This window comes from Condylura cristata, unplaced genomic scaffold (assembly GCF_000260355.1).
Source record: "Condylura cristata isolate star-nosed mole 26May11 unplaced genomic scaffold, ConCri1.0 scaffold00009, whole genome shotgun sequence".
Classification (NCBI taxonomy): domain Eukaryota; kingdom Metazoa; phylum Chordata; class Mammalia; order Eulipotyphla; family Talpidae; genus Condylura; species Condylura cristata.
The window spans coordinates 56,067,895-56,139,983 of NW_004567110.1; the positions used below are offsets into that span (position 1 = coordinate 56,067,895).

The 72,089-nt window shown below is 38.6% G+C and overlaps 2 protein-coding genes across 2 annotated transcripts in view; both read left to right on the forward strand.

Annotated features, from left to right (window-relative positions):
• Positions 1–31,601: 31,601 nt before the first annotated feature.
• LOC101631264 (short-chain dehydrogenase/reductase family 16C member 6-like) lies at positions 31,602–55,423 on the forward strand. Its single transcript, XM_004680035.1, has 6 exons — positions 31,602–31,922; positions 37,680–37,811; positions 44,592–44,691; positions 45,124–45,268; positions 53,812–53,937; positions 55,315–55,423. Exons 1-6 carry the CDS (start codon positions 31,602–31,604, stop codon positions 55,421–55,423), a joined length of 933 nt encoding a protein of 310 aa, XP_004680092.1.
• Positions 55,424–70,964: 15,541 nt separating this feature from the next.
• LOC101631731 (epidermal retinol dehydrogenase 2) overlaps positions 70,965–72,089 on the forward strand; it is a 17,219-nt gene continuing 16,094 nt past the window's right edge. Inside the window, exon 1 of the mRNA XM_004680036.1 lies at positions 70,965–71,303. Coding sequence (XP_004680093.1) covers positions 70,971–71,303 — 333 coding nt within the window. The 5' untranslated portion in view covers positions 70,965–70,970. The remainder of the gene's footprint in view (positions 71,304–72,089) is intronic.

Genomic DNA, 72,089 nt, shown 5'->3' on the forward strand with positions numbered 1-72,089 from the left:
CAGATTGTTAAGGTACACTGCTGAGGGGAGCAGCGGGCGGGTCAGGAGAGGTCTGCCGCGCCATGTGGGTCACCTCCGGGGCTGGGGATCGAACTCACACTGAAGTGACTGCGGCCAGCTTACAGTGCTGAGTCCTATCTCATAGTGCCACGGGGGAGGGGGGGGCCATCCAGTTATCCTCAACTAATTGTTTCCTTTGGAATTGCCAGTCTGGTATTGTCAGACTTTTCCAAAGAAATCTGAAGTCAAAATTTCCATGATAATAACCCAAGTTTTTAATCTTGGCCATTAATTACATTTTAAACAGACATCTGCAGATTGCATTTGAGAGACATGGGGTAAGTTGTTTGGGAGAAGGGGGAGGAGAGAAAGAAGAGGCTATTTCATTCACTCCATAGAGCAAAGGATTCCCAAACCTTGGAAACAGGAATCCAGCCTACATCCTGGAGAGATGGTTAAAAATAAAATAGACTTTTTCCTTCCTCATAAGCTGATACAATTATTATCCTAAAGTAATACAATATGATATATATGCATATATACATGTCATACAATATATTAGAGAAAGTTATGCAATGCAGTTTTGCAATGCAATGCAATACTTTTCAAACGCAGCATATTATTATGTAGGAGCCCTTTCTAATATGGGATAACTGTGGAGACAGGGCTAAAATATTTAGGTGGTTACAGACAATTGCTGCCCCTCTTTTTCACCATGTGTCACCACTTATCAGGAGAATATAGGTCTTCTAAGAATGCCCAGCTTAAGGGATGTCCAGTATGGGACAGTGTTACTCACTCTTGCATTTTCTCACTTTCATCATACCAGGCCACTAGTTGAGATCATAGAGGTGTGTACGGAGTGAAGGAACAGAGGAGAAGGACAGGAAAAGAGAAAATGACACAGCACAAGATGGCTCCTTCCCTTAATATGGTTGTACGCATGCCCAGTGCTTCTCAGGACATCAGATGAAACACAATACCCAGCTCCCGTTGACTTAAACAGTCAGTGTGGGCTCTACAGTTGGTCACAGGAAGTCTCCAGCCATGAAGATCTCCCTGCGTCTCCAAATATCTCCCATGCTGACCAGCATGCAATCTAAAACCCCATCATAAAAAATTTTGTACATTTGACTCTTAAAGGCTTTGATTTTTAATACTTTACTGTTTAAGTTCTGAAGCGCATTTGACTCGGAGTCATCTGGGAAGTTGTTTTTAACAACACAATAACTGGTCTCTGGCTTTGGAACTCTGTCAGAAGCATGTGCCCAGCATAGGTGTTCTGAGAACCAGAGAAACTGGAAGAATTTGAATTAAGATAAACCAAGGACTAGAATTTAGGGTTATATGAACTGGAATGTAGAGTAAGATGACCTCACAACCACTGCAGATTCAAGAATGTGAGAAAACTGTGTAGGAAATAGAAAAAGTACTCAAGGTAACTGCAGAGGGCGCTGCTGTTCCAATCCTAGCTCGCTTAATTCCAGACACCCTCTTGAGCCCCATTCAACCTGCTTGCACTTCCCCCAGTCTGACTTCTAGGCCCAAGTCCATGGTCTGGATTCCTTCTAAAGCCATGTTTACCCAGACTACCTGGATAAAGTCCCAAGTAGCTGTGATCTGAAACTAATGCTGCACACATACTTCATCTTCGCCCATTGGGTAATAAGTAAACACCTTAACATAAACAAGGTGCTCAAGCACAGGGCCATACAGTCAGCATTTAAGTGTTAGCCACTGCTAAGCTCAGAATCCAGTTCTTATAGTTGGGTCTTGGGTTTTTCCTCACCCCAATCTGAGCCTCACAGGAACCAAGTATTACCTCTTCCTGAGATACTATCTGGAAGCTTCTGTCCTGAGCAGAACCTGCAAGGGAGAGGACCCTGAAAAGAAGGTTTCCTCTTCTGAAGGTTGTTTCATGATGCAGAAACTATTTGTCAGGTTTTTTAATATTCATCTTCACTTTCTCCATTCCTGTTACAAATGTGTCAGGGCTATATAATTAAAAAAAAAAAAAAAAGCTATTGAAAAATAAAAGGCCTGAAGAATCTGTGGCTTATTCTTAAGCACAAAGATTCTTCATAGAGGCAGAGGAAGGGTGTATGGTTCGAAGACTGTCAATATTTATGTGGCATTTTCCTTGAAATGTATATAAACACCCCTCATGAATTAATTACTTTGTCCAACAAATAGTGGAGGCAGCCATGTGAGTACCTGGTGAAGAATATTAAAGACTGGAACAGTGAGTTCAGTACCCTGAAATGGTAGCATGTGAGCAACTGCGGAGACTTAGACAGCCTGTGGAGGCAGTAGAAAAGGCTTTGACTTTTATTCTCAGTGAGACAGAAAGTGATTTGAGGTTGAGAGAAGGCAAGTGACAAAATAAGCTGACAAGTTTGAACTTCACTGCTTTGTTTTCATATAGAGCAAGTTTCCTAATTCCTCATTCTCCCAAGGGAAAAATGTATCTGTCATCATTTTGCCATCAAAGCTCTTGATTTACCTGGGGAGAATAGTTATATAAAACACTTAAGGTTTTATAATAAAAATGCAATGAATAAGTCTACTCTATTAATTCCTACGTGGTTGCATCAGCAATACCACAGTGATAAAGAAAAGAAACAGGAGTCATGGAGCAGGCTGCAGGATAATGGTCAGGATCCCAGCCTTTTTATTGACAAGAGAAGGCTGGGCCAACTCAACACTGGATCTTAGCTTTAGGGACAGGAGTCCAATGATATACACCCAACTCCCACCCATGACTCCAATCTTATTAACAAGATGTTCCACTGGTCAGTCCCTGGGGCATATAGCACATCAACCACTGCCCAACCCCCCACCCCTTCTCCCCTTCCTGGCCATAGCTATGGATTTAAGCCTATTGCCCCAGGGTGATCAAGCATCCTGCTCTTATCTAACTTGAAAGGAGCCTTGGGCTATACCCACTGGACACCAACAATCAGAACTTATAATACTCACTCATTGTTTATAAAATGAGGAACAAAGAAACAAAACACATTCTTAGTATTGACAAGAACTTGTCCCTTCAGAGACAGAGGGTCAGTTCATGTGCTTCTACTCTCTTTTTTAATCAAGCAAAATATAGCTACAGAGAAGCCCACATAGCTTAACTGTACATCTCACATAACCCATGAACCACAAGGCAGGTCAAGAATGAAACATCACCAGGGATTCAAAAACACCACTCACACCCCCCTTCCCCCATTTAACTTACTCTTCCTTCCTCCCTGATGGTAGTCACTTCCTGACTCTACAACCATAGTTGAATTTGCCTATTTTTAAATTTTCTAAGAAGGGAAAAACTTACTTTTTTTTCCATTTTACTATGTAACTCAACATTATATTCTTGTGATTCACCTGTGCTGTTGTATATTACTGTAATCTACTATTTGTACTTCTATATAGTCTCCCATTGCATGGAAATTCTTTTATTGATGGAATCTCAGATTGTTTCCAGTTTAAGGCTATTACAAATACTGCTGCTATAAGCATTCTCAGTCCTGGGCCCTCCCTGGTGGCGCAGTAGGTTAAAGCACAACACCAAGAAGCTAAAGCCACTTCAGCATGAGTTTGATCCCTACCCAGGAGGTGACCCTCACATAGCATGGCAGACCTCTCCTGACCTGCCCACCTCTCCCCTCAGCAGTGTTCTTCATCTATCTGCCTGTTCTGTTCCCTACTCTGTCTCTGGTGAATCCTCTCACCAACACTGTGCCTCTGGCCTATACCCCAGTTCTGTATTCATAAATAAATAAATCTTTAAAAAATATATAAAATGCTATCAAGAATCCTCTAATACAATCTATACAAAAGTGTATAGAAAATACTGAAAATACTGATGAAATATTAGATATGCATTATGCCATTCCTGCCATGTTTACAGAAAGACCATCTAGGGCAAGTGTTAGATCCAACACGCCTCTCCAAACTTGTAGGCTCTCTGAAACCAGTAGAACTAAAATGGTCCTAGTGGACCATTCAACAAGGAATAGACAGTTTCTAGGTTTTACAGACTTGATAACTGAATGGTTTTAAGGAACTACCTCATCACAGACCTTGCAGAAAGACAACAATTTTCCACAATTAGGTAGGCTCTTAACTTGTCAAAGGAAATAATAAATTAATGGACCCCACCCACATCTCCACACCAATACCATCTCAGTGTGTAGGACAGTATGTCATGAACCTGACATGATGAAAAGGAATTGGCTGATGGGAACCAGAACCAGAAATAAGCCTCACCACTGACTTAAACTGAACACCTGTGCTTTCTATCACGTGTTGGTTTTTGCAACTTTGATGCTGGTTGTAGGAAGTGTCTAAGTGTCTGCCAAGGAATCGCCCTTCCTCTCTCCCCTTCACTCCCTTGTAAATAAATTCTTTTTTTTTTTTATTTTCTTTCTGTGTGTCGCTTTTGGCTCTTTTCCCCAGTTCTTAAGAGCAATTTCCCCTGGGTTCAGCCTGTAGCCTCACCCTTGGGGAATGACACTTCTCATTGTTTTCTTTTATCATGAACTTTGGAGAACTGGGGTTTCTGATACACCCTTTGTCCAATGGTAACTTGCCTACCCTCATTTTGGTTTCAGTCTAGAACAGAAAATGGAAGGGATAGAAGGTCGCAAACATGAGCTGAAAGATCCAAGCTGCCAGAATTCCTCCTTCCGTATCAATTAAGTATAAGGGACAGAAAATGGGTTAAGAATAGAAGGTCAATTTCATATTTGAAATAAGTAATACGAAGATAGAAGACTAAATAAATTCTTGTTCCAGTGCAAAAGTGTACGTGAATTTGGAATAGACAGTGGAGAACTTTCCCAGAAAGTTGCTTTTTTTTTTTCTGTTCATTTCCAAGTTACTCATTTAATATTTATGGAGGAGCATATACTATAAAACATGCACTATTCTATTCTGGGAAACTACAGTAAAGAAAGCCACCCAAATTTCCACTGTCTCAGAGCTTACATCTCAATGTGATGAGACAAAAAACAATGGAGAATGTTTTTTCAGATAATTTTCAGAAATATTCCCATTCACAGGAAGATAGTGCATACAAACATAAAACTATACAACCACTATTAAAGTTTTGATGCTTCAAACTAAACATTTCTGCAGGGCAAAAAGAAACTATGATTAAAATGAAAAGACACCTTCCTGAAAGGGAAAAAATATTTTCACACTATACATCTGCCGGGAGATTGATATACAAGATGTACAAAGAAGTCCTAGCACCACCACCACCCCCCCAAAAAAATAACACAAGCAAAAGATGGGCAGAAAATCTAAATAGGTTTTTTTTTTTCAAGGAAGACAAACAGAAGACCAACACAAAAATGAAAATGTTCATTATTACTATGATCAGGGAAATGCAAATCAAAACTAAAATGAGATACCCCCATATCAAAATGTCCTGTATCAAGAAGACCAGAAACAACTAGTGATGATGAGGATTGGAGAAAAGAGCTCCTGGGAATGTAGACTGCCCCTGTCAGCCTGAAAAACAGTATGAAAATTTCTCAAAATATGAAAAATAAGTCTATCCTTTATCCAACAATTCCACTTCTTAAGTATCTATCCCCCACCTCCCACAAAAAAAAGCTCAAAGGAAGGTCCACACCCAAGGTTCTTTACAGCCTTGTTTACAGAAGCCAACCTATGGAAACAACCTAAGTGTCCTCAGACAGATGGGTGGATTAGGAAGATGCGGTTTAAATACATAACGGGAATAAAGCAGCTATAAGCGGGTAGATAAACTGCTGTCATTTGTGGCAACATGGATGGAGCTGGAAGGGATTATGCCAAGTGAAACAAGTCAGAAGAAAAAAGAGAAATGCCAGATGGTGTCATTTATATGTGGAATATAGAAAACAAAGGATTAAAAATCTTAGAAATCTGGCCCTCCCTGGTGGCGCAGCCAGTTAAAGCACAGCATTGAGAAGCTAAAGCCACTTCCGCTGAGTTCGATCCCAGCCTGCCCCGGAGGTGACCACATGGTGTGGTCAGACCTCTCCTGACCCACCCGCTGCTCCCCTCAGCAGTGTACTTCGTTGATCTGCCTGTTCTGCTCCCCGCTCTGTCTCTGGTGAAGCCTCTCGCCACCCCTGAGCCTCTGGCCTGTACCCCAGTTCTGTATGCACAAATAAATAAATCTTTAAAAAAAAAAATCTTAGAGATCTAATTGTAGAACTAAGGCTACTGCGAGAGAAGAAAGCAGGCCAAAGCAGGGAGTGTGCACACTGGGCTGTAGTGAAGGACTTTGGGTGTCCTGGTGGTGGGCATCTTGTGACTGCAACACCTGAAAGGGGTGCTCTGATACACCTAAAATGTATATAATGTCACAACCCAGTATTACTGCAAAGCTCGGTGCAAGTAAGTGATAGACAAAGTTTGTGACTGGCACGAACTTCATTGTGTTCCTGGCAAGTCACGCCCCCTGGGGAACACAGGTAAGCTATTACAGATCATGGAAGTTGCTTTTCACAAACTGATTCAAAGAGGCTTATCAGTTCCCAGAATGCAGCAGTTCCCAGACTTTAGGAGGCTTATGCTTAGGAGTCTCCCTGTATGCAGACAGTCCCAGATTCTTGGATCCCACCCCCAGCCTTGCTCCGGCTGCCTGGACCTTCCAATTACCTCAATAAAAAATAAGTTTGATATTTATCCTAAACAATTTTTATTAATGAATACACACAGGTGCATGTGCACAATTTTATTTTTATTAACATTAATAATTCTGGTCATATCGTTATCCTGCTACCTTCTTTTTACCTTACTATATCTTAGCAATATTTATTCATCAAAATGTTAATCTCCCTGATTCTTTTTAAATATTGTATGGGTGTGGCAGACCTTTCCTGACCCACCTGCTGCTCCCCTCAGCAGTGTACTTCACTGATCTGCCTGTTCTGCTCCCCACTCTGTCTCTGGTGAATCCCCTCACCCTCCAATCCTCAGGCCTATACCCCAGTTCTGTATGCATAAATAAATAAATTTTTTAAAAATTAAATATTGTATGTTATCGATGGAATTACATGCTTTGCTTTTCTGAAAACTCCACTTAATTTTTTTTCACATTATAAGCAATGCTACAGTGTTATATCCTTGCATGTGTACTGCACAGTTGTCTAATAGCCATGTGTATGTGTGTGTGTGTGTAGTGTAACAGAGTAATACTCAGGGAAAGAGAAGTGTTAGGTTCCCTGACCACCTTAAAGAAGCAGCAAAAGTAATCTAGAAAAGAGTGGGATAAGGATGGAGACAAGAGGAAGTGGAGAAAAAAGAAAATAGAAGGGACTGGAGGAGGCACATGGAGCAGAGAGTCATGTGAAGAAGCTACACTTGCTTCTTGGCTTGGACTAGTACCAGGGACTTGGAGGACATGGAAGGAGACACTTGAAAGAGATGTGAGTGAGAGACCCATGGGGAGGCTGACAACTGTAACCGTCATCTTGACTTGTATTCTGATTTTGGCTCTTTTCAGTCCAGATGTGCCTGGCCCCTTATTGCTTTCCTGATGGGTCCCCACCAGGAGGTACCTTAGGCTTGTGGCAGACTTTTGCGCCCCAGTGGCCCTCATTTGGGCCAACGCTGTTGGTGCCTTTACCCACCAAGGACTGAGTAACTTTGGGTGCTTCATGGGAAAACTATTTTCACTATATTCTTTCCCTTCTCTACTGCACACTAATTATATTAAAAGTTCCTTTCTGGGCCCTCCCTGGTGGCACAGCGGGTTAAAGAGCAGAACTGCAAGCTAGCCACAGCTGCTTCACTGTGAGTTCAATCCCCTGCCCTGGAGGTGACCCACATGGCTCAGCAGACCTCTGAGCTGCTCCCCTCAGCAGTGTACTTCATCAGTCTTCCTGTTCTGCTCCCTACTCTGTCTCTGGTGAATCCTCTCACCACCCCTGCACCTCTGGCCCATACCCCAGTTCTGTATGCATAAATAAATAAATCTTTTTTTTTTAAGATTTATTTATTTGTGCATACAGAACTGGGGTATAGGCCAGAGGCTGAGGGGCAGTGAGAGGCCTCACCAGAGACAGAGTGGGGAGCAGAACAGGCAGATCGACGAAGTACACTGCTGAGGGGAGCAGCGGGCGGGTCAGGAGAGGTCTGCCATGCTATGTGGTCACCTCCGGGGCAGGCGGGAATCAAACTCATGCGGAAGCAGCTTTAGATTCTCCATGCTGTGCTTTAGCCTGCTGCGCCACCAGGGAGGGCCAATAAATCTTTAAAAAAAAAAAAAAAAAAGTTCCCTTCTATTGAATGTCTTAAGAACTAAGAATATGTTTGTCTTCATGCAGTAGATGGAAGACTCTCAGGCAGGTCTGGGGTGCCCCTTACAGTGATGACAGTGATGGGTGTGGTCCTCAGCATGTCACTTGTGTAGTCCTAAAGCCTAGTAACCAGCAACAGTTGCCAATCCCGAGGAAGGATGCAAAGCACTGCTCTGGTGGCATGCTGCAGCTAAGGGAATAAGAACCACCAGGAAAAACACACCATGGCCAAGCACTGAAAGAAGCCATGTCTTCTTGGAAAGAAACACCAAACACGACAAGCTTGGATGAAGGGCATCAGTCCTCCCCTAACTCCTACAAACAAGGCAGTTCTACTCCCTGTACCCATCTTCTGCCACAGCCAGAAACCCCACCCCTCTCCTTGGGAGACAAAACAATGGAACAAATCTCATGTTATACCTTACAACACACACACACACACACACATACTTTAAATGCAGGCACTTTAAATGTGTGCTTTGAAACTAAGAAAGAGATTCCCATACAAGGTAATAAACCTGGCAAAGCTGTGAGGACATTTTTATCTTGGTAAGACAGCAGACTGAAGGTCCATTCGTATGCAACTGAGTAAATAGCTGAAAAACTGCCTTTTCCAATAGTACATATTAAGTATGTTGTGTATATTAAGTATAATACTTCATTTCATAAAATCCTAAAAAACACAAACTAGTGTGACAGAAACATATGGTGAAATGTGATGTGTCAGGTTGGAAAAGAAATAATGGATTACAAAGTGGCACTGGAAAATTTTTTATGGGTAGGATTAAGTTTATTATTTTGACTGTAATAATGGTTTCACAGTTGTGTCACATACATGAAAACTCATTAAAATTTCCACTTTAAATATGTGCAGTTTATTGGTATATCAATTATACACCAATGAAACTGTTAAACTTTTTACTAGCCTCATAAAAAAAAATTAGCAGCTGTTTGCCTCTCTTACTATTTTTGAAAACAGTTTTAACTCCAGAACTATTTACCCACTGAAGTTTCTGCCTCTTTTCTTCCTAGTTATTTTTAATCTGGAATTGATTCACTGTAATTATGAAATTAAGATTTAAGTAATCAATGTTAGTTAATGTGTTTCTGGAGCAGTTCAGTTCTGAAAGAATATCAATGAATGTGAATATATATATATAGTGGAATACTACTCTGCCATAAAAAGATGAAATTTTGCCATTTGCAACCTGGATGGAACTGGAAGGGATTATGCTAAGTAAAATAAGTCAGAAGGAGAAAGATAAATACTAAATTGTTTCACTCATAAATTTAATGCAAAGAAAAAAATAAAGGGACAGATAAAAATAACACAAAACAAGCCATAGAAATCTAACTGTAGAACTGAGGCTGCTCGGCAGAGAAGAGTGGGGACCAAGGCAGGAAGGAGCATTAAGTGGGCTCTGTTAGAGGTTGTTAGTTCTTTGGTTATAGGTTTGGTGTGGTACATAGTTGAAGAACTACGAACTTCTACCCTTTGATTTTAAGATTTATTTTTATTTATATATGCATATAAGAACTGGGGTCTAGGCCAAAGGTACAGGGGTTAAGAGGATTTACTAGAGACAGAGTGGAGCAGAACAGGAGGATTGACAGAAATACACTGATAAGGGGAGGAGCAAGCGAGGCAGGAAAGGTTTGCTGCACCATGTGGACCAGCTCCCCGGTTGGGGGTCTAACTCAGGCCTCAGTGGCTGGTGATAGCTTGATAGTGCTGAGACTTGACCCCTTGCAGCAACTGGGAGGCCCCAAACTTATACTCTTAAAACAATGTTGTTACCAATTATACCTTAGAAAAAATAAATTTTTTTTTCCCTACAACAAAGATGTGTTTCTATTATGTCTTAAAAATTGTCTTAATTTAACTAAAAAACTTTTTTATTTACCTGTTTCTGTATTTACCTTCTTTCTTTCCTATTACTCTTTCCATCTCTGTTCACTATTCTTCTTATAAAATATATACCTTAAAGAAGAGCTAAAAATGTTCCTAATAGTTTATTAATTAAAATATTTCAATTTTACACCATTAAATACTAATTTAACTAGTCTAAGAATTTGGCTTAAGTCACTCTATCTCCACCTCCATTGTCCTTAGGTTTTTAAGAGCTATTTTCCAGGGTCTCTTAGTATATATTAAAATCTGATTTAAAACCTCAGTCTGCTTACCAGTTATTAGTTTGTAATTAATTTGTCTTTACTCTTTGATATTGTTTCTTAGGTTCCTTTTTATACATAGTGCTTTAATTTTCACTGTGGTATAGATGGATGTGTATTTTATTTTATGTGACCTATTGACATCTACTTCATGTTTTCTTTCTTTGTATTAAAGTATTTCCACCTCAAAATTTTCAAGCCTTTGTATTTTTGAATACAAAAATGTGTGTTTGCATATTAGATTTTTACAAAAAAAATTAAAGTAAAAATTCAAAATAGAAATGATATAGGGCAGTAAGGGGCACTAAAACTGGCCATGGGACATGGCCCAAATAAATGGTTTACAGGTCAATGTGAGTTCTTCACTTGTGTGTACAAATGCAAGGTGTTCAGGGATGGTTTCCTCAGTTTGCTTCATTTTTTTCATCATAGCTTTGCCTATAAGCAGATAATGTACAATGTATATTCTTATAAATGGAACTTTAAGTGTTGGAGTCCATGTTGTCAAACTTTCTTTTCTACCAATAAACATTTTAATGAACGTGAGGTCTGTATGAGATATTGCAGCAACTTCCCTGGATTATGCCTTCTGATCTAGTCCAAGTTGGGGTAACCAACTATCATACATTTACCCCACACTGAAAAGAAGGCCATTTTGAGTACCATCCCTTAGTATCTATCTTCACTGAAGATACCAATGTATGATCAGACTTTTATTGTTAATACTTTGTCTGAAAGAAAGGTTAACATAGTAAAAAACACAAACAATTTAGAATCAGCCTTTCGTTCTTCCATCAGAAGCCTCTTGACGGTCCATAAACACTTAAAAATATTCCAAAATACAATAGAATATAGAAAAGGGAAAGAGTAATCAGTAGAAGTTTGTTAGTCTTGGTTCACATGTAATTCAGTCCACTATCACAGTATTCATTCTGCAGACTGTATCTAGGACAGACTTGGATGTTTTTTTTTTGTTGTTGTTAAATACATTTTGCTAAGCTGTAGCTGTCATCAATAGTAATTCCTCTCATGGATCTGAACAAATTGAAAACCTTCTAGAAATGGCTTGCCATTCTAGAAGATATTAAGAACATTCATGATTCAAGTGTTGAGATCATTAGAAGAAGTTTAGAGAAAGTTGGTTCATACCTTTATAGATGACTGTGAGAGGTTCAACATATCAGTGGAGAAGGAACTGTGGATGTAGTGGAAATAGCAAGAAAACTAGAATTAGAAGTGGGCCCTGAAGATAAGAGTAAATTGCTAAAAATCTCATAATAAACTTGAGCAGAGGATTTGCCTCATCTTTGTAAACAAAGAAAGTGCTTTTTTGAGATTAAACCTTCCTTGTAAATGTGTTACGAACATAGTTGAAATGACAACAGAAGATTTTGTATTACTCAACCTTAGTTGATTAAAATAATATCAGGCTTTGAGAAGATTGTATAATAATTTCTATTGTGGGGCCCTCTCTAATGGCACAGCAGGTTAAAACACAGCACTGAGAAGCTAAAGCCACTTCAGCATGAGTTCGATCCCCTGCCTAGGAGGTGATCCACATGGTGCAGCAGACCTCTCCTGACCAGCCCACTGCTCCCCTCAGCAGTGTACTTCATCAGTCAGCCTGTTCTGCTCCCCACTCTACCTCTGGTGAATCCACTCACCACCCCTGCACCTCTGGCCTGTACCCCAGGTCTGTATGCATAAATAAATCTTTTTTAAAAATAGAATTTCTATTGTGGATAAAATGTTATGAATCCTCATTACATGCTTCAGAGAAATCTTTTAAGAAAGGCAATGTCATGTGGTAAACCATAGTGTTGTCTTATTTTAAGTTACTTGTTGTCCAAACTTCATAACCACTCTGATCGTCAGCAGCCCACAACAGCCAGGACTCTCCACCAGCACAAACATTGCAAATCACTGAAGACTCAGATGATGGTTAGCAATTTTAGAAATGAAGTATTTCTAACTAAGATGTGAACATTGTTTTTTAGATGTAATGCTATTGCTCATTTAAGAGACTTCAAGAATAATAGGCATAGCTTTTATGTGCACTGGGAAACAAATTTTGTGACCTTGCTATAACACAGCTTTCCCCTTGCTGCGACAGTATGGAATTAACCATCTCTGTGATATGTCTATAGTTATATCTTATCATATTGTTATAGGGCACCCCAATGTGAATTGGGTTGCCTATCTGTGGGTCTTCACCCGCATGTTTATGATTCAATTGTATTATAGACACACTCAAAAAGTTTAAATAATGGATTCATTTATAAGGAGAAAGATAAGGGAATAACCCAGGGAAAGAGGGAGAGAAATACAAGTTAACTAAATGTCCTACCAGTTCTGCTGACTTGGACTCCACCGGCATGCTGAAAACCAATTGAGAGCCAAAACGATCAGCCGCGAACCACCAGGCGAAGAGACACCTAGAGCCCACATGTCCGGTTTTATCCCAACCTGGCTACCCAGCTCTGTCCTCATGTCCTGGCATGCTTCTCCTTGTCATTGATGGGATTAGTAGTTCCAGTATCTGGAATGGGGCGGGGGGGATTCCATGAAACCTGTACCTGTTAAAATATCAAGTAGTTTTTTGTTGTTGTTGTTCTAATCTGCTTAAAGTTTTTCAGAAGGGTGCATGCTTTATTTTGTCAGGATCTTTACATTCCCTTCTAGCACTATTTTAGTTGTTTTATGACATGTTATTTGTTTAAATTCCAAATTCTAATTTCCCTTTTTCTTTGATCTAATTTTTTTAAGAAGAAATGTGTTCTTTAATTCCTAGATATTTGAGGATTTTCCAGATGTAATTTTGTTACTGACTGCTAATTGAGTTTCATTGTGATCAGAAAGTATATATTATGTGACTTAAAATATTTAAATTACCCAAGACTTAACTTGATGGTTCCAAGTAAGGTCAACATTGGAAAATACTCTGTGTATAAAGCACTAATTTGGTAAGTCATCTCTAAATGTCATTATGATCAAGTTCATTGGTAGTGCTGTCAGTTTTTCCAGACCCAAAATTTATATTTCTATGGTATAAACTTGAGTATTTTACTTTCAATTCCCTAAAATATAGCTTCTCTTTTCTTCTGTCAATTATTAAGAGTGGAGTATTAAATTTCTAACTATAATTGTGGATCTGCCTATTTCTCTTTTTTTTTAAGAAAAGATTTTATTTATTTATTTTAGAATAAGTAGGGTGCAAGCCAGAGGTATGAAGGGTGAGATGATTCATTACAAACAGAGTGGGGAGCAGAGCAGGCAAATTGACTGAGATATACTGCTGTGGGCAGCTGCTAGCAGAAGAGGAGAGGCCTGTGGTTCAGCTCAAGTCCTAAAGGTGAGACTTAACCCTTAGGCTACAAGGGCGGCCCCATTTGTCAACTCCTCTTTGAAGTTCTATTAGGTTCTACATCATGTATTTTTTAAAGTTCTGCTATGAGGTATATAGGCTTTTAAAATTGTTATATCCTTTTTATTACTGATCCTCTCATCATTATAAAATAATCTTTTTTATTCCTTACTTTGAGTGATATTAATATAACCACTATATTAAAATGAATATTAAACAATATAACTTATTTTTAATTTATTTGTATAATTATATTTAAAGCATTTTTTCTTAGAGATCCAAAATATATTTGAATCTTTTCCTAAAAATTTGTTGTGATGCTTAAATCACTAAATTTAAGGTGATGGAAGAATTTATAATTTTCATGATTCTAGTACCTGTGTAATTATCTGTCCCCTATTCTTTTTTTCCTGCTTACTTTTGGATTAACTGAGTATTTTTCATTATTCCATTTTTATTCCTCTGTTTACTAATTAACTAATCATTGTTCCATTTTAGTGTTTAGTTTTGTTTTACAATTTATAATATTCTTAACTTTTTACAGCATAACTTCAAATAATATGTCATTTCAGGTAAAAAACACATAATAAAATAATATATTTTTATTATATCTCTCTTGGTTTTAATGTTATTGTTGTGCACCTTTATTCTGCATGATACAAACTTCATAATGCATTGTCATTATTTTTATTTTACATTATCAATGATCTTTCTAATATGTTCACCTTTCATATCTATTCCTTCAGGTAGTGTCGGATTTCCACTTGGTATCACTTTCTTCTTGCCTGAAAGACTTCTCTAGTATTTTGCATTTCTTACAGTGTCATGTCTGTCTAGAGGTAATGAGTATTTTTACGCTTTGCATATGGGAAGAGACATTTGCCTTGTTTTTGAAAGATAATTAGACACTGGGTGTAGTATTATAGTCTGACAGGCTTTTCAGGTTGTTTATTTTTCTTCTGTGATTGAAAGTTGCTGTTTTATTGTCTTCAGGATTATGTTTCTTACATTAAGTATTCTGAAATCTTTACCTTTGTTCCTCTGTATGTAAGATGCCATTTTTTCCCTCTGCTTTTAATAATCTCTCTGTCAGTGGTTTTTAAAGAATTTCATTATGATCAGCTTCAGTATTTTTTCTTGTGATTGGGGCTTGTTGCATTCATTGAACATATGGGTGTATAATTTTCAGCAGATTTGGATATTTGTCTAATAGATCTTCAAATATTTTATATTTTGGAGTCTTCCTTTGGAGACTCCAAACATACATGTAATTTGTATGTTTGAAATTGAAATTGTCCCAAAGCTCACACTAATGTTGCATTAATTTTTTTTAAAGATTTATTTATTTATTCATACAGATCTGGGGTACAGGCCAGAGATGCGGAGGGTGAGAGGATTCACCAGAGAGAGAGTGGGGAACAGAACAGGCAGACCTATGAAGTACACTGCTGAGGGGAGCAGCAGGCAGGTCAGGAGAGGTCTGCCATGCCATGTGGTCACCTCCGGGGCAGGTAGGGATCGAACTCATGTGGAAGTGGCTTAAGCTTCTTAGTGCAGTGCTTTAACCCGCTGCACCATCAGGGAGGGCCTGATGTTATATTAATTTTAAGGAATTTTTTAAAAATTTATTTGTGTATACAGAACTGGGGTACAGGCCACAGGTGCAGAGAGGGTGGGGCAAGAGGATTCACAGAGACAGAGTGGGAAGCAGAACAGGACAGCTGACGAAGTACACTGCTGAGGGGAGCAGTGCCATGCCATGTAGGTCACCTCTGTGGCTGGGGGGATCGAACTCATGCTGCAGTGGCTATGGACATCTTCACAGTGCTCTGCTTTAACCCATAGTGCCACCAGGGAGGGCGCGGTTTTAAGGAATTTATCTCTATACCAAATACAGAAAAGTACTTTTCACCCATTACTACAGTAAATAAATGAGTGAAGTGTATCATCCCATAGAATATGAAAAGTTAGTTTTCCCAAGAGTATATAGTCAGTATCCCTGAAATACTAATGTGCTTCAAATTCCTCAAATGCAGAGTTGTGACCATTTAAAAATGCATTTAAAAACTGTGACTAGAGGGCCCTCCCTGGTGGCTCAGTAGGTTAAAGCACAGCGTTAAGAAACTAAAGCCACTTCAGCAGGAGTTCCATCCCCGTTCTGGTGGAGATCCACATGGTGCGACAGACCCCTCCTGGCGCACCTGTTCCTCCTTTCAGCAGTGTACTTCGTCAGTAGACCTGTTCTGCTCCCCGCTCTGCTCTGGTGAATCATCATCTCACTGCCCCTGCACCTCTGGCCTGTACCCTAGTTCCGTACATATAAATAAATAAATCTTAAAAAAAAACTAGAGTGAACAGGTCACTCATCAGAAATTCACTCTGGATCCACTTCAGCTCCTGAAGAGTATTATCTACATTACACAAACATTCAAATCAACTCACAAAGAAGAATATTCAACTTCAAGGAAAAAATTCCATTTTCTAAATAAAGAAACACAGTAATTTTAGTGGAATTTTTAGTGAAAGATAATAATTGTCATGTGTCCCAAAGTCCTTATAATTTATCAAATTAACTGTCAACTAAAAGTATTTCTTGAAAATTAGTTTTATTTGATCATCGATTATCACTTAGCAAGTCCAAAAAAAAATACCTTTGCTGCAATTAACCTTCTACCTATCCTGTTGTAAGAATTTCAAAAGTGACTGGTGAAATTAAGAGAATTTTACAACCCCAAATATAAAGTGTTCTAAAAGTCCATACAGAAAGCAACTTAGTAAATGAAATATCTTTGTGCTTGAATTTACCTTACCCTAATACAATGTGTCAAAAGTATGGCAAAAGACCAAAAGATACTTCACTGTCCAAAACTTCCATTTCAGAACAATGAGACATAGTTGAATAAATACCAGAAGGTAATATGAAACCATAGATCAACACAACCTAAAGTATTCTCTAAGTATAACAAATCTCTCAAAGCATTTATTTTCTAATGTCATTTTCTTCCATTTGTTAAGAATTAGCTTCTTGTTTGTTTTTTCATGTGTTTCAATTTTTAAAAAAGATTTATTTATTTATGCACACAAGAGCTGGGGTGAAGGCCAGAGAAGACTCACCAGAGACAAAGCGGGAAGCAGACAAAGCGGGAAGCAGAACAGGAGACTCTCCTGAAACACACTGCTGAGGAGAGCAGCAGGCAGGTCACGAGAGGTCTGCTGGGCCATACTGCAGTGGCTACTGATGGCTTCAAAGTGCTGTGCTTTAATCTTTTGTAGCACTAGGTGTCAGGAACCAGCCCTGATCACTGGCTGGCAGAAGGCAGGGCCGTTAGGAGGGAGTGGAGTCTGAGCAGAGATTCCTAGAAAGGGGAAAGGGGAGGGGGCAGGAGTTGGGTGCAAGTCTTCCTGCTCATCTTTTTAGAAGGTCTTTATTTATACTGTTTAGCAAGAGTTAGTTACAATAATGCACCAGGAAAGTTAATAAGAAATCAGCATATGGTGTGGCAGACCTCTCCTGACCTGCCTGCTGCTCCCCTCAGCAGTGTATTTTAGTAGCAATGCCTGTTCTGCTCCCTATTCTGTCTCTGGTGAATCCTCTCACCCCTGGTGCCTCTGGCCTATACCCCAGTTCTGTATGCATGAACATACATACAGGTGTCTAGCTCTAAGCAAAAGAGATATTTGAAAATTATTGATTGAATAAGTGTGTGACTTAAAACTAGTCATGAGGACAATATACATTTATATTTATAGATTATCAAAGTAAAAACATAACAGAGTGATTCAGAAAAGTGGGATTACTGGTGTGTTGATGGACAAGATGGAATCTGAGCTGTGATTTGAAAAAGAAGCCACCCCTCCCAGGAGGTGATGTGGGGTGGGTAGAGTGGGATGGTAGGGAGTCTGGCTCAGGCTTACATTACTAAGTCTTATGTTTATTCAAGCACAGAAGAACACCCAATCTTCTGAATGAAAATATTCTCCATAACAGTACACATCACTGAACATCACCTTGAATTAATAGTTTTTAAATAAATCCAGTTGCAGTATCACTATCAAACTTAAATTTTTGGTGTTTACTCTGTGTTAAAAATGAAACTCATTAAATGCAAACTATAAAGCCAAATTTTTGGTGTAGGTAGGGGATGACATCATGAACTTCACCCCAATTGTGAAGTGTGATTAATGTCTGGTTAGAGTTAGCAAAGATTCTAGGCTATGTCAAGTAGGTGTTGGAAAGCAATCTCTGTCAATGAAGAAAGTGGCAAATAATGCCTAATTTAGATTAGAATAATGCCTTATTGGGAAAGCCCAAAGCTGAAAGATGACAAGAATGCCTACTGTTACCACTACTCTTTTTTTTTTTTTAAGATTTATTAATTATGCCCACAGAACTGGGATACAGCCAGAGGTGCAAGGGTGGTGAGAGGACTCACCAGTGACAGAGTGGGGAGCAGAGAAGGCAGGTCGACAAAGGACACTGCTGAGTGGAGCAGCAGGTGAGACAGGAGAGGTCTGCTGCACCATATGGGTCTCCTCCGGGGCAGGGAATGGAACTCACACTGAAGCAGCCAAGGCTTGGCTTAGCTTCGCAGTGCGGCTCTCCAACCCGCTGCGCCACCAGGGAGGGGCCCTGTTACCACTACTCTTTAACACTGTCCTGGAGACATCAGTCAATGCAACAAGTGAAATCGCCATTCTAAGGAATAATTCTGTCTTCTTACAGATTACACAAATATATATATTAGCAAAATGCAAAAAAAAATAGGAACTGAAAAGTTAAGCTCAGAAAATTCACTAAGCTAGAAGGAATTAAATTAACATATCAGAAATTAATACCATAATAAGCAACTAACTAGAAGATATAACTAAAGAATACAATACAGTGCACACATATATCTGGTACTCACTTCCTTCCATGGTGCACAAGAAACTCAATATGCTAGTTCTATCCTTTGTGAGTTATTCTAGTGAGAAGACAGGTGACATTATTGATGGCAGAACCACAACAAGGAAGCTACCTGGACCACTAGTTTTCTGCTCAGAGTCTCCTCAAACCTTACAGGCTATTTGGTCCTATCCAAATCATCTACTGAAATATGTGGCCCACAACAAAATTCCTTGCAATTAGGTCCTGTCCAAAATGTTCATGACACAAAGATTAAGATCATCAATTAAAACGGTACCTCTCTCCTTGGTCTAAACTTAGGGGCACAAGTCAAACAGCCAAGGCACAGCTGGGTTGGCCAAGTGAAGCAGTTACATTTTTCTGTATTATCTCTGGCCAAATCAATAGCTTCAAAGAAAAACAGATTCCAAGGTTATGGCATTACAGAAACTCCCAGTTTCAAGAAAATAAGGTTTAAATAGGGTAAAATTTAACAACTTTTCAGCACATAAACATCATCAAATAAATACATCAACCAGATATCTGTGTGCACATTCTCTATAAAAAGCTTTGACAATGTAAAATATATCAAATTCTCATTTTGAACCTCAGATTTCATAAGATTTTGATAAAAAACTTTTAACTAAAATATAGAGGAAAATCTTACAAGTTAGAATGACAATAGACTAATTTTTTTTTAATGTGTGAAAAGTTTGAACAGGCAATTCTAGAAAATATATATGAATGGCCAATAAGCAGGTGAAGAGGTGCTCAACACTTTAGGATTCAAAGAAATAAAAAGAAAAAAAAAATCAATAGCTAAAGGGAAACTAAGCATTTCCAGCAGGCCCTGTATTTTCATGAAAAGCAAATGAAGACAGATCTTACAAAGAATGCCTGCTAACAATGTAGAGGGGATGATTTAACTAGGGAATCATTCTTCGGTTACACCCAATAAAATTATTGATTTATGCAAAAATTATCAATCATTATTAAATTTATTAGATGTAGGTTTACTACTCATAAGTGGGAAAGTATATCTGATTGATAAATTAACCATCTATACATTACACTACTCCAGCAGCTAATCTCAGAAATCCAATGTAGATTTATCTGAGTAAATGTCATGATGTGATGCAAGAAAATTACACTTTACCAATAGTTTATCTAGATAAAAAATTTTAATTGTATCTTCAAGCATTTCTATTATCAACTTAAAAATGCAAGAGGCAATTAAAAAGTCAAAGTGCATTTGTTTGGGATAATACTTACAATTTAGCACCAACATCAACATGAACTCAGGGCTCCTGAGTGAGCACAGTGATTGAGGAACTCCTGCAGATGCACTGCCAACACCAGGTAGCTTTGTGGGCTCTTTAAATGGGGTGAGCCTAAAGCTGGAACCATCATGACAATCACCCTGACAACTGAGGCCTCAGTGGGCTCAGTGAATGGTCATGAGGGCAGAGCAACCCCCAGCAGATGCCATAGTGACATCTGCACAGGCACATAGAAAAGAATTGACAGACATACAGAACAGAACTGATAGCCCAGAAATAAACCCACACATATACTGATAGTTAATCTCTGACCAAGGAAAACTGGACAGCTGCAAGCAAAAGAATGAAAGAAGATCATTATCTCATACCACACATAAAAATCAATTCAAAATGGATCAGAGACTTGGATATAAAACCTGAAACCATAAAATGCATAGCATAAAATATAGGAAAAATAGCTCATGACTTAAGGTTTAGTGATGCTTTTAGAGGTTTGTCACCAGCAAAAAGGCAGACAAAAGGGAAGATATACAGCTGGGACTATAACAAAGTAAAAAGCTTTGTACGTCAAAAAAAGAAAGAAAGAAAAACATAACCACAATGAAAATATACTCTATTGACTGAAAGAAAATACCTGCATGCCATACATCTGACAAGGGACTGATACCAAAGATCTATAAAGAACTTATAAAACTATGGAAGAAAAAAAGAAAAAAATATGGTGAGAAGAACTAAACAGACAAGAAGACATTCAGACTGCAAATGAAAAAAAAGAATTCACCAATACTTACTATTAGAAAAATGCAAATCAAAACCATGCTGAGATACCATCTCACACCTGTGAAGATGGCCCACATGGAAAAGACCAGAAACAGCAAGTGCTGGTGAGTGTGTGAAGAAAAGGGAAACCTCCTAATTACTGCTGATGGGCACACAAATTGGTCCAGCCCATACGTAAGGCAGCATGAAGGTGTCTCGAAACATTAAACATGGGTCTACCATTAAACCGAGTGATCCCACTACTAGGTATTTACACCCCAAGTTCAAAAATACTAATTTTATAGGAAACTTGCACTCCCGTGTTTATTGCAGCACTATTTACTATAACAAAACTATGGAAAGAAGCTAAGTGTTCCAGTAATAGATGACTGGATCAAGATGTGGTATATATACACAAGAGAATACTACTCAGTGATCAAAAAGGATAAGCTCATGCCATTTGTGACAACGTGGATGGACCTGGAAAGGATTATGCTCAGTGAAATAATTCAGAAGGAAAAAGATAAACACTAGATGGTGTCACTAATATGTGAAATATAGAGTAACTAAACTAAGAATCAGATAAAGACAAATTTAAAACCTAGTTGTTGATATCTGACTACAGAAATGAAGCATCAAACAGAGGAAAGGCTCAGGATGGTTAAGAACAAGGAGGGATGTAATCATAGTGGACTCTCATAGGAGACTATAGGTAAATAGGTGGTGGGTGAACTACACTTGATGAGAATATCCAAAATACTACTTCAATGAAAAGTAAGTAGTAAATAGACAAAATAATTCTTATAACACACAATGTCTGTAGAGGTGAATATATTTTTTCAAACTTCTTTCTGGTTTGAGTGCATAACTAAAAAAAAATATTGTGTATGTAAATAATAAAAAAGAAAAGAACTGAGAGCTAAGAAATAAACCCACCCTTATAAGGGCAGTTATTCTAGGATAAAAGACCAATAATATACACTAGAGCAAGGCAAGCCCCTTCAATAACCGGTGGTGGGAAAAACTAGGCAGCCGCATGTAAAAGAATAAATCTAGACCACTATTTCAGATCATATTGGGAAATGATGTGAGCATGGTAAAGGGTTTGGATGTAAGACCTGAAGCCATAAAAAACATAGGAGAAAACAGGCAAAACACTCTATAACATAGGCTTCAGGGATGCTTTTGTGGATATTTCTCTATTAGCAAGGAAAAACAAAGAGAATATGAACAACTGATACTATATTCATTTTAAAAGTTTCTTCACAATGAAAGAAATTTTTAAAAAAAAAAGACACCCTATTGAATGGAGAAAATACTTGCCTACCATACAAATGACAAGGGGCTATTATCCATGATCTACAAAGATCTCAAACAACTCAACCAAAAGTAGACAAATTACCAATCAAATTGGGCAGAAATGCTAAATGTGCATTTCTCCAAAGACAGATGCTCAACAGGCATATGAAAAAACTGCTCATCATCACTTATCATCGGGGAAATTCAAACCAAAACTATGATGAAATACAACTTCATCCATGTTAGAATTGCCCACATCAAAAACATCATAAACAACAAAAGTTATGAGGATGTGGTGAATAAACAATTGGTGGGAATGTAGAGTGGCCCAGGCCTTCTGGAAAATAGAAGGAAAATTCCCAAAAAAATTTTTTTTTAATTTTTTTTTAAAGATTTTATTTATTTGTGCATACAGAACTGGGGTACAGGCCAGAAGCTCAGGGGCAGTGAGAGGCTTCACCAGAGACAGTGGGCAACAGAACAGGCAGATGGTCAAAGTACACTGCTGAGGGGAGCAGCGGGCGGGTCAGGAGAGGTCTGCCACACCATGTGGTCACCTCCGGGGCTGGCGGGAATTGAACTCATGCGGAAGCGGCTTTAGATTCTCAGTGCTGTGCTTTAACCCGCTGAGCCACCAGGGAGGGCCTCAAAATATTTTTAAAAAGGATCTGCCTTAAGACCTAGCAATTCCACCCAAAGAATACAAAAACAATTCAAAAGGAAACATATACCCCCATGTTCATTGCATCACTATTAACAATAACCAATCTATGGAAATTTCCTAAGTGCCCAAATACAGATGAGTGGATCAGGAAGATGTGGTATAGCTCTACAATGGAATACTACACCTATCAAAAAAAAAAAAAAAACATATTCCTGCCACTTATGGAAGTATTGATGGAACTAATGGGGATTATACTAAGCAAAATAAGCCAAAAGAAAAAAGCCAAATATTGGATGATGTCATTTATATGTGGAATAAAGAGAAACTAAGCAAAGGTTCAGGTAAAGCCAAACTAATAACAAACTATAGTGACCTGATGATAGATTGAGGCTACCTGGTGGGGAAGTGAGGGTCAGAGGTGCAAACAAAATGGAGATGAGATACAATGGACTATGCGGTTGGACTATGAGTGTTGGTAGTCGGTGCTGTGTGGTAACAACACTGAAGGGAGAGATCTTATACTTCTAAACAAAAACTGCATTATAAATCAATGTTACCTCTTTTATGTAAAAAAAATGCAATTCAGAACACAAACATTCAGGTAGAAATCCTAAAATGTTCCCTGAGGAGGAATAGCATCGGGGATTTTTCTCTGAGAAAAAGCAGAAGATAAGGCAAATGTTTAAGTAAGTGTGTAGTGTTAACTGACTTAAACAATTCTTCATTATACATTCTCTAAAAAGGATGAAAAGGAAAATGACTGATGTTATGCTCTGGCAAAATGTTTGTAATCATCAATGACTGCATAGATGTTAACTTTTGCAAGCTCTAATTTATAATTTGTAGAAGATAAATGAAATAGAAAACACCTACATTGTACCATGAGGAAGCAACCAAAATTTAAAAATGTGATAACCCACAGGATAGCACTTGAACCTCTTCAACATGCCTTTGAGGGGAAGCGTGTCCAAAAAGGAGAAGATTATAACAGGTAGGTTTGCTACAATTCCAGACATTCCTTTACATTTTCCAGTTTCTCTTGCTATTAAATTGGGATCATTGCATCAGAACTTAACATAAGACTGTGAGCATATGGTCAAGTCAGTTACATGTCATTGGTCCTTCTCCACTGCTCTCTTGGAGTCTATCATCCAGACCCATATGGAGAAAAACAAGATAAATTTTATTCATTCAACCTTTGTTGATTATGCAAGTGAACTATCACACTTTTTCAACTGCAATAACTAGCATAAGTTATTCTTCACCAGTACAATGTCAGAATTAAATATTAAAGAACTCAAACAATAAGCAACAAATGCACTACATAATCCTAGGCTGGATTTTGATCTGAACAAACTGCTGAGAGAAATATTCAGACATTAATGGAGAAATTTAACTATAGGGTGGGTTTTCAGCAGGATAAAAAAATTGTGCCATGCAAATCTGAAAGTTGTTAAAAAAAAAAGTTACCAAACAACAAGTTATTTATATGTGTAGCATATATGCATGCCTGTCTGTTAATGTATAGTATATACCCCTCCATATTTATGAGAGAGAGAAGTGCTAACAGGGCAAACTTCAGATGTTAGGCTTGCAGTTGTTTTATTTTATTATTTTTGCTGCTCCACAATGAAAAAGTAACTGCTTTTTAAAAAGCAGTTTATTTTAAAAAAGGTTATTTTCAATTAAAAAAAAATACTGGAAAGGGGCTCTCCCTGGTAGCATAACAGGTTAAAGCACTGCATTTTCAAGCTCTCCAAAGCCACTGCAGCACGAGTTCAATCCCTGGCCAGGGAGCTGACCCACATAGCGTGGCAGACCTCTCCTGACCTGCCCACTACTCCCCTCAGCAGTGTACTTTGTCAATCTGCCTGTTCTTCTCCCTACTCTGTCTCTGGTGAATCCTCTCACCCACCTCACATCTGGCCTGTACCCCAGTTCTGTATGCACAAATAAATCTTAAAAAAACAAACCACTGGAAAGATTGAGGCTCTATATTGGTACAGAAAAGTGTGGGGTCCAGTTGTTAGCACACAACTGAGGAATACACAGAGACTCCAAACTGTTAAGGAGTAATTATTCTAAAGAGATTGGCCATGCATTGTGCACAAAGGCAATAATGGACAATTCTTAGTGTAATACATATTTAATAGAATTGGTGTTCAGAGAAAAAGAGAGAGTAAAGAGCTCCAAGTAATAGTTTCCCCATAAAATTTACTTACTCCTCTTGGGCAAACGAACAAACAGTGTTGAACCAGCAGGACCACTGAGGCTAAAATATTTGCCAAATGTCTAAATCAGAACAAAGGGGCTAGGCACTTCCCAGAGAGCTGAGACAGGAAAGACTCGGAGTTCAAAATATACCACGTAATCCAACATGAAGAGATAATGGCTGCCATTTTTTCTGCCAAGGGCAAGGTGCAGCCTCCCTCGTTGTCTCTCACCTACATACTTCTTTCAAGTATCTCTTCCAAGTGTGTCTACAGGTCCCTCCTCCATGTGTCTCCTCCCAAGTTTTCTAGCGGTGCCAGGGTGCAAGTCAAAGTCAGAAAGCAAGAGTATAAACACAAAAGTATTCAGTTATAAGCTAAGCATGCTGTTTAGGAAGTCAGGTTCATGGCATGCTGGGAGTTGTAGTTCTTGGCTCCTCAGATTTCATCATCAGCATGTGAAAGAGAGAAGGTGAAGTCCAGTGAAGTTAATTCAGGATTATATTCACTGTCTCAGAGTTTGTTCCTAAGTGTTGACCTAACATAGTTAAACCTAGTTTGGGTCAAAGAATGTGTTTGGAGCTAGAAAAGAATTGAAGCCCAAGAAAAGCAGAAAAGTTAGTCAAAGAAAAAGTTCCTAAGATACTTTGTCGTTGCTTTATTTCAGAAGTAAACTTTCATTAAAGGCAATGGAAGTGTCTCCAACAGCCTGTCCAATTCCCATTAAGCAGGTCTTCCTCTGCTGTAAAATCCCCTAAAAAGGTCATGTTCAAAAGAACACTGTTATGACACAAGCAATCTAAATCTCCATTATTCAATATGACATAGTTATGAGCCTCAGGTAGTGATTGAGCATTTTAAATGTGACTAATGCAACTGAGAACTGAACTACTGTGTATTTGATTTGATTTTAATAATAGTTTATTAAATATTAATACTAATACTAATAATAGTATTAACTAATGTTAGTATTAACTAATACTAATAATATCAATATTAATACTAATAATAGTCTAAAGAGTCATAAATGCAAATACTAACCCTTGATCAAGGATGCTGAACTCTAATGCGACTACTGAAATTCCACTGTGTCAGGGAGGAAAGCAAGCACTACATTACATTGGTTTTGTTACAGGGCAGGGAGAGAGGGTACCACTGATCCACAAATCTGCCTGCTCTAAATAGGCTCTGCCATCAGCTGCATCAAGACAAAACATAAGACTTTTAGTGGGAAGGAATTTAAATACAATGAGTGTGCAATACAGAAAAGACAAAAGAATATAGTTTCTAAATCAAACACCCAAAGTTACTCATCCCCTTGTGGGTAAAAGTACACCCAAAAGGGATTGGCCCAAAGCAAGACCTGAAAGCCCATCGGAGGGGACCCATAGAAAAGGGTCAGAAATTGTCACACAAGTCTGGGAGGAAACGAGCAAAATCAAAATTAAGATAAACGCTGCAATAATGAACCTCCCCACGGGTCTCTCACCCACATCTGTTTCAACCAGTCCAGGACCAAGAAACAACAGCCATTTCTTCACATGTCTCTCTGCTCCATGCGCCTCCCTCAGGTCTCCTTCTGGCTCTCCATCCTGCTTCCTTTCTCTTCATTCTCCTCTCCAGATTCTTCTCCTCCTTTCTCAGCTCCACTCTCCTTCTGGGTGGGGCAGGGAACCTAAATCTCCCTTTTCCTGGGGACCACCCTGTTACAGTTTTGCTTTAAATAGGAGATTGGGTTTGGAGTTCTCCCTTTGTTGATTATCTTTCTGCCTGTGATATTTAATCCCTGATATCCTACTCCAAAACTAGAATGAGTCTCCTAAAAAGACTTCGATAATGTTGCCACTGGGTCTTTCCTCAAAGGCAATCTTCTATTGTATTACTTCTGTAATATCACTTCCCAATTAACACTTGACTCTACAATCAGAGAGGCTCCAGGCAAAAGGTTGAGGCTTCAGGCTCAAGGTTGATGAGCCATTTTTCCTCTCATTGTGACCAGTAACTCTCTAGAACTGTGTGAGCTATGATTCCTATTGAAATCAAAACACCATTCAAACTAGATTTCTAGGTTTTCTGGGTTTATTGCCCAAGCACAAGGAGGGCTGAAATATTGCTTAAATACAGCAAACAGTCAAGTTCAGGATGTTAAGTGGCAAAATTGGCCTTGGAAGGCTGACTGTGATGTATATTTGGAAGGCAAAACGGTCTTTGAATTTTCCAAAGTTGATCCTGGAGGAGTCCACATAGGAAAGGAAGTGACACAAATGATAGAGTGAATTCATGGCATGGAGAGGACATGATGGCTGTTGTTTGAGGAAAAGATCCACAGGAATCTCAGAGGAGACATCAAGGACGGCTGCGGCTGCCGAGTCACAGGAAGCAGACTGTATGAGCAAAACCTGGCCTCTGAGCTCAGGTGCAGAGCCTGGAAGCTCCTGACCTAAATGGGGCATTGCTCACACTTGAAATACCAGACTCTGGAACTAAATGGAGCATGGCAAAAAGAGTACTCCAAGAAAAGGCCATCTCTCTGAGTGATGAGTGAAATGAAATGAGTTTACTTGAAATAAACGACTGTTGGGAAGTGTATGTGGAGGACAGGAGTGATTTCTTTATTCTCAGGTGTGGGATAGACAGAGGAGTCTAGTGTCAATGAATCACAAGACTATTGATGGTGTTTGAATAGCTGTTCACTCCTGTGCTATATATTTAAACAAATCATGATTTCAGCGGGCACCGGGCAGCAAAATTCTGCTACCCTAGCATATCTTTTTTGGCAAAAGTTTTACTTCATAAAAAGAGTCTTGAAAGAGACATTTACATGTGAAAAGGAAGATCTGTCTCCCTCAGGGCTTTCCCTTCACTGTACTAGGAAAACTTAATCTCATAAACATGCTTACTGTGCATTCCCTGGCAACCTCCCATAACTGATCTTCCTCTTTTCTAACAGAGCTGAGATAGTGTTTTCGTGGCGTCATATAGAAATAAAGACTAGGGGAAGGGTGATAATAATGGCATTGTTAGCTGTATATTATCTTGAGCAAGTACAAACACCCTTACTTCATACCTTTACTCCAGGTCATTGTGGGGGCTGGAATTACGAAATGTAAACCTGTCAAACCAGCTAAGTTTTCATGAGTTACACTCCTTCATCTAGCACCCACAGAGATAGCAAAGGTGAGAGGGAGGGCTTTGATATCAAAATCATTTAAGAGACAGCTTCTAACTGCCTAATCACTCAAGCCTTCGTAAGGCTATATGCTGGCTGTTTTGAGGAGCACAATATTGTTGAAGGTAAGATGCTCACTAAGGACATATTAGGAGATTAGGGCATAATTTAGTTCAGTTCCCAAGTAAGGGCAGAAGGTCATTTTATTATCATCTTCAGCATCTCTTTCTTTTGTTTCTCCTTGTTTTGCCCTTGTTTGGCAGGGATAGATAGAGGTCGTAAAAGGTCAAGGGGGGAAGCCAAGGCAGAGGGAAACTTACTTGTGTGGTAGCATTGTGTGGGTTGGTATTTATCTCTTGATATTTACCAATAACTAAATTAGGGGAATTGATTGTCACTACTGGATAAACCTCGAAAGCTATCCCTTTCCCCTAACAATTACATACTTGAGGCGAATGCTAAAAAAAGTAGAGAAACCTGCATGCTTTGGTGGTAGGTATCTTTATGGATAAATGATTGCAAGCTTAGTGTCATTATTGGAGTCTTGTTCATATGATAAAAATTGATATTTGCATGGCACTTAATAATTTACATAACATTTATTAGATTTGTTATTTTGGTATTTTTAACATTACTGAGAGTTAGATATCTTCCAAGTATTCTATTCTCAAATCCACCCTTTCCCATTCTCTAAACCAAGAACCTCTGCATGTGCTTAAAAAAAAATGACAAGAACTTTCCTGTGATTCAAAACCCAATTTATTAAGTGGCATTTGGAATGTTGGTTATACTTATACATAGGGTTTTAGAAGCAGGAGTTCTGGAACCAGATTCTGGACTCAGATCCCACTGTAAATCCCCTGGCAAGTTATGTACCTACCTGTGTCCCACACTTAACCCCACCATGCTGTTTTGAGGATTGCAGAAAACAAGGCAAGGAAAGCACAGTGTAGTTTAGTACTTGATAAATGTTTGTTTACCCATTAAGATGCAATGACAATTTTTTTTCCCAGGTTGCCCACTTACCCTGTCTGGCCAACAACTCAAATAGGAACGAACATCTTTTCTGGCCAGAAGGCCCTGTATCTGAGGCTTACATGCACTTTTTCCTCTGCTCCAAAATTGAATGTTGTTAGCAGGCTGGGGATGTGATTTCTTAGTTCAGGGAACATTTAGACAACAAGTGTTTGGAAAAGTGTCAAGACTCTTATTCTCAAAATGGCTCTAAAGTATAACAATATGTTGCTGAAATTTAATACTTTTTACAGAAAGCTATTTGCAATTCTTTCAAGATAAATCAAAGCATCTGCTTTGGGAGCAAACTTTCCTCCCAGAAAGAGGTGAGGAGGTCACAACCTGACTTTGTCCTCCAATGAAAATCCTGTTACCCAGAGTACCTTCTTCATACTTATATATTTGTTTTTAATAAATGAAAAGATGTTATTTTGTAGTTGGAATATATTATTTTGTAATTCATTTATTATTTTGTAATAAGTGAAAAGATGTTATTTTGTAATTGGAATATACTCTATATTGCAGAACAGTATTTATACCAAAAGTCTAATTAAACTTGCAAAAGAATGAGGTAGCTCTCATTGCACTGCCCATAAGCACATGTCCCCTGTTGCTTCTTGGCTTTCCTTACTAGTGAACATTGAGGGTAATACCTTCAGGGAGAAAGTTAACATTGTGAATCCAAGTTAGTTAGGGCAATAGATAAGTTAATGAGAAAGATCTGTACTGTCCTTTCTCTTTGTTCTGTCCTGAAAGCAGACTTCAAGGTAAAACTGAAATGCAACTTTCCCGCCCATTTTCTTGACATCTCTACTGAGAACCAAATTCCCTGTCCCTTAATCACAGGGCCAAGCCCTTTTTCCACATTTTGCCAGTAACACTTTCACCTTGCAACCCAGTGTTGACTTATCAGGTTCCAGAACCAGAAACTGGCTCAGTGTTATTCAAAACCAAGAACTATAATTTAGAATCTTTAAAATTTACTGACTATTGAACTAACTTAAGTTCAATAAATCTTGTTGAATGCAACAAAAGCCCAAATTCTTTCTTAGGGAATTTTTTGTCCCTTCTGAAATCCACCTAAGTATTTTTATTGGTAGCCTGGCAATAATGCTCTCTTCCTAGCTTATCTTGAGGGAATTTCTGGAAGGTCAGAGTTGGCAGCAACGTGAAGACAGACTATCCTTTGGCATCCTCACTTTGGTCCTTGGAACATCTCAACACTAATTCCTGACTTTGACTTTAAAGAAATTAAATGCAATAATGCACTGATAATTCTTTTTATAAGGCTAAGTCTTTTTCCTGCTGTATCACTTAGTATTTAAGAAATTGGATATTAAAGTCACTGTGTAGGTTCAAATTCCTCCTCACTATTATTAACTTAGGATCATGGGATGGATCTGATCAGACTCTACCTGAATTCTCTCAACTGAAAAGAAAAGAAGGGCCACCCTTGTGACAGTTAAAGGAACTGTTGTTTGCACAGTGGCAGAAGGATTCCATATACATTGCTACCATTTTCATTATTATTGTGTAGCTAAGGACTGTTATTCATCAAATAGCTGTGGTCTGTTTTCATATGGTTTTGTAGATATCCACAAATAATTTCTCCATGAAATGATTATGAAATAATGTTCAAGTGTAACATTGCTACATATAACAATAATTATTGAATATGATTATCAAATGACCTAAACCAAAAAAAAATCTATTATTTTTGTAATTATTTTCTTTTTTTAACAGTAATTCTTGCTATTGTTATTTTAAAGATATGTCTGGGGAAAAGATGCAGTAGCTCCAAGAAAGCTTATTCTCATGGTAAAATCCTGGACTGAAGTCCAGGAATTTTGTATTGATCCCAAGGTTGCTATTTTTTTAGTTAACTGTCTGATACTGAATAAAATTACTGAAGAGTTTTTGTTTCACAGTTTCTGTATAAAATAATAATAGCATACCTGGCTTTATTCTCTCAGAGGGGTATTATAAAGGTCTGTAAAAATACATAAAGACTTCTTATGTCTGAAGTTATTTTTGTTATATCAAACAACTGCCTAATAAAAAGCAAATTTCTGTTAGATATGAAATCAAGTGTGCTCATAAATTACAAAATAGATAGACTGAGAACCCAAAGTCTTATTTTACTAGTCACAAAATACTTTGCAAGTCAAGACTCAAAGGTCTTTTATCTATAAGCATAATGTTTTCTTAGTAATCTAGGACCTATATTCAGATCAAGTTAGACCATGAGTAACAAAATGTCCTATAAGAGGATCTTGTTAATGTGAAATATTTTCATGATCAACATTTATATAACTAAAGAATTCAAGTATTTTTATCAATTGTTACCAAAATAAATATTTTGAAGAATTGATTTCTCAAAGAAAAATTCCCCAATACTAAACATTTTATGTATGTTGTGATTGTGATATCATGTAATATATTTTTGTTACCTTTTCCCTTTTTAGAATATTATTTTCTTTACTGAATCAACATGGATACAATTGTGGACACCTCTGCATTTCTGGGAAAATTTCTATATTATTTTTTAGAGTCTGTAATTTACAAAGTAATTCCAAAGAAAAAAAAGGATGTTGCTGGAGAAATTGTACTTATAACAGGAGCTGGAAGTGGAATAGGGAGGCTAATGGCCCTACATTTTGCCAGCCTTGGAGCCATTTTAGTTCTATGGGACATTAATGAAGAAGGCAATATGGAAACATGTAGACTTGCCAAAGAAAAGGGTGGTGTGAAAGTATTTGTCTATACATGTGACTGTGGCAACAGACAAGAAGTATACAGAGTTGCTGACCAGGTAAGATGATTAATGTTCTTCTTAGCTTCTATACCCCCCAAAATATTGCATTTAATATGTGCTCTTACAAAATGAGGCAGTGAAAATATCAAAAACTCCCTCCAACATCTCTATGTGTCTGTTGTTTGATTGTGCAAGTCAGAATTTTGATTCCTAACTCCAAAAATAGGCACAGAATGAAAACTGTAAGTGGGAATTCGATAATCCTTCTGAATTGTTGCCCAACTATTTTTCTTGGTGATTCATTTACCATCAGGAGTTAGTAAAAGTATGCCAAATCAATGGTTGTGCAATTTTTCCCAAGTTACCTGCATTCTTTAGGTGCCTGTTTATTTTCCTATAAAATTAAAGGATCTTATAGCTGATCTGCAAGATTACATCCAACTTTCACATAACTGTTTATATCTTATGATTCTGATGCATATACATTATTAGCATACACTGAAGCTAGCATAGAGTATAGAAAGAATCAGAAAGTCTTACTGTAGGCTAAATTTTCTCTTATAGTTCTGCTACTAATTCATTTTAAAGTCACACTAAGTGCTGACAAATGATCCAGTGGCTAATAGCTAAAATTTACCGCGTCATTTGAACAATGGCCAAGGTTTTCAGCAGTGTTTGACCATATTACCTTGAGTAAGTTGGGGTGAGGCCAGACCCAGATCAAGAGAGAAAAATCAGAAAGATTTTTATAGTGTTATGATCTTCACAGTTCCCTTGAAGAACACAACATATCAAGCGAAGCAGGTAAGGAAATGTCAGGTCTGTCAAGAGATATAGGAATTAAGAAGAAAATGCAGGCAAAAGCAGTTCTGTGGTTTCCATAGGAAGGTATGGGAAGGCCCAAGTAGCAGCCTTCAGGCTGGCTAATTTGAATCATGTCAGTGAGTTGTGTGGTGTTGAGATTTTCCCCAACCTGGTTACCTAGAACCTGACCCTGGGACAACTGTGGTAAAAGTATCATAATTTAGAATATGAAAACATGACAAGTGTCACTTAACCATCTGTTCAAAGAGGTAAATTGCCCTGCAAGACCTCAAAAATGTGTAAAGATAGAACAAGACAAAACAAAAACAAAAATATCACAACTAGCTATTTTTCTAAGTTATTGATAGATGCAAAAACTCATGTAATTAACATAATATGTCATTTAGTCAGCACAACTCAGCCCTTTCGGTATAAACTTTATTATCCCCATTTACAATTGAGAAACAGAGAAGATGCAACTTGTCCAAGTTTATAAAACTTGTAGTCTAGCCAAATTCCAACACAGGTATCTTGAAATCAAAATTTACTCTTTTATCACTGCACGCTGTTCTAAAAATGTGCTTACGACTCAGTCGGATAACAGAATTCCCAAAGAGATTTTACTTCCCTTTGATAACTGAGTTCCAAAGTGAATTAATTTATTCATTACAATATTTACTGAATTCCTACTTTGTGACAATTACCTTCTGAACCATCTTCTTCACTCTTCATTTTCTGTTGCTTACTTCTTTGCTTGGGACCCCACAGGAGTCATTCCTGGTGATTCATTACCAGCTGCTGAGGCTAGGTATACTATATACCCCTGTAGACTATATAGAACAGAACACGTGCAATCAAAGTTAGTTCTTATTTGCAAAAGGGGGGCAATGTGCCAGGAAAGGTGTACAGAAAAATGTCTGTGTGGTGAACTCAAAGGAACTCCTGTTCCAGTGCTGCCACCCAATAGGGAGATAAGATAAGAGAACTTATCCAGAAGTTTTATCATCTATAATTTTCATAGTAAAGTAGGTACTTTGTCCATTTCACTGATAATGAAACTGAGATAGAGAGAACTTGATAAATTTGCCCATATCATAGAGCAGAGAAGTGATACAGCTCTGCTAAGATATCATCTTCCTGACATCTGAGGTCAGGCTGCATCAATGAATATGTAAGCAATGAAAAGGCCCCTTCGTAGGTAGGAAAACAAACTGGTGCAACCCTCATGGAAAGCACTAGGGAGGTTTCTCAAAACATTAAGAATGGATCTAATATGTGGGCTCTCCCTGGTGGCACAACAAGTTAAGACACCGCACTATAAAGCTCCCTGAATCCACTGCAGCACAAGTTTGATCCCTGGCCAGGAAGCCGGCCCACATGGCATGGCAGACCTCTCCTGATCCACCCACTGCTCCCCTCAGCAGTGTATTTCAGTAGATCTGCCTGTTTGCTCCCACTCTGTCACTGGTGAATACTTTTACCCACTATACCTCTGGCCTGTACCCCAGTTCTGTAAGAATAAATAAATGAATCGTTTTAAAAATTAATCTGATATTCAACCAATAATTCCACTCTAGGCATCTATCCTTTCTAGGCATCTACCCCCTAAAATTCACAAACATTAATTTTAAAGGAAATTTGTACAGCCCTGTTTAGTATAGCACTATTCACTATAGCTAAACTACGGAAATAACCAAAGTATCCCAGTAACAAATGAGTGGATCAAGAAGATATGATAAATATACACAATAGGATATTATCCAGGGATCAAGGAATATAAACTCATATCATTTGCAGTGAAATAGATGGAGCTTGAAAAGTTAATACTAAGCAAAATATGTCAGAAAGAGAGAAATGCTGAATGGTCTTACTAACACATAGAATATAAAGTAACTAAATTAATAGTCAGGTAAAGACAATGAAAAATAGCCCTTGATAGCAGGCTATAGAACTAAAGCACCAGGGGTGGAGAAGGTGGTGGAAGGAAGAAAGAGCATTATTCTATGATGATAGAATATGGGTGAGTGGGTGGTAGGATTGCCAGAATGGCAATACCTAGGCGTACCCTAATATTATTTCAGTTAAAAATAAATTAATTTTTAATGATATAAAAGTTTATTTTTACATCATTTTGTGCCTTTTTCCATCTCAGTTGCAATCCCCATGAGGTTCCCATCACCAAATCACCCGTGTGCCATCACCATAGTGCACTGCACCCCCCCCCATTTTTGATCCCATTCCCCACTCCACCCCCATAAAATGTCTCTGGTATATAGTTGTTCTTTATGATTATTACCCCCACCCCTGGTCCTTTATGCTCCTGCTATGAGTGAAACCACCTGGTATTTTTCTCTTTCTTTCTGGCTTATTTCACTAAGCATGATCCCTTCCAGCTCCATCCATGTTGCTGCAAAAGGCATGAGTTTATCTTTTTTGATTGCTGAGTAATATCCCACTGTGTATATGTACCACATCTTTTAAACCAGTCATCTACTTTTGGGCATTTGTGTTGATTCCATGTCTTTCCTATTGTAAATAAAGCAACAATAAACATGGGAGTGCAGGTGACTTTTTGAATCAGTGTTTTTGTGTCTTTTAGGTAGATACCCAGGAGTGGGATGGCTGGGTCATATGAAAACTCCATTTTTAGCAGTTTGAGAAACCTCCAAACAGTTTTCCATAGTGGTTGTACTAGTTTGCATTCCCACCAGCAGTGTAGGAGAATTCTTTTTTTCTCCAATCCTCACCAACATTTGTTGTTGCTAGTTGTCTTAAGGTGTCCCATTCTTACTAGTGTGAGGTGGTGTCTCATTGTGGTTTAAATTTGTATCTCTATTATTACTAGTGATGTTGAACATTTATTCATATGCCTGTTGGCCATCTTCATTTCCTCTTTGGAGTACTGTCTTTTTAGCTCTTCTGCCCAAAAAGATAAATTAATTTTTATAAAGATTCCTTTATAATCCTCTTCCTTGGATCAAAAGTATTTTGATCACCTGCAAAGTTCAAGGAAAAACTAGTCCTACTTTTTAAAAATATTCTTTCTTCCTACTAAAACACCAAACCAAAATCATTAACCAAAAATTATCTTTTTACCATCTGAATTGTATCTTAAAATTATTTTCTTTTCTCACAACCCTATAAATAGAACTCTTTTAAGTCAACTACCTTATCTGCATTTTTGTTTAATTTCAATTGCTTTCAACTCCCAAGAAACCAAAATATTGTTATTATACTTTACCTGCAAAAATTTCAACAACCATGAATGTTACTTGAATCCTTGAAATTTGTGGGAGAGATGAATACCAGCATTCAAAGGAAGAGAGTAACTAATGTCCCAAATTATGTTTAGGTAATATTATCATCTCCACCTTAGAAAACTAGTACACAAATTATTTTTATAAAGTTTGAGCAGAAATTCATACTTTATTCCCACATGTGCAGGTAAATCAGTTCTTGAATTTCTCTGTGTGTGTCCACAAGCATACTTGTGAGATTTGTTATGAATAATCATTTTGGCCACAGAGTAGTAAATTTGGTGGATTTTTATGAATGGACTCAAATTGTTAATCACTTATTCTCTAAAAATCCGTGTATATTTTGCCAAAACCTTAATTTCTCAGAACCTGACTCCTCATCTATAAACTGAGATAATAATGATTTCCTAAATTCTCATAATTACAATGAAAATTAAATCTCATTACCTACATAAATTCCCTTTAGAAAGCCATTGGGATGTTCTTTAAAAGTTAATCTCTCAGGGATTTTTTCCTGTTTTTCTTACTCCCAAGTGAAGAAATCCACTCTCTTAGCCCTTCATCAGCCCAGCAACATTACTTGTCTTTCACAGCGTGTTGAACTACATCAGAAACAATATTTACCTGATGTCTCCCAGATATATTATTTGGACACAGATAAGGCTCAACACAAAACATGGACTAGATTAGAAAATCAAGACAAAGCAGGTATTGCTTTTCTATCTGAAAACAAATAAATTTTAGAAAACCAGACTATGATATTAGCACTAAAGACACAGTTCAGGAGGAAAAAAAAAAACCTTCAAATTACTGTTTACTTACTACTTTGGCCTTGGGTTAGCTAAAAAGTCAGAATATGAGACAAAACAGTAAAAGAAAGAAAAGCAAGTTTTACCATATTTCCTGGAACACATTTTTCTGAGGAGGTTAATGACTTAGTGTGGACTACGCCAATAGGCAAAGCAGGCAGTGCAGAGAGGGGGAAGAGCCTCCTTGTGGCCTAGGGGTTAACTCTCAGTGCTATCACTTCTAAGGCCTGAGTTCAATCTGGTGAATCCTCTCACCACCCCCACCTTTGGCCTACACCCTAGTTTTTGGAAGCATGAATAAAATAAATCTTTAAAATAAAAAATAAAGAAGGGAGGGTGAAGGAAGATGCTGAGGACAAAAGAGGCTCAGTTGCTGAACTCAGAGAATCATCAGCCATCGACAGTAATTCCATTATGGAGCACTGTGGGACAGAAGTAATAGTCAGAGATCTATGGGCAATGGGATCAAAACATTTGTGTTTGGAATGTCTTCGTGTCAAGCCACAGCCAGCTCTAAGAAGAATAAGATGTGTTCCTAATACCTCACTGACAAGGAGCCAAGATGACACCTACAGAAATCACCACATGGATGAGGACATACCTGCTATCTAAAGGAAGGTGTGAAGAAACAGAAATGAACATCACCAGACAACATCACTGGCCCTGTGGCCAGCAGGAAAGGACAATTGATAAAAAGAAATAGGATATGCAATATCAAATCATTTTGAAACACACAAAATCAAGTGTTTTTGGCAAATCAATGTGTTTTTTAAATATGAGTTATAAAGTTACCTTTAAAATGATGAATTTCCCTATGCAAGGTAAAAATAAAATCCCTAATTTTAAAGAAATTACCCGAATAAAATGAGGGCAGGAAAGAATGACCTGGAAATCTCAAACTGTAACACCTTGAGTGAAATCACATTGATCTCACTTGTGTGCAGGTAAAAAGGGAAGTCGGTGATGTGAACATCCTCATTAACAACGCTGGCATTGTGTCAGGAAAGTATTTCCTTGATATCCCAGATCACATGGTGGAAAAATCGTTTCTTGTCAATGTGATGTCTCATATCTGGGTAAGTCTTTTTCATTCTTTTGCTGCTGAACATGGAAATTCCCTGTACTTCTATGCGCAATGTTCAGCCATGTAGCTGGAAATAAAGTATTTGTGTTTCCAGAAATAAGCTAATGGGCTCCCCTCCTCTCCAGGTATCATTTTGCCAATCTGTCAACTCGTTTTTCATGTTTTTGACCTATTCCAAATTTTCGGGGTGGGACCTTTCCCTCTGCTTGTGCACAAGGGGTGCTGTCTTTTGAGTGGTGGTGTGCATGGTGCCTGATTGGGCATCACAACAAAGGAAATAACAAGAAGAATAACTATTAGCAGCATTTTAATGCTCTGATCAGACACAGCTTTAAGTTCTATTCCTGCACAAGGTGATGATACTGCCATGTTTTTTCCTGCTTTTACAAAGAAAGAAACTGAGGCTCAAAATTTTAAGTGATTTATCCAAGGTCTTAATGTTATATGGCAGGGTGAGAAGCACCCCAAGGCCCCCCCCCCACAAGCCTACCTGCTATAAATGGGTCCTGTCATCTGCCACATCAAGACAAATCATACTCTAGTACATAAGACCTTCACAGAAAAGAACTTTAATACAATTATTGTGCAATAAAGGGAAGAGAAGAAAAAGAGAAAGAATTAGTTCCCAAATCAAGAACCCAAATTTACCCATCCCCTCATGGGTAAATGTCCAGCCAAACTGGGTTGACCCAAAACAGGGCCCAAAAATTTACCACAGTCTAAGGCCTTCTTGGGGGTAGGGTTTGGGGGGTGGGGGTCAACATTGAAAAGGGATAGACAAGTCTGGGACAAAAGGAACACACTCAAAACCCAAGTCAAGGCAAAGGCTGCCATTGTCAGCCTCCCCTGGATCTCTCACCCATGTCTGTCTCTCAAATGTCTCTGTCCACATCGCCCAAGTGCCATATATCAGTCCAAGGCCCAAAATCAAGTGCAGCTTCTTTACATGTATCCCTGCTCCACATGCTTCCTCTTCTTGCTCTCCTTCCTTCTCCACATCTCTCGTCTGTCTTCTTACTTAGCTGACCCATCCTTAGGTGGGCCAGGGAATCTAGAGCCCTTTTTCCAGGGGATTACTCTGTTATGCTACAGTCATTACTGATAGCCCAAGCTCAGAAAAGTCAGAAACAAGAGAGAAAGAAGAAACTATTTATAAAAAATATATATAAAGGCCCACCCTGGTGGCGCAATGGGTTAGGATGCAGTACTGCAAGCTAGCTGCAACCAATTCAATGTGAGTTCGATCCCCGACCCTGGAAGTGACCCACATGGCATGGTAGACCTCTCCAGACACACCTGCTGCTCCCCTCAGCAGTGTACTTTGTCAGTCTCCCTGTTCTGCTTCCCAATCTGTCTCTGGTGAATCCTCTCACCGCCCCTGACCCTCTGGATTGTACCCCCGTTCTGTATGCATACATAAAATAAATCTTAAAAAAAAAAGAAAGGAAAAATAACATGTAAATTTACAGCTCAAGCATATCTTCCTCGAGGCCTGGAGTATCTCATATAACTGTCACTGTCCAGTTTTCACTGTGATGACAGTATTCTTTTTCTGTGCTTCTGTGCAATGTGGCAGCTGCTGTGACTATGGCTGTTGAGAATTTGAAATGTGATTGATGGAGCTGTGGCATTAATTTCTTTAATTTTATGTAATCAAATTATTTAAATTTACACACAAATAACCACACAGAACAGAGAAAATGTAGGCTAAAAGAGACTGAGTTACTCGGGGAGTTGAAGCTGAGGTGGTATGAACAATAGCAGGAGTGGGCTATACAGAGGGCATAGGTGACTGGAAGCAGAACCTGGGAAGACATGCAGGAGGGAGCAAGAGGCAGAACCCTGTCTACTGGAGTCTGAGGATAAGGCCTTCTCATCAGTTTGCTTTAAGTATCTAAGCTTAAGTCATTGTGTAGACATTCATCTGAACTCCAAAATCCAGAACTGCAATTACATTACCCTTATCTTCCTCTGAGGATTTGTTAGATTATGAATTACACTAAGAGTTTCCAAAGAGATTATCCCTAAAGTCAAGGGTTCTGTTGGAATGAGATACCTTTCAAAAAGAACTTGATTGTAGACTAGAGAACTATAGTTTTTTCATTGAAAATAATTTTAAATAGATCAAGAAGAAAAAGTTCTTTATATGCCCATTAGAAAATACAACATTAGCCTCATTTACATTTCCCCACTGATTCCATAATGCAGTCTGATATTAACTCTGCTGAATCCTAGTCAGAGTCTGCTTTCACACTGTCAAATGTTTCTGGGCTAGTAAGGTCCTGGGGACCTGTCTCATCCCTGATGTGGTCTTCTGAGGGTCACCATACCATGCCAATACCAGCTCACACTCACACTAGGGAGTTGATCCCTTGTCACAGTCCTTTCTATGACTTTGAGTATGTCTTCCTGTTTACTGTATTTCTCCAAGACACAATTTCTGGCTCATAGCACCAGAGTCTTCAGACAAGCTAACAGGTGTCCAAAAACCTATCGGTGACAGATCAAATGGATCTGGTTAGTTTGTTTCAGCAACCAAAAATATCAATCAGAGAAAACAGAAATCTGTTAGGGAATAATACATAACAAATTCATATACATATAGTTAATATTACAGAGAGAGCTGTACAAATCCTCAGAGTCCTTCTGTTCATCCTGGCAAGTATAAAACCTCTGCTAAAACATATTCATTCATATTGATAAATGTGCTAAAAAAGGTTGTTTCTCTTTCTTGATTTAACAGTATTTCCCAGTCCTAAAATAGAACTAAGTTACTTAAGAAATGTGAAGACTATAAGTACACACCATTGTGTCTCACATCCCTATTGATACTGATTACCATGTCATGAATTTCAACCATGGTAACATAACTTGGGGACTTTGGTCACTGAATAAGAATCAAGAATTTTACTGGGAATCGATGACTTCTCTTCTGCCATGAAAATTGAGGACATGGACCACTAGAAGTGACTGTTAGTGAATTTATTTAGCAATAGAAATGCAGAAAGCTCCTGGCAAAGACAGGGAGGGAGCCCTGAAAACACAGTACCCCACAGGTACTCTTTCTAGGGCTTTTTTCCAGGTCCCCAAGGGGCAGATTATCTGTCAAATCATGTCCCTGGAGGTAGCTTGCTAAGAGGAAGGTACAGGCAGCTAGAAGTGTGGGAGGGAACTTTCTAGAGATTAACACTCACAGCCTAAATCCAGCGGTGTCACCTTTGTCCCTCTTCTTAGCAAACACTTTTTGGTGGTCGCCTGTCACAGGCTGGTCTCCTGCTCACAGACACATTTTTCTGTCATTTTCTTTTGACCACTTTCTGCAAGACCTCTATTCTGTCTACCTAGCCAGAAACTGTTTCACAATGACCGTGAATACAGTAACACCTCCAGCACTTTATTTTTTAAACAACTGAGCTGAATATTGGATAACTTAATTGTTTAAGTGATAGAAGTTTGCTTGTGCCTTTAAATATAATGTAACTGAGGTTAAAATAGAATTCACCAAGGACTTAGAACTTTCAAATGTGACAAGTTTTTGTTACTTGCCTCAACAACTCAATAGCATGACAAAAGTAAGCCAATGGTTCAAAGTATTCTGATAAGACCCTCTGGTCTCTGGGCAATTACACAAAGGGAAAAAAAAATAGCCTTTTAACTACCTACCAGATGAGAAGAAATAACTTCTTTATATGGCCAGCAGAAAATACACCATTGGCCACATTTAAATTCCCCCAGTGATAAAAAAAAATAATAATAATAAAATAATAATAAAATAAATTCCCCCAGTGATAGTGGGAAGAAAAATGTGGAGGGGCCCAGTGGGTGATGGCTATCTTAGTGGTATACCATATAACAAATACTGAAGTGGTGTGACACTATACCTCTGAAACATATTTGGTGTTGTAAATCAATGTTACCCCAATAAAAAATAATAGTTTTTTAAAAAATGAGAAATAATATAGCTTTTAATACCCTTATTTACAGCAGACTAAATATTACAAGGCCAATTTTAAGCTCCCATGCCCCCTTACTTTATAATGTATAAATATTTTTTATTTTAATAAGCATGTGTATGACCCGAAACATATAAAAATATACATAGGCCTATATGACAAAAAATCACTATTTTAAAATGTAGTTAACTTTATCCTTGTATTAGAAGAAAATGGTATATGCCACATCAAACTTACCTTTTCATTTCAAATTTAAAAAAAGTAAAAACTCTGCTAGGTGACTCTAAACCTTTGCTCTATGAATTCAGTTTCTTTTGAAATTTTATGAGTGCCCAAAGTTTTCCATAAACTAACCCAACTTTATTATCTAAAAATCTTATTTATGAGTAACCAAAGATTTCCTATAAACTTACCTAACATTTTATTATCCAAAAGTCTTGATGCCATTTAAATTGGCACTATAGAGTAACACATTCACTGGTGACATAAAGTTGCATAAAGTTCAAGACGTCAAACCTGTATTTTACAATAAATTCATCATTTGTTATAAACCAATTAAAATGAATACCCTGATTTTATGCCCTGATTTTATTTTTTGGAAATTATAATTTATATGACACATAACCATTGTGAAAAAAATTTTAAAAGTTAGGATTTTTCATAAGGAAAAAAATCAAGTTTTATAGCAAATTCTATGAAATAAAATTCAAGCAAATTCTGGCAAATTCAATGCAAATACTTTGCATTATATCTAAGTCAGGAAAAAAGATAGAGTTGTTATTATATAGACCTTAGCAAAAAATCTCATTATGTAGTAAACTCTCTCCTGAGTTCTCAGTTAAAAATATTTCAAAAAATAGGGTCCTCCCTAGTGATGTAAGTGTCAAGTCTCAGAGATGTCACTGAGATACCTAAGTTCGATCCCTGGCCAGGGAAATGACCCAAATGGTGCAGTAGACCTCTCCTCACCAGCTTATCCTCTCAGTAGTGCATTTCAGTAAATAACTGTTCAGTTCTGCAGTTTGTCCTTAGGGGATCCTCTCACCCCCCAAACCTCTGACCTCTCATCCCCTACACTTCTGACCACACCCTAGTTCTTCTGTACGTTAAAATTAATAAATCAGGCTCTCCCTGGTAGCACAATGAGTTAAAGCACTGCATCAACAAGCTCTCAGAAGCCTCTGAAGCATGAGTTCCATTCCCGGCCAGGGAGCTGACCCACATAGCATGGCAGACCTCTTCTGACCCACCCGCTGTTCCCCTCAGCAGTGTACTTTGTCAATCTGCCTGTTCTATTCCCCACTCTGTCCCTGGTGAATCATCTCACCCACCACAAATTTGGCCTGTACCCGAGTTCTGTAAGCATGAATAAATAAATCTTTAAAAATAATAATAAATATTTTAAAAAACATAAATGTGGCCCCTCCCTGATGGCACAACAGGTTAAGACGCAGTACTGCAAGCTAGCTGCAACCAATTCAATGTGAGTTCAATCCCCCACCCAGTAGGTGATCCACATAATGCAGCAGACCTCTTCTGTCTTGCCCGCTGCTCCCCTCAGCAGTGTACTTCATCAGTCTGCCTGTTCTGCTCCCCACTCTGTCTCTGATGAATCCTTTCACCGCTCCTGAACCTCTGACTTTGTACCCCAGTTCTGTGTGAATAAATAAATAAATCTTTAAAAAAAGTTTCACAAAATGCCTTACAAAATGTTTCATTAGTATATATTGACAGCTTACTCTCCAGTCATTTATGTGTATTGTTTTCTTGCCTTTGATAATAGATACCTATAAAGTGAGAAAGATGATGGGTTTCTATGTTAAATTAATTTTCTATCAACAGGATAGCCTTAAAAATTCTTCCATTGACACAGACATTTGAAATACCTAGCCAATTTCCTCTAAAAGAAAAATGTTTCCATTTAGAATGAGAAAACTAGCAGCAGCTTCTATCTCAGCTAAAAAACAAATATACAGACACACTTGAAGAAAAAAAATCTTGTGGGGAAAAAAAGAACCAATTTTGGGGAAGACTGAATGGAAAAATCCTCCTAAAAAGTACAGGTGACCGAATTTGGACATTTCATGGCATGGTGACACAGAACACTGAAATAATAGCTTACTTGAGAATGAGTGAATGAATTTTACCAAAAATAGGCAAGAATATATCTAATCATTGTAGACATTTTCAAAGCACTTTATTACCAGAATATGTTTTCCTTGCCTTGAAATCCACCTTTTCTCACAGAGATTAGTTTTCATAATCTGCCAACCTAGTGGAGTGAAGGAAAATCTTATTTATGATAAACTTAGGATGATGAAGATCATTAATATTTAATATAAATTGCTAAAAACTTCATAGAGGATCTCAGCATATCAGAAAAAAAGCAGGCTTTGTGGCCCTCCCTGGTGGCGCAGTGGGTTAAAGCACAGCACTGAGAATCTAAAGCCACTTCCGCATGAGTTCGATCCCCGCCTGCCCTGGAGGTGACCACAGACCTCTCCTGACCTGCCCGCTACTCCCCTCAGCAGTGTACTTCATAGATCTGCCTGTTCTGCTCCCCACTCTGTCTCTGGTGAAGCCTCTCACCGCCCCTGAGCCTCTGGCCTGTACCCCAGTTCTGTATGCACAAATAAATAAATCTTTAAAAAAAAAATTTCCAAGAGTGATTATTCAATATTAGTGAATATTCTATACTGTCACCAAATTTAATACATTGTGTTAAATATTTACTAAAGAGATTTTTAAATCTATCACTCTTTCAGCAAATGAAATAAAAAATGAATAAAATATTGACACAATTGTTTTATATTTTCTAGACTTACAAGTCCTTCCTGCCTGCCATGCTTAAAGCTAACCGTGGGCACTTGGTCTGTATTTCAAGTGTGGCAGGGAAAATTGGGACCAGTGGTCTGGTGGGTGAGTACTTCACCACGTACCTTGTAGTTCACATCCCATAGCACCAAAAAAATCTGCGCTCCTCCAAAATACAGGGCACTGTTTCTACACCAAAGGAAACTCAACAGTACATTTCACTATATGTAAAATGTTGACATTCTTTTCCATTTCCTTATCTTAAGTGATAATGGTAGGGCAGATATTCTCTTCTTTTTAAAAAATAAAGAAAAGGCTATCCCTACTTATTCCTTGATCTTCTTAGGTTAACAGACGTGGAAATAATATCTTGCTGGGTATTTAGTGAGTAAAATGTTTGACCACATAAATGATGTCAGCAGGGATGCTTTGTCCCCAAGGATAAGCTAGAGCAAGAAAAAGAAGTTTCAAAATTTAAACAATTCCTAGAATTAACTTTTCAAATTCTATTTCTAATAGCCACTCACTTTGTTTCAGATTATTGTGCAAGCAAATTTGCGGCTTATGGATTGGCAGAGGCTCTCTTTTATGAATTAACATTGACAAAGAAAACTAACATTAAAACCACAATTGTTTGCCCATTTTTCATTGGAACTGGAATGTTTGCGGGCTGTGTAACCAAGTAAGTGAACTCCTAAAATAGCCTTTGCTCTCATAATAATCTTTCAGTCTATATTCATTATCCTCTTTTCATTTTAAAGTTTTAAAATATGTACAGTGTTGACCTCAAACTAACATACTCAGTTATTGAAACAAACAGATTTATTGAGAAACAAACTACAGAAAGGAATTATTGGAAAGTGCATGTTACAGAAATATTAAGATTCACAGTTAATTCCCTGAATCAAAGGTACGTACCCCAAAACTTACACAGCCTCTGGCAGACTTTCTTCCTTTCACAGGAGTGAGGTGACATGTCAAAGATGCAAGACATTAGTGGGGTGTCTTTTCATTTTGGTGACTGTCTCTTTTTCTGTTCAGAAGCTTTTTAGTTTGACATAGTCCAGCCGTTTCTCTTTTGTTTTGTTTTCCTTATTTCTGGGGATGAGTCCTCAAAGATGTTTCTGAGGTATGTCATGGAGTCTTTTGCCTATATATTTTACAGCTCCAGTTTTACATTCAAGTCTTTCCTCCATTTTTCCAGCATCATTTATGAGGGGAATTTCCTGGCTCTAGTGAATATTCTTTGCTCTTTTGTCATAGATTGGTTGACCACAACTATCATATATGTACATGTGTGTATGTGTATGTCTGTATGTGTGTGTGTCTTCATTTGTGTGTATGTATGTGTGTGTATGTGTATCTATGTGGGTATGTGTGGCTTTATTTATGAACAAAGGGCTAGGAAAAAGGCAAAATGTACAAGTTGACCATAGCCTGAGGCATAGAGCAGGCAAGAGAGATCAAAACAGGGAAGGGAAGAACATAAGGAACTGAGGTGATAGGAGAACCTACGGGGAGAAATCAAATTATGTCCAAAAATTAACAATGATGTAAGAAAATTAATCAAAGAATTATTTTTTCAGAGTCCTGAAGTTTGCTGACTTATACAAGCCTAGACCTTCTCTTTTTAGCCTCCCAACTATATTTAAACAGAAATTTATCTACTATTTTTCACATTTCCCCTTAATGATCTAGATCTTTCTCTAAAATCAAGGCTAATCAATGATTAAGTATCTTCTGGATTTAATGTCCTCATGTCTCCCTGTGCTAGGAAAACCTTTCCTAGGTTTCATATCCCACTTCAGAGGAAAGGCATGTGAAAGTTGGAAATACCTGTGGGTTCTTTTTTTTAAAGATTTATTTATTTATTCATACAGAACTGGGGTACAAGCCAGAGGATCAGGGGCTGTGAGAGGCTTCACCAGACACAGAGTGGGGAGCAGGACAGGCCGACTGGCAAAGTACACTGCTGAGGGGAGCAGCAGGCAGGTCAGGAGAGGTCTGCGGCACCATGTGGATCACCTCAGGGCCTAGGGATGGAACTCGCACTGAAATGGCTGCAGCCAGCTTGCAGTGCTGAGTCCTAAACCATGGAGCCACAGGGAGGGCCCATCTGTGGGTTCTTCACTAAATCTATGTTGTCTAAATTGCAGGTTGTTCAAAGTCCTCTCCAAGCATTAATTCAGCATCACCGCATTAAAAATAATCTTAATTTTTTTAATATATTACTCTCATTAAGGTAACAGTTTTATTATAATGCCATATATAACTGAAGGTAGAAATCCACACAGATTTCATTGAGTCTGTATATTATATTAGATAATTTAGATAAAAAGTATCTAAAGTTCAAATAGTTTAGATAATTTAAAGTGGCCATTTTAACAATGTTATTTCCTCCAACCTTTAAGCAGGAAACATCTTTCCATTTGTATGTGTGACTTCATCTCTTTCTTTTAACAATGTTTTATAGTTTTTATTGCATATATGCTTCCCCTCCTTTGTTAAGTTTATTTCTAGCAAGTTTGACTCTTTTTTATGGAAGATAAATGAGAATGTTTTATTTCATTCTTTTCTAGTTTGTCATTTGTACATAGGATGCAAAAGATTTCTCTGATTTTTCTTTGTTTCTTTGTTAGTAAGGTAACATTTGTTTAAAACATTGTTTATATGATTTCCCCCTTCAGGTATGGTTAATTCATCACACCGACCACTAAAACTCTCATTTCCACCATCATAGTCCATTGTGCTCCTCCCTCCACACCTACCACCAAACTTTCATTTCTACCATCATAGTCCACAGTGCTCTTGCTTTTCTCCTCCCCACTCTGGTAGTCTCAGTTCTAGAGTAAGCTTTCTGGGCTATTGTTAGTTTGGTGCTATCGGACCCTTTGTTGCTGTTTTTTTTTCTATATTCCACATATAAGTGAAATTATTCAGTATTTGTCCCTCTGTATCTGATTTATTTTGCTTAGCATTATCTCTTCAAGTTCCATCCATGTTGCTGCAAATGGAGAGGTTATCTTTTTGCTGCCTGAATAGTATTCCATTTTATTTATATACCACATCTTCCTGATCCACTTCACCTGTATTTAGACACTTGAGATGTTTCCATTGCTCAGCTGTTGTAAAGAGTATTGCAAAGGGGAGGTCTTATCCACCCCAAACAAAGCTAACAAGAACTGGTTCCTAAAGCTAGTAACACCCAACCAAACTCTGATGAACACCCTTGGCCCCAGATCTAGAACCAACACTTTGGGAGACAGGGTCTTCCCCAGAGAAAGCTACCAAAGGCCACAAACAGCACCTGGGACCCCTAGGCTTCACCAGTGAGCGCACCAGGGCAGTATGGGTGGTGGAGCCACACCCAGCAGAAGTTCAATCCACAGCAGCAGGGCCCTGAGAACAAAGAATGGAGAAACAAAATACACAGCCCCATGAGTCCTTAGGAGGTCCTTAAGAGAACAAATGTCCAGAACCCAATCCCAAAGAAATAGAAAATCTATTTCTCCTATCAAATAACAGTATCTAAGCTGGCCATCAAAAAGAAATGTAAATAACACAGTATGTCAGACAGCCAAGAAAACTTAGAAAGCAAATAAATGTCCTGAAAAATGAAATCAGCCAACAGAAGATCAAACATGATAATCTAAATAAGCAAATAATGGAGATGCAGGATGTAAAAAGATTAATAGAGAAAATGAAAAATACTGTAAAAACATATGGACCAGAATAAAATGGAAGAGTAAATCAGTGAACATGATGATGCAAGTACACAAAGAAGCAAGATAGAAGAAGAAAAAGGGAAGCAATGTGAAAAGTGAAGAAACACTTCAAGAATTTACTGACTTCCTGTGTAACAGATGCTATTTGCTAAAATATAAGAACCTTCTTGAAAGTACATGATCAAAGGCTATATATGTTTTCCAAACCAGCTTTGTCTTTGGCTAGAGGCAGGCCTATGTGTTGTATTCACACATAATGTGACTTGCTGGGCTGTATATACCACAAGCAAAGACCCCTTCCCATTAACTCAAAGAGTGTTGATATTGCATACCCAGTACAATTTCCTTTTTTTTTTTTTGCCTTTAAAATATGAATCAGCAGTGTCCCATAAGATGTCCTCATTATATATATATATATATATATATATATATAAAATAATTTTCATTTTGTGCATTTTGTTTTATCTCAGTTGTAAACCCCATGGGCTTCCCACTGCCAATTCACCCATGTGCAAACACCACAGCTCAGTGCACTCTTCCCACCCAAGTTCTGATCCCATTCCCCTTCCACCCCCTTAAAATGTCTCTGATCTATAGTTGTTCATTTTTTTTTTCATTTTTTTACTCTACTACCTTTGTTTGTCTCTCTTTTTGGTTTTTCCCTGATCCTTTATGCTCCTGCTATGAGTGAAACCATCCAGTATTTTTCTTTTTCTTTCTGGCTTATTTCACTAAGCATGATCCCTTCCAGCTCCATCCATGTTGCCTCAAAAGGCATGAGTTTATCCTTTTTTACTGCTGAGTAATATTCCATTGAGATGTTGTCATAACCAAAGTTTCTTTCAGATCTTTATGAGGGATCAGACATTTGAGTTGATGAGTATAGTTCAGAAAAAAACCCAGCTATGTTCTGCAAACTTATGAAGGTCCTCAATCTCCTTAGGAAACTGTGTCATTATGGCTCTTTAGTCCATGGAACTTAGGCAATCTGAGATTTTTCTGATCTTCAGAAAGCTTAAGTTGAAATGGATAAGTTTGGATGAATTCTGAGAGAAAGCACAAAAAAGAAGTCTTTAAAGGGGATAGTTCAAAAAAGAAATCGCCTGGGTAGACTGAGGCTCAGAATGGAGGTAGGTGTCCTAGAAAATGAAGACAGAAGTGGTATGAGAGACAGGGCCTGTGTACCTGTCTGTTGTTGCTGCAAGTGCAGTTCAGGGAAAGTAGGGGAGGAGAAGGAGGTTAAAAGACTTGCAGAAGTATTTTTCATCTTTTTTGTTTGCCTCTGTTAATTCAAATTTTACTTTACCAAAAGGAAATTTTAGACTCTTGGTAGCAATTGAAGGCCTCCAGATACCAACTGAAATAGGTTTTCCACTCAGTTTTAGTACATTGAAAGCCATAGCTGTCCACTATGTTTTTGAGAAAAGCAAGTGTGGGGTATTCAAAAGTTGTCCCTAGTGACCACTGGAATTCTGAGTTACTTTTAGTAAATTCAGTCCACTTAGAACTGTACATGGAAGAACAGGAGTATTTTAGTATAATATCTAAAGGAGAAACACTCCCAAAACACTTAAATGACTGAAGTCCCATTTTTTATTTTTATTATTGTTGTTGTTGTTGTTGTTATTGCTGCCACTGCTCCCAGAAATTCCCCAAAAGCCCTGAATCTTTATAGGTGACCCTATCTCCAAAAGGAAATCAGAGGATGAGTGAACTTGACTTTTTACCAAAAAATGTTTGATCTCCAATAAAGAAACAAGCTTTCTTTATCAAATTAGTGCTAATCTGAGTACTCACCCAAATGCACAAATTTCTAATGGAATAGCCTGCTTCCAAGTGAAAACCAGCACAACTCCCCAGATAGAATGTTTCTCAGAACAAATGGATTAAGTGTAATTTTCAAGCACACATACACACAGCACAACACGGTTGGGAGAAGCTGTCGCTAATGGATTGAATTGAAAAGCAGCACTATTCTAATGAAAGCTACCTAATTTCAAAGAATCTGCCCATAGTTGACGTAAGTTCACTGCAATAACCCAGACCACTGAAAGAATAGTTGTAAGCCAGGGGTGATATCCCAAATTTAATAATCAGCAAAATTTCCAAATAAGCACAGGAGAAATCACACCAACCTAGGGGGTCTCGAACCCAGGAGAATAGTGACCCTGAGACCCAAGGTCATTGAGAAAGCAATAAGCTTGAGCAGATCTCTGGGTACGAGGCCTGATTTTTTTTTTTTTAAGATGTATTTACTTATACATGCAAGAACTGGAATATATGCCAGAGGTGTGGGGTTGGGGAGAGGATTCACCAGAGACAGAGTGGGGAACAGAACAGGTAGATTGACAGCAATGCACTGATGAGGGGAGCAACAAGAGAAACAAAACAGGTCTGTTGTGTCATATGGGTCACCATCCTGGCTGGGAATCGAACTTGTGCTGCAGTGGCTACAGACAACTTCATAGAAGTGCTGTGCTTTAACCCTTTACACCACCAGGGAGGCCCACCATACCTGATTGTACAGCAACATGAGAAGTTATTAGGACCACCAACTATGTCAGTCTCAAACCAAAACAATCAATTATTCCAATCAAAACATGGTTTGCCCAGAAAAAAAAAAACAAAACAGCAAAAAAGGATAAATTGGAAAGAATATTTCTCATGGGAGAACCACATATACTCCCTAAACCAAAGGTCCACAAAAACCTATGCAGCATGTAGAGGGCATTTTTCCCTGGAAGTGGAGTTCCACTTCCTGTGGAGAGATAACGAATCTGGAGTCCAGTCGTTTGCTGATTTATACATGAATTGGCAATCTCTTCTAACCTCTTGACATTAACAATTATATTAGTGCACTTCTTGGTTGTGCAATGGGCTAAAGCACAATACTATAAAGCTATCTGCAGCTGCTTCAGCATGAGTTTGATTCCTGGTCAAGGAAGTGACCCACATGGCACAGCAGATCTCTCCTGTCTTTCCCACTGTTCCTCTCAGCAGTGTATTTGGGTTAATCTGCCTGTTCTGTTCCCCAATCTGTCTCTGGTGAACCCTCTCACCAACCCTCACCACTCCTCTGGCTTGGCTCCTGCAAGCATAAATAAATAAAATATTTTTTTAATGATATTAACTGTGGGATTGCGATGTATGGTCTTTATTAAGGTCAGATATATTTCCTCCAAAAATTATTTTCTTGTTTGTTTCTAACATTATTATTAAAATAACAATCTTCATAAGACTCAATGATAATAATGTGACTTTTTTTTTTAAAGTGATATGAGAGAGTAAGAGGTACATGATTTAGAATGGAAGTGTACTAAAACTGACTCAAAAGATAAATACAAATTAGCAAAGAGTAAATAGAAAGAGTATTGAAATATCACAAGTAAAGCCCCTGGGACTACAAGGAACTAGACATACTCAAGAAACTGAAAGGAAAGCTGTGTCTAGAGCACAGTGAACAAAATAGAGTGAAGTCATCTAAAGTTAGAAACTGAAGCAATTTTTTTTTCAGGAGGAATCATTGCAAACCATCTGGCCTGTATACCTGTTTATTATAATTCTCAACTTTAGTTTCATTTAATTCTTCATTAAAAGTATATTTAGAGGGCCCTCCCTGGTGGCACAGTGGGTTAGGATGCAGCACTGCAATCTTCAGTGCGAGTTCGATCCCCAGTGGCCACTGCTACTTCAGTGCGAGTTCGATCCCCAGCCCCGGAGGTGATCCACATGGCCTGGAAGACCTCTCCTGGCCCGCCCGCTGCTCCCCTCAGCAGTGTACTTGTTGATCTGCCTATTGCTCCCCACTCTGTCTCTGGGGTGAAGCCTCTCACTGCTTCTGGCCTGTACCCCAGTTCTGTATGCATAAATTAACCAAATCTTAAAAATCTTAGCCTTTGGAGAACTACTACTGAGTCCAGCTTTTCAGGTTCCACATATAAGTGATACCATTCGTTATCTGTCCTTCTCTATCTGACATTTCAGTTAACATAATGCCTTCAAGGCTTATATGGTTGTTACAAGTGACAAGATTTTCTTTTCATAGCTAATTAGTATTCCAGTTTCTGTATGTGCATATGTATTTATTTATATAAATACATTATAGATTAAATGTATGAAATTTATCTAATCTATTAGTTATTAGAAATCTGTTTCACATTTTCTTCATTCATCAATTAAAAACATGCTTAGACTGTTTCCACATCTTGACCATTGTGAATTCTACTACAACAGACAAGGGAGTATAATATGAGATCCTGATTTCATTTTTTTTTTAATATATACCCAGAAGTGGGGTTGCTGAATCATGTGGTAGTTCTATTTTTAATTGCTAAAGAACCACTTTATGGTTTTCCATACTGGGTATAACAATTACCTTCCTATCAAAAGTGGACCAAGATTTCTCCAGTTCCTCCTCAGCACTTATCTTTTTTTTTTTTTTGTTAGTTATTCTAGCAGGTGGTTTTAGTTTTGCATTTCCCCAATTATTAGTGATGTTTACCTTTTCATGTAACTGTTACACCATTGGTATATTTTCTTTGGAAAATTATCTTTTCATAAATCCAGAATCATTTAAGCTACAGGTTTTTTTTTTAAAGATTTATTTATTTATTTGTACAGAACTGGGGTACAGGCCAGAGATAGGGAGGGTGAGAGGATTCACCAGAGACAGAGTGGGGAGCAGAACAGGCAGAGCAACGAAGTACACTGCTGAGGGGAGCAGCGGGCGGGTCAGGAGAGATCTGCCACGCCATGTGGATCTCCTCCGGAGCAGGCGGGGATCGAACTCATGAAGAAGTGGCTTAAGCTTCTTTGTGTTGTGCTTTAACCCACTGCACCACCAGGGAGGGCCATTAAGCTACAGTTTTAAGAAACTTCTGGAAGAATAAAATACAAGACTTATTGCCAACATTCCATTATAAAAAAATTGATCAAATTCCTATAATAAACTAAGACAAATAGAATATTTTGAGGGATTACAGTTCAAGTAACAGTGAAGTGTAATATAAAAATATACAATGCTAATACTTTTGTGAACTGGTGAGTCCATACTGTTTGAATTCCTATTGACTTCACAAGCACTTAATCCTTGCTCAGTGTTGTAAAAACAATCTGGCTAAAATAAAGACCCATGACAATTATTTTGTTGCTAAAATAATTTTTGCATTTTTGTTTTTTCATCATATACAATTATTTGATGTTTTCAGTGGAAGAGAAAGAAACTAAATATAAAGAAATCTAAAAGTAATTCCTCCCATATGTCCAGATCATCACATAGCAGTAAATCCATTTAGACAGGGAGTTGACTGTAGGATATTAAATGTATTGGCACTGGGCCCAATTTTGATTATGAAAGAAAACATGAGGCATTTCCTAATATTTACATTTTGTTTGAATATTTACAGCTGTATATTATGACTCTGAAATTTAATAGCTAGAGTTCATGAAAACAATAAATACTACCCTTTTAATATAATTTTTATTATAATTTTTATTCCAGGTACCCTCTTCTGCTGCCTGTACTGGATCAGAATTATGTGGCCCAAACTATTGTAAATGGAATTTTGAAAGATGAAGTTTTTATAGTAATACCAAAATTTGTTAATTTTGCATTGATCCTTAAAGAGTAAGTTAATAAGTTCTCTATCAATCAGACTGCTGCCTCTTGCCTAAAAAACAACTTCATAATTTTTTTAAAGATTTGTTTATTTATGCATACAGAACTGGGGTACAAGTCAGAGATGCAGAGGTGGTAAGAAGATACACCAGAGACAGAGTGGGGAGCAGAACAGACAGATCAACAAAGTACACTGCTGAAGGGAGCAGTGGGTCGGTCTGGAGAGGTCTGCCAGGATGGAACTCACACTGAAGCGACTGTAGCTAACTTTCAGTGCTGCATCCTAACCTGTTGGGTCATATTTTTTTAAGACAAAACGAAAAACTCTAATCATGTAAGGACCATTTATTGCAATTTTGCTGATTGTATCTACTTGGTTACTCCAGATACTGAGAAAATCTAGAAACCATTTGGCCTTGCAAGTAAAATTTACTTCAACAGGAACAAATAGTACCCTTCCACTGACCCCCACCCCACCTCTTTTGGTTAATTCTTTGAGTTCAGCTAATGTAGAATTTTATTTTGAATATAGAGGACAAAAAAGCCCAGAGCATGTTGCCAGAAAATATAGTAAAGATATTTCAAAAGTTCCTCATTTTATTTTGTGAGCACCTGTAACTTCACAGGATGTCATACTGAATTCCGAAGTATTTGCAGATGGCTGTAGCCCAGGCCTACTGTCTTCTACAGAACTACATTTAACATTCACTATGTGTCCTGCACAAACCACTCTGTGTGATAGCTTTGCATGCATTTTATCACATTTATAGATCTGAGGCTTAGATACAATAGATATGTCACCCCATGAGAACAAGGCATATTTTTTGAAAATGTTTCCTGCTCCATGTTCAGGGCTTAGTATAGTATAGGACACAGATAAAGCATGTGATTGGATGATTGTTGGGTTGTGTTAAGTTGAACTGAACTGCTCTGATCTATATAGAATTAAGCTGAAGGAAAGTCCAGTTTATTTATCTCCAAGAAATGAAAGCAATGGTTCTGGGTATACAATGGAATCACCTGAGAAACATTTAAAACTGGTGCCTGGAAGTTACCCCCAAAATCTGCTTTAATTATTCTGATTTTCTTTCTAGTTTTTGCTACCATTTGTTAGTCCAGTAAATAAAGGAGCATAGTCTTGCCACAAAAGTGAGTGAGGATAGTACTTAAATAAACTGGGCAGTAGGAATTTCAAAGATTCCTGGACTTGCACAGTGCACAGCAAATGTGACAATATTGTTTCTTTGATCATAAATTTCACCTAGTCAAAGGTGCATGGCATAAAATACAACCTCTCTTACTGTAAGTAATTCAAAAGTGATCTATGAAAAGAAATATCTTTGAACACTCTTAAAAGTTATAACTTTTTTCTCTGTTTTTCTCTAGAATTATTTCTCCAAAAATGAATCTTGCCTTAGCTAAATATCTTGGAATGGAGACGTTTATGGCTAACTTTATAGGGAGACATCCAGAAAACAAAGAAAGATCAGACTGATTCTGAGAGGAAACACCTGTAACTGGAGCCAAATGTAATAAGAAAATGATATGAGCATAGACTCTTTGAAATTCCTGCTTCTTAAATTGTTCTGATCTACCAAGGATTATTGAGTTTTCAAAAGTGCTGACCTCATTTCCAGGATATGGTTTGAAAACTGATTATTTTTCTAGGAATTCAAATTATGTAAATAATTTTTTCCTGTCATTTTCTACTTTGGTAAATAAGAACATCACAGCATTTCCCGTGAAATCAGCAAATATAATGTATCTATAACTAATAAATAAATTTCCAAATAGACAATGCATGATACTTTTAGAAAAAGGCTAATTACAAATAGTGTATGCAGGCTTATTATTTTCAACATCAAATTTAAAGATGCATATTAATTTTGTAACTAAGAAAAATAACATATACTGGCAAAATTAAGGCATATTTGTGTTCCTACTTTCTGCTGAAGTTGGATGATCATATGAAGAACCTGAGTGAGACTGAATCTCCTTAGTCCAAAAAATAAATTTATAATTAATTGTGTTTGTTGCATCTTGACCTGTTGAGGAATGCCTAGCTTTTTTTTAACTACATTAAGACTTCTAAACACTAGTGGTTGAGAAATAAACTTATCTTTACACCTAATTAATAAAATGACACAAGCAGTGATGTATTTGAATGTAATATAAACTTTCTCTTTCAAAAAAATATCTTGCATGTATCAAAGATATACAAAGAATGCATACAACTAAACAAAAAGAAAACAACCTAATCAAAAAATGGGGAAAAAACTTAAACACTTCTCCAAAGAAGACAGACCGATGACCAACAGGCACATAAAAAAATTGTTTAAAATCACTTATAATCAGGGAAATGCAAATCAAAGCCACAATGAGATAACATCTTACCTCTATGACAATGACCCATGTCAATATGATTAAAAATAACAAATCCTGGTGAGGATGGAAAGAAAACAGAATCTTCCTACATTGTTGGTAGGAAGATCAGCTGACCCAGAAAAGCAGTATGGAGGTTTCGCAAAATATTAAAAATAGATCCACCATATGATCCAGCAAGTCCACTCCTTAGGTATCTACCTTAGATATCATCCATTAATTCTAAGGGATGTATAAACTTCTGTATGCATTGCAACACTATTTACAATATCTAAGCTATGGACCCAAAACAGATGAATGTATCAAGATGTGGAAAATATATGCACACCAGAAAACTACTCAGCAACCAAAAACAATAGTAATAATAATCTCATGCCATTTACAGCAATATGGATGGAGCTGGAAGGGGTTATGCTAAATAAATTAAGCCAGAAGGAGAAAGACAAATACTTATATGTGGAATATAGAAAAACAAAGAAAGGGTCAGACAAAACCAAACCAAAAAAATCTTAAAATCTGACTGTTGAATTGAGACGACTATGACGTGGAGTGAGTGTGGGGAGAACAAAGTGGGAAAGGGGCCCAGTGGACTATGGTGGAGAAATATGGGTGTCTTGATGGTAGGTGTAATGGGGGGACATGCACCTGAAGAGGGGTGAGCCAAAGCCCTGAATTACATAAGTGTGGCAAACCAATGTTGTCTCTAATTTTTTTTTTTAAGATTTAGAAATGAATTTCCCTAAAATCACCGTCTTCTGCATGCCTCATTGAAAGTTTTCACATACATCCGCCTTGAAGACTACAGGCATATTTTAATTATTTAAAAAGCAAAAAAAGAAAAGTTGTAAGGGTAAATATGATGACTTCCTTTTCTGGTTATAGGAATGACTAGTCCAGAAAAAGTCTTCCAAAATAGACCTAAAGATACTGTATTTAAAAAGAAAAAAAATAATAATAATCTTAAAATAACTGGCAAAACATTTGGAAAAGGAAAAAAGATCCTGGCCCTAGAAAATAAGAACAAAAAATCCTAAGAGTTAAATTTATCTGATGAGGGTATTTATCAAGAAGTAAATGTATTTGGGGGAGTATTTGTCTATCCTAGGAGTTCATATACTTGGGAGAATAGACAAAAGAATGAGGCTTGTAAAATCAAATAAGGTAAACTTGGAAATGTTAACATGCAGCCAAAATCCCAGAAATGCTACACTGCCGGAGGACAAAACTGGAGATGGAAGCATGGAGCAGAGACAGTGTGAGAATTTATACCCTCTGTGTTACCTCCATTTCCCAATAAATCTAAGCCAAATAGTTGGTTAAAAATGCTCCCCTGGCCCTCCCTGGTGGCGCAGCGCGTTAAAGCACTGCACTGAGAATCTAAAGCCGCTTCCGCATGAGTTCGATTCCCGCCTGCCCCAGAGGTGACCACATGGCGTGGCAGACCTCTCCTGACCCGCCCGCTGCTCCCCTCAGCAGTGTACTTCGTCCACCTGCCTGTTCTGCTCCTCGTCTCTGGTGAAGCCTCTCGCCGCCCCTGAGCCTCTGGCCTGTACCCCAGTTCTGTATGCACAAATCAATAAATCTTTAAAAAAAAAAAAAATGCTCCCAGCTGAACTTACTGGGATGATGGAAATGTTCTAATACAGGAATGTGGTAATACACTACTGCACAACTATGTAAGCTTACAAAACCCAAACTGTAAACTTAATATGGGTAGAGAGTATAACATGTAAATTATATCTCAATAAAGCTATCTGGAGAGAGAGAATGGAGATATTGCCTATCTCACTCCTCATGGTGATCATATAGCCACTTCACTAGTATTAATTCTACTGACCAGAGAGGAAGAATCAAAGAGAAATCAAAGGAAACAAAGCTAAAGCAAAAAAGAAACAAGCTTATCTGGGCTGTGAGACATGGACTGTGCCTGAACTGGTTTCTAATGTTACTTAAGTAACCTTGGCATGAAGACCAAGTGAAGTCTACTTAAATCCATTGCCAAGACACCCCAACTATTACTCACAGGGGCAGGGGAATGTTTGTTGGGCATGACAATATCTTGGAACATCCAAAGGAGCAAAAACTAACAATAAATCCTTTTGTTGTTCGTTTGTTTGTTTTTAGTGAAAGACTGTGTAAACAGCTCTGTGAGAAACTACAGTCATGCTGAGAATTTCCAGTCACATGTCCCATCCTGTCACACTCTCTGTGACTCAGCTTTCTAAACCTTTATCTATCTATCTATCTATTTATGCATACAAGAACTGGGGTACAGGCCAGAAGTGCAGAGGGTGAGGGGATTCACCAGAGACACAGTAAGGAGCAGAACAGGCAGACTGACTGAAATATACTACTGAGGGGAGCAGCTAGTGGGGTCAGGAGAAGTATGATGCACCATGTGGGAAAGCTCCCTGGCCAGGGATCAAGCTCATGCTGCAGTGGCTGCGAATAGCTTCATAGTGCTGTGCTTTAACCCATTGTGCCACCAGTGAGGGCCCAGCTTTCTGAAACTTTTGTGTTTCTTTGGTATGTGGTTACCTTCCCCTGTGAGGTGGCAACAGAAACATCCCTGCCTCCAACTCTTAGATTAATTGTTCATGTGTATTCTTGCTCTTTCGCGTGAGTCATATGGTGTTTCCAGCTTCTGTCGGTACTAACCCTACTTTCCTCTTGTCATGGAACAAACAAATCGACCTCTCAAGCAACACTGTTCTTCTCTGAGGATTTTATAATTTCTTTCAACCAAAACCAAGATGGCATCACAAAATAACACATCTTGGTAAAACTCAGATATTGTGAATATATCATCCAGTGACAAGATGGCTGCTATTTTGCAAGTAATTCCAAAAGACAGAATGCTCTTCGATTGAGTCTTTACTAAACGTGAAGCTTGTATATTTTAATCACTTTTTTGGTTTTAATATCATAAGCTATTATAGTAAGTCTAATCATACAGAAACATATATAAATACAGGAAGCATTTGTTCAGGGCTATCACTATTCCTCTTTGCCTGTAGAGGGAACCACCATGAACAGTTTGATGTGTGTTTTCTTTTACGTATTTCCATCTGTATTATACATATCCATTCTTCTATGTATTTCCATCTGGACTACATGCAAAAGCACACATTCGCAGTATAGTCTTAGTTTATAAGCTACAGAATAATGCTGCAGCTTTGTTTTTTTTTGGGGGGGAGGTTTACTTAACACCTTCATTTTTTGTCAGATTCACAGAATTCCATTCTATGATCACACCATGATTAAGAAATGTGTGCAAGTAATTTTTCAATCTTTTTCCATAGCAAACAAGCTTCAATGAGAATTCTTTCTGCAGAGATAGCTCACATATACCTATGTGATTGGCTTTCACATCTAGAAGTTACAGGAATATGTAATCTGTGCATAAATAGCAAAGGCCCAATAGCTACTACCCAATTAACTTCCACCTAGAACACAACTCCCATACACAATGCAGGAGAAAGTCTATGATCCTTTACACTCAACAATACTGGATTTTTATATAAATTTTTAATATGCTCAGATGGATGTATTTTTAAAGAAATACATTGCTTTTCAACTTGCATTTTCCTGAATGCCAATGAAATTTATCATCTTTTCAGATGGTTTCATTATTTGAACTTATTTGCCTGTGTATATCATATTTTAAAGATTTATTTACTTATGCATACAAGAACTGGGACACAGGTCAGAGTGTGGGGGTGGAGGGGGGTTTTGAGATAATTCACCAGAGACAGAATGGGGAACAGAACAGGTGGATTAACTGAAATAGAGTTCCAAAGGTAGCAGCGGATGGGGCAGGAGGGTCAGGTGGGCCAGGATGGTCAGCTGCACCATGCAGGTCACCTCCCTCGCCAGGGATAGAACTCATGATGCAGTGGCTGCTGACAGCTTCATAATGCTACACCTTAATCCCATGCACCACCAGGGAGGGCCCTGCTTGTACATTTCTTTACCCATTTCTTTCTATTCCCTGACTCAGACTGATTATATAGAAATACTATCATCAATGGCAAATTAACAATTTTCAGTTCTTCAAGTGAAAATATTTTCTCCTCACCTATTGCACATCACTTGGCCTAGGCTTTTTTTTTTTTTTCTGTATAGAAGTTTACAATTTTTTAACAAGCAATTGGAATGAAAAAAAATAAAAAATAGGGAAATAGGATCAAAACTGGGGTGGAGTGGGACGAATACACATGACTATGGTTATGGCACATGGATGAATTGGTGGTGGGAAGTCCATGGGGGTTACAACTGAGTTGAAAAAATGCACAAAATGAAGAATAATGAAAAAATAAATTAAAAAAAAGAAAGAGAAAAAAATCAGTATATGGCAACATGCTTTTAAGAATATAAATAAAATTCATGTGAAAAGTTATTCACATGGAAAAGTTATTCACATGGGGCTTTTGCTCCATCACATCCCAATCAACATTTTGGAAAAATGGGCGTCCCTGAATATCAGCAAATCCTGTTTGAGGATGACAACCCAACCGCTCCTTTGGGTCCTTGGTGAGGAAACTCTTCAGGACACTTGCAGCTTTTACAGACAAGAGAACGTGGTATGTGAATTTGTTTTTCCAAAATAACTTGGAAGAGATAATCCTCTGTGTTTTGATCAGGGTTATCAGAGATCCCAACAATATCAAATGGAGAGCTTCCTGCCATCATCTCAAACATTAGTACTCCAAGAGCCCACCAGAACACTGAAACCATAGTCTTCTTTTAAAATTTCTGGAGCAATGTAATTGGGAGTACCACAGAAAGTGCTGGTTGTATCTCCTGGCCGTAATCCTTCTTTACACATGCCGTAGTCAGTAAGTTTAATGTGTCCTTCAGAGTCCAGCAATAAATTGTCCAATTTCAAATCTCTATAAATTATCCCTCGTTCATGAAGGTAATTTAATGCTGCTAATACAAAAAAAAAAAAAAGAACTTCACAATTTTTATATAGTGAAGTTAACAATTGATTTCTGGGGGTAGGAGAGGTTTCCCTTACCAAGTCACAAATCACAAAATAATTTTCTTTTAATTTTTAATACTTTCACAGCTTTGTTTTTATAACAATATACCCACCTAGAAGTACCAAATCCTATTTCCACTGTACTGACTGATTTGGAGTTACTCAGGGTTTCTCTTAATAAGAATGACTCATTTCTGTAGTTCCTTCCATTGGGTGTGTTTTAGCTCAAGGTATCTCTTGCTCCAGTTTTAGGGAATGGGATCCATCTTCTTAACAAACTTCACTCAGTCTTCATTGACAGTCTTTTTTTTTTTTCCCTATTTCAGTGAAAGTTCAGAAGAAAAAAGTGCATAAATTCATTCTGCACTTTTGAATGGAAATATCTATGTATCTGTGTGCTGATAAAAGTGAGCCAAAATTCCACTATTCAATAATAAAGTTTGTGAATTCACTTGAGTGTATCTGATGCAAAGAAATAAAATTTTTATAGAAAATCAGTATCAGATCATATGTAGTCTTGTGTGGTTTTGAAACTCATGAAGGGCATTTTTCTGTACCCTTGAAAAATGTAATCTCATGAAAAATTTTCTGGAGTACTCCATCTACACATATTTATTTATATAATAATCAATTCATTTTTATTAGCATACTTATTTCCAGAAGGTAATAGTTTCCCATGATTCAATACAATAAAAAGTGTCTTCTCTAAATCATGACCCTCAGAGGCCCAGTTGTCCTGAAGGAGTCCTTAAAAAATACCTGATTATTCTGTAGATAAAATCCCACAGGTGGTGGCCCTCCCTGGTGGCGCAGCGGGTTAAAGCACAGCACTGAGAGACTAAAGCCACTTCCGCATGAGTTCGATTCCCGCCTGCCCCGGAGGAGACCACATGGTGTGTCAGACCTCTCCTGACTCACCTGCTGCTCCCCTCAGCAGTGTACTTCATTGATCTGCCTGTTCTGCTCCCCACTCTGTCTCTGGGGAATCCTCTCACTCTCTGCATCTCTGGCCTGTACCCCAGTTCTATATGAATAAATAAATAAATAAATAAAAATCCCACAGGTGGAATTGGATGGGAGGATATATAACTTTCTAACTTGACACCTACTTGCTCTCTAGAAATGCATAATTTATACCACCCCCATAAAAAGACATTCTCCTTTTTTATAATTTTTAAATAGTTATTTATTTATGCATACAAAACTGGGGTACAGGTCAGAAGTGCAGGGGCAGTGAGAGGAGCAGAACAGGCAGAGATCAACAAAGTACACTGCTGAGGGGAGCAGCAGGCGGGTCAGGAGAGGTCTGTGGTCACCATGTGGGTCACCTCCCTGGCCAGGGATCCAATTTGTGCTGTAGTAGCTGTGGATAGCTTCATAGTGCTGTAATCAATTGCACCAACAGGGAGGGCCTCCTTTTTATTATTATTATTTATCAACTTGGACAGCAATGAATGCTTAATGTGTATTTTTCTCCCTAAGAATGATGTTAACCCAGTTTTTCATATGTTCATTGTTTCATATGTTTCATATGTTCATCACTTTCTACATTTTCTATTCCTAGACTGTGCCAAAAAGGCCCTTTCAGAAGTACACTTGAAGCTTTCTTAATTATGTGTAATCCACTGAATTTCCCTCACATCAAGTCAACGTGAGGACTGCTTCAAACAGCAGAGTCTCTAGCTCCTTTAAGCGCATTATCTATGAAGCACCACTGCTGTAAATAGCTTGTCTATAGTGAGATTTCTTTTTTAAAAAAGTTTATTTATTTATGTGTGCATACAGAGCTGGGGTACAGGCCAGAGGTGCAGGGGCAGTGAGAGGATTCACCAGAGACAGAGTGGGGAGCAGAATAGGCAGATCAACAAAGTACACTGCTGAGCGGAGCAGCGGCCCAGTGAGATTTCTAACAATGCTTGAGATTTCTCAAGGACCACTCAGAACTTCTGATCAGAAAGGAGAGTAAGAGCTCAGATTCTGCTCAGACTAAGCATGATAGTTACATATGTTTTCAAATGCACTAGGTACTTCCCAACACCCAGGCTTTTGGACTCTTTTAAGCGACTATATGTCCTTAGAGCCGTCACCTTAGTGCACCCAGGACTCTCCTAGGTGTTGTCCACCCCCAGCCTGTCTCTGAAATCCCTCCCAGCCAACCTGCTTCTTCTCATCCAGGCTGGTTAGGTACCCCTCTTCTCTGTACCCCAGGGCACATGGCCACATCTCCCTGTCCTTCTAAGAACTCTGCAGTTCCAGAAGTCATGTGCAGGGCGCTGAAGCAAGCACATGTGAAAGCAATGCACACACCCCTGATCCATTCACCTTCTGTCCCAACACAGCTCACCACTGCCTACCAAACACAAGGAATTGACCAAGTGCTGAAATGAATTCAAGGCTATAAGGAGCACCTTCTTTTCCAGGCATATACAACTTACCTGTTCCTTCTTGAACAAGCGTGCTCTTCCTCACCTCCCCAGGTCTGTCCCAAATGCAGATTGATGAACCTTGCTCTGCTCTGTGCGTTTCCACTTGCACCTGCCTTCCTCTACCCTGATTCCTCCTCTTAAATTCCAAAGGCAACCTTTCCCTAACTCCCCCTTTTATTGCAACACCCCGTAATTTTTGTCATTTCTGCACATATAAGGCTCACCCTTTATTACAAGCATGGCAGTGGCGACATGCTTACATTAGATGATTCGTTGATGCTATGAAATGATTTGTATCTTTCTAAGATCTGTCATTGCTGATCCTCTGGATATCTGTACACAGAAATGTTCTGTAAATACTGATTGGATCAGAGTGCAGAATTAGCCAATTCTGTTTTTTCACAACCGCATCTTGTTAGAGCAAACTTTTCCTACGCCCACATCTCCTGGCCTCTTGCCAGCTCCCCACCCACCTCCCGCAGTTCTTTCAGGCCCAACTCTTTACTGCCAAACAGCCAGGGAAACGGGTGACCTTGACTTCATGCGGAGGAATCAGAGCAGCTAGAAAACTGCTTATCTGGATCCTGTACTTCCCAGAACAAGATCTGATCACCCCTCTTCTCTTCTCCTAAAACCAGTTTTACCCCAGCCTGCAGACACAAACACACACACACAGGAAAGAAAAACTGCATCTGCCTCCTCTCCGTTCTCTAACCAAAGGGTAAGCAACCTTGTGTGGAGGGTAAATGGAAGTTATCAGGTTTTCCTCCTTTTGCCATTAGCATCTATGATTGACAGCTGCAGTCTTACTCTCCTGCCTGATGGCAGCACCTGGCATGCTGTGTGCGCATGTGCGAATGGGCGCACCTGGGCCGCTAGGCTGAGCATGTATCGGCGACAGCAAAAAGTAGAGAGCAAGCCCTCGCTGGTCACGCAGCGGGTTAAAGCACAGCGCTAAGAAGCCACTTCAGCATGAGTTCGATCCCGCCTGCCCTGGAGATGACCATATGGCGTGGCAGACCTCTCCTGACCCGACCTCTCCTGACCCGCCGCTGCTCCCCTCAGCAGTGTTCTTCGTCAGTCGGCCTGTTCTGCTTCCCACTCTGATTATGGTGAATCCTCTCACCACCCCTGAACCTCTGGCTTGTACCCCAGTTCTGTTTGCACAAATAAATAATGGCAGCAGAGAACCATGTGGCGTTCAGTAGAGAGCAACAGAGACACCACAAGAAAATACCAGAGAGCCCAGAAAGAGTGAAGATTCCCACAGGCCTGGGAGGCTTGCCAGCTACCTGGACACCCAGCTCCTGCCTGTCCTGTACCCGGTTGCCTCACTACAAATGGTGTAGTGAGAATATTAAAAGCCTGAAAAAAGCCACCAAGGGCCTCAGAGCTCCTCTTAATCCATCTGCCTGGGTCACAAAGAATCTGCCCTGTGTCTTGCTGGCTCTACAGTGTGCTTTGGCAATACTGGAGGAACTTGTTATATGCTAGAACCACTTTCAACACAGGTAGTCTTATTAATAATTCAGGATGCAGCCTAGGTGTCTGAAATGATTCTAATCAAATAATTTATACTTTTTAAAATACTATTTATTTATGTATTTATGCATACAGAACTGGGATACAAGCAGAGGTGCAGAGGCGGTGAGAGGACTCACCAGTGACAGAATGGGGAGCAGAACAGGCCGACTGACAAAGTACACTGCTGAAAGGAGCAGTGGGCGGGTCAGGAAGTCTGCCGAGCCAAGTGGATCACCTCAAGGGCCAAGACTCGTCTGCCGAGCCAAGTGGATCACCTCAAGGGCCAAGACTCGTACTTGCACTGACGCAGCTGCAACTAGCTTGCAGTGCTGCATCCTTACCCATTGTGCCACCAGGGAAGGCCTGATTTATACATTTTAATTGATTTAATATTATGATACTCTCATCAGGAATTACCACCATAGTATACCAGATCACTCATAGTCCACCCACCATGGACCACTGTGCTTCCTTCCCTCTTTGTTCTTACCCTTGTTCTACCCTCTGTCCCTTCTAGATGCTTCAGGTCTATAGTCTGTTTACAAAGATTAGTTTTCAAGCTTATCTTTATCTGACTCAATTTAGTTACTCCATATTTCACTATTATTGACACCATCTGATGTTTATTCTTTCTCTTTTTGATTTCTTTCACTTAGTATTATCCCTCCAGGTTCCATCCATATTGTTTCAAATGGCATGAGTTTATCTTTGTTAATCACTGAGTAGTATTCCATCGTGTATATACACCACATCTTCTTGATCCACTCATCTGTTTTGGGCCACTTATTTCTGTAATTTAATTTATTTACTATAGTAAATAGTGGGAGTGCAATTTCCTTTCAAGCTAGTATTTTTGAAATTTTTGGATAAGTGTCTAGGAGTCGATCTATGAGGTTGAATGATTAATGTTTAATGTTTTGAGATACCTCCACACAAAGGCTGGAACAGCCCGCATTCCCACCAGCTTCCCTTTTCTCCACATCTTCACCAGCACTTATTGTTTCTGGTCTTTTCAATCCAGCCATTCTCACAGGTATTTGATGGTGTCTAATTATGGTCTTGATGCATTTCCCTGATGATAAATGATGGTGAGCATTGTTTCATGTGCTTGTTTGTATGGCTTCTTTGGAGAGGGGTGTTTTAGTTCTTCTGTCTTTTATTTTTTCCCCATTGGATTATTTGTTTTGTTTTCATAGTTTTATGAGTCCTTTCTATATATTTTATAACAGTCCCTTGTCAGATATATTGTGTGCAAATATTTTCTCCCATTCGGTAGGGTGTATTTTTCTTTTAATTATGATTTCTTTGCCCGTCTAAAAGCTTTTTTGTTTGGAAGAGCCCAGGTGTATATTCTCTTTTGTTTCCCTTGTTATTGGTGACAAACCCCTAAAGCATCACTTATGTCATGATATGTATTGCCTATGTTTTTTTTATTTCCCCCATGTATTTTATGGTCCCACATCTTATATCCATGTATTTTACCCACTTTGAGTTGACTCCAGGTCGTGGCATGAGAACCTTGTCTCATTTGATTTGTTTACTTGCAACTGTTGAGTTTTCCCCTCACCATTAATTGCAGAGGCTGTCCTTATCCCACTGCATGATTTCAACTACTTTGTAATAGATTAACTTACCCATATAGGTGTGGGTTTATTTCTTGGCTCTTGATTCTATTGCAATAATCTGTGTCAGTACTGGAATTTTTAAAGTTTCCTGGGTGATTATTTGGCTTCTAATCCCTGCTCAGGAATGCCCAGTCTTCCTTACCAGGCTTTCAAATATGGCCACCTGAGAAAAAAAAAAAAATCTGCATGGAAGTTCAAGTTTTGTGTCAGCCAACAAGGGCCCCACCCCTGCCATTAGCACTGCCAATCAGCCTTTGGTCTTGGTTTTGGGCGGACTCCAGAATACACCCTTGAAACCTGAGGAGCTGCATGCCAGTTACCTGGTGCCTGTGGTGAAGGAGAGTGGCTTCTCTGCAAGCAGCAAGGGCAGCCTATCGCTGGGTGAGTTGTTGGGATCTGGGGATGGGCAGAACTCAGACAGGAAGGGGTGCTGGCCGGCTCCAAGGCTCCTATCCTGTAGTGAGCCACCAACTATAAGGACCAGTGTGGCCAAAGCCAGTCTGCCCACAGGCATGGACACTGGATGGAAGCAGGGAGGGAGCTTGTGCTGATGAGCCCAAACAAGCTCAGCACCTTTACTGAGCATAAAGTTACAGGTTTCTGGCCCCAGTCCTCCCAAGGGGCCTCCAAACCCCTACCAGAAGGGCTGAGATGCTGGCCCCCACTCCATGCTAGAGCAGAAGGCAGGATGTCTTGCAGATAGACAGTTCTTTGGCCCATTCTGCCCAGGCGTCCTGCTCTCTGCTGCTCAGTGTGCCTATGTCTCCAGGACCTCCCACCCCTTCCCAGTTCACCCCATCCCTTTTTTGTTCCCTTAGGGGTTGGTGGGGGAACCTTGCTGCTGTGCCCTGACAGGGAAGCAGACACCACCTATTTACCCTGCATAGAGATAGGGTAGCTTTTGGACTAAGTGACTATGGGGTGAAGACATCACCGAGAAGTCTTTAGACTGATTAAATTTAATATGTGTTGTAATTTCCTAAGAAAGAGCCTTTCAATAAAAAGAAAGCTGATACTTACCTGTCTTTGTAAGTACAGTTGACCTTTGAACAACCTGGGATTATCCCACACACTACAGCTCCAGCTCAGTGGGAAAACTGCATGTAATTTTTGACTCATCAAGTCTGAAGTATGCATCTCTTTGTTATCCACAGGGAAATGGTTTAGGTCCACCTCCTCCTCCCAAACCAAACTCTGAGCATGTTCAAGTGCCTTTTAATTGGAGGTTCCTATATTCACATGTTCAGCCAGTCCAGATAGATGGTTGAAGCCCTGAATTCTGAAACCCACAGATGGGGGAAATGGAAAGCCAACTGCATATATTGAATAAAAACCCTCCTGTAAGTGACCCCAGTAGTTAAAGCTCATATTGTTCAAAGGTCAGCTGTCTACCTACCATGATATAAACATCTTTAATTGGTATAACCAAGGACTAATAATTCATGTAGTAGCAGGAATAACAATCACAGCTCTAATGAATATTTATTATTCAGTAGCTATGTGCCTGCTACTCTTCCAGCAAGGCTTCCAGGAGCAAAGGGTGATGGTGTATAACCTAGCAATACAAATCCAGTCCAGCTCCTTTTGGGCCCCACCTACACCCCCCAGTGTCCTGGAGAGAGCTGTGTGCTGGGCAGTGATGTCCTTATCTCGCTACCCCTCTTAGCTCAAAAGCTCCATATGGGCTAGTAGGAACCATACATCTCACCTTAATACTTTACCCATATTAACTCATTTAACTTCCATGGCTACCTAGAATCTCCCCACTTAGAGTAGGGAATTGAAGTACACGAGATGAAACAATTTTTACCAAGCCTGCAGAGAAATTTGTGAGGGATCCAAAATTTCAATCCAAATTTTAATCTGTAAATTTCACTACAAGTGCAGTTCCCCAAACAACAAGTCCCAAATAAGAGAACCCTCAGGAAGCCAAGCTCTTTAGAACCTGGTACACATCCACGGAAATGAACTTCTAGTTTTTGCATCAAACCTACATTGAGACAGTGGTGCTCTGACGTTTATGTCCACTGTATTAAAGACTTTCAGATCATGTGGGTCAGTGGTAAGATCTCTAACCAGTTGCATAGTCTAGAAGGACACTGAAAAGAGTAATCTGTGTCCTCTGGAAGAGACTGATATAGTGGAGTATTTTAGATGATCTGGTGTGCATTTTCTCATGGAAAGCACAGTAGTGCCCGGCTGCTGCCCTGGCGAGCACCCAGATGTCACATTACTATGTGAAGTCTAACCCTCATCCTTGCAGGTATATGACCCATGATTCTGTTTCACTGTGTTTAAAGGAAGCCAATCAAAAAGATCTATGTCAAAACTGCTCTATGAAAATAAATCCTAACAAATATAGCAGAAAAGTTGAGGGACATTTCATCTAAAGCTAGTGGAACTTAGCAGAAAACACTTTTTATTTAAATAAAATGTCCATGCTACTTCTCCCTCCAATGCTCACTGCCACCAGCATTCTTCTTCGCCAGACAGTCCTGGATACACAAGTCAAGCCTACCTCAGACCTCAAGCTCTTAAGCTACTGCCTCATTTTCCTGCCCACCCCCCCACCACTTCACCATTTGGATACCTGCTTCTATATTTTTTCCAGCAAAGCTCTCCTGTTGCTTCCTCCTTTCACTCCAGTCTAAAGCGGGTCACCTGCTGGCTCTCATTAACATTCTGCACTTTTCTTTGTAATACTATGACTTATACTATAGAAATTTATTCTATTTATTCATTTAATATCTGTCTTTTTAACTACATCCTTAGTTCACTAATACAGAGGTCATGGGAGGATGCCTATGCCCTCACCACCAGTAGCAACAAACCCACTCAATAAACAAATAAGTGAACTTGCCTGGCCTTCCTCTACTAGCACAGGGTCCTTATATAAACCATACACGTGCTTTCTTATCATCATCTTTAGAATGAGCCAAGAAGCCAGTTTTAGCCGCAGTTACCTAAGATTCTGACAAATTGCCAAGGTCTTCCATAGATGAATCAATCTACCCAGAGTCATTCATAGTAACTAGTCTGTCCTCAACCAAACTGCAGAGTACCTGAAGACACGACATCATGTTCCCTCCCATCTCCTTTCTTCATCTGTGTCACTCATTTGTGTATTCTATTCAGGGAAGCCCCTCATGCCCTACAGAGTATGCCCTTGCTAAACATCTTCTCACTCTGACAGCAATAAGACCTTTCTTCCCCCGCCCCCGCAGCTATTAATAAAGAAGCTTATAAACTCATTCTCACTATAGTGTGAATGACTGGCAACAGGATGTGAACACTGAGCCCTGTATGAGTTTCAAAAGGGGAGGTCTTTGATTATTCAGCAAATCTACTGGGCAGCTTCTTTTTGAGTAGTACTATGCATCTCAGAGACATGATGACATTTATAAAAGTACTTTTTGTAAGTCATCGTTGTAATCAATCATATTACATAATTTTTATTTCATTTCTTGAACCATCTCCAGGTCTATTTCATCGATGTCCTATTCCTGGTCTGGTGACATGGCACAGGGGTCTCAGAACTTGGGGGAGGACCACCTGGTCCTGAGAACACACCCATTGAAAAAGGTTTAGAATGCCTATTTCTCTTCAAATATATTATACAAATAGAATTTTATATTTCCTCTTGAACCTCATATTTTAAATAATGATGCAAAATTATAAAGCAACAGTGCAAATGAGAAAACGCATACCTAGGAGGATGAAAAGATAAAGCCAACAGTTGCTTCATAAACACGATAATAAGGTCAAGAGTTACAACATAAAACCAGCATTATTATCATCAAAAGATAAATATGATAAATAATAGACATCACTTTGAGAATGGTTTATGTGTCATTATAGTTATAGCTAATGAACATTTCAGTCATGTACAGTGTTTAGCAGGCTTAGCAGATACATGTCAATTTTGTTCTGTATAAAAGTTAGCCAAGATATAGTCCCTATGGTTTCTTTCCCATGTCTAGACATCATTTCTTTCACTATCTTCATATAATATGTGCTCCATCTAGAAATCAAACTTAAAAAGAATTTTTAAAAACCTGGATCTTTGTATGAGTCTATCTTTCTTTACAGGTGTCAGAGAATATGGCCATCAACATGAAATCAGCAAAGAAAGTATTTGTTATATTGGGAAAAGTAGTGTTTTATACTCTGGAATCAATTATTTTTGCTTTAATTCCAAAACCCCATAAGAACGTTGCTGGAGAAATTGTACTTATAACAGGCAGTGGGAGTGGACTCGGAAGGCTCTTAGCCTTGAAATTTGCCAGTCTAGGATCTGTGGTTGTTCTCTGGGATATCAACAAAGAAGGGAATGAGGAAACATGCAAGATGGTCCAGGAAGCTGGAGCCACAAGAGTTTATGCCTACACCTGTGATTGTAGTCAAAAGGAAGAAGTATATAGAGTGGCTGATCAGGTAAATCTTGACTGCTTATTGTGTTAATTGGATAGTAAGAACTGTACATAAATGCTTTTGCATCCATCAGTTTCTTTATCCCTTTGATTTTCTCAATGCTTATTTGTCCATTCCAACATCCCTTTAATTGAAAACTGTTGGAAAGTGGGAGTTATAAATTTGGAGTTCCACTGTGTGCAATACAGCATGCAAGGTATCCTGTGTGTATTATATTATAGTTGTATGATGCAAGGCCCATTATTAGTTCCATTTCACAAGGAAAGAAGCAAGAGGCTTAGAGTTTACCTAAGAAACACGCCTAATAAGTAGCAAAGCTCCAGCTTGGACTTGCATCAGCACTCTAACCGCCATGTTACATTGACTGTGAAGGCCCAGTTACATAAAAGAGGGAGGTGGTAGCATCTTTTGAGGAGAAAGAAACTAAGACACGGATATTTCTTACAACCAGTTCTGGGTTACAGAGCAAGCACATGACTAAGATTTTGAAACAATTTTTTTTTTTTTTTTAAAAGCTATGTAATTTTTTTTTTTTTTTTAAAGATTTATTTATTTATTCATACAGAACTGGGGTACAGGCCAGAGGCTCAGGGGCGGCGAGAGGCTTCACCAGAGACAGAGTGGGGAGCAGAACAGGCAGATCTACGAAGTACACTGCTGAGGGAAGCAGCGGGCGGGTCAGGAGAGGTCTGGCTCGCCATGTGGTCTCCTCCGGGGCAGGCGGCAGGCGGGAATCGAACTCATGCGGAAGTGGCTTCAGATTCTCAATGCTGTGCTTTAACCCGCTGC

Coding starts and splice junctions, on each gene's coding strand:
- LOC101631264 (XM_004680035.1), top strand. CDS start 31,602: ATGGATACAATTGTGGACACCTCTGCATTTCTGGGAAAATTTCTATAT. Junction 37,812..44,591: donor ATGTGATGTCTCATATCTGG/GTAAGTCTTTTT, acceptor TATATTTTCTAG/ACTTACAAGTCCTTCCTGCC. Junction 53,938..55,314: donor TTTGCATTGATCCTTAAAGA/GTAAGTTAATAA, acceptor GTTTTTCTCTAG/AATTATTTCTCCAAAAATGA.